Genomic DNA, 65073 nt, shown 5'->3' with positions numbered 1-65073 from the left:
GATTGCCGCGGGCAGTAGGCGGGAGGAGGAGGGGAAAGGCGCTGATCTGCGGGGTCTGCTGGCGGCCGGGAGGCGTGGCGGGGGGCATAGGGGAGTTGATGGGGGCTGCCAGCTGTGGACAAAGCAGGCAGCCAAATGACGTTATAGCAAAGCATTGCACAACTTTAAATGGAGCATGTTCTGTAATTGAGCAGGGACATAAGATCGAAACAACGTTAAGCGAGAGGATGTTAAGTGGGGAGTTACTGTACACTTAACAAGATCTTAAAGCATGGTGACTTGAGAAGCAGCTGCTAAAGGATTATCTATCAGGAGGCAAGGAATGGAATTGGGTTTGGCCAGTAGTCAGGTAAAAAGTTATTTTAAAAAATGTGTGTCTGTTTCTTTTTGAAGTAAAGGGACCTGAAAGATTTGTTTTTAATATGTTTTTATTCTGTTCTTTATTTTTAACTAGAAATTCAAGTCTTGTCTAGTCTGTTAGTTCTGGAAGGACATTACAGGCTCTAAAAGAGTAAAATCTGAGCAGTTGTGAGGGGTCAGTCTTTTTATAATTCTTTGCAGGGTTGTTTTGTTTTTGTTAATATCTATTTTACTCAAACATCTGACACACAGTTGGGAGAAAAGATCTCCTTGTGAAAGATTCAATACCCTTTGCATATTCAGGTAAGTGCTGAGAAAAGTTCTACATGCTATTTCTCTGGTTCTCCAAGGAATCCTCTAATAAAAACAAGAAAGACAAGATTTGATGTGCCTGATATTTCCAAGGTTATAAAACAAAACGAAAATAAAACTTTATTAAAAAAACTTTTTGGGACTTCTTTATATATCAAAAAGAAGCAATATAGGGCACAATTTCCCATTAAGAAGCAAAGAAATGGTAACTGACCTCATAAACTATCATTTAAAAAAAATCCTAGTAAACTGGAGAAAGAATTAGTTTTCTTGGGGTCATTAACCACTGTGACAGGAAACTGGACTGGAAGCAAGGAATGGCTATATAGTGCCTCATCAGCCAGCACATACTCTTCTGCTTATCGGTGACTACCAGTGGCAAGGTGACTGCCAGAGATAGAAAGTTCACAGTGGTGTCAGACTCTTCTAATCGTTTTATCAGTATAAATCACCCAAGACCCAATTTAAGAAGAGTCTAACGACAAGAGAGAAGCACAAGTTACAGAGAAGGGAGGAAGGAACATAACTGGTAGTGCTGGACAGAGGTTGCCGGCAAATGGATACAGTGTTTTCAGCAGTGGAACCAGCTAGGATCAAACCACTTAAAACATTTATTTAAAAAGCTGAAACTATTTTTAGTGTACTTTGCACTACTATGGGTAGCATCAGCATACACTATTAAGAGAACATACTTCAAAATGGCCTTGAATTTTGGGCACACAATTGATAGCATCTTTGTCCCCAAGCCCTTCACAATCTATAAACACAATTCTTAACTCCTTTCAGCACTCAAAACTCTCACTGCAACCAACAGTTATTCACAGTATGGTCATTGTTTGACTTTTTAAGAATCCATTCTTAGACCTTGTCTACAGTAGAAAGTTCTGTTTCTTTAACAATACACGTGTAGTTTTGAAAGGTGTCAGAGCCCTGCACATTACAGCTCCTGCTCCCAGTGTTATACGGGTATAAAAGTACCTATATCCATATAGCTCAGGGCATGTCTACACTAGAAACACTATACAAGCACAGCTGAAGTGCTGCAGCTGTGCTGCTGTTGCACTGTAGCATAGACACTACAGCAATGGGAGGAGTGGCTGGAGCACCCACAGCGAAAAATTGGTGGGTGCTCTGCACCCACCGGCAGCTCCCTGCCCTGCCCCCCTGCCCCAGCTTGCCTCCGCTCCACCTCCTCCCCTGAGCATGCCGTGTGCCCACCTTTTCCCCCTAGCTCCCAGGCGCTTGCTGCCATGAAACAGCTGTTTCATGCAGCAAACACTGGGAGGGAGGAGGGAGAGAGAACAGGGCTGCCCAGAGGATTCAGGGGGCCTGGGGCAAAGCAATTTTGGGGACCCCTTCCATAAAAAAAAGTTGCAATACTATAGAATACTATATTCTCATGGGGGCCCCTATGGGGCCCAGGGCCTGGGGCAAATTGCCCCACTTGCCCCCTCCTCTGGGCAGCCCTGAGGGAGAATGCGGTGCACTCGGGAAAGTGGTGGGGCCGGGGCAGGGATTTGGGGAAGGGGTCCAATAGAGGCAGGGAGGGGTTGGAATGGGGGCAGGGCAGGGGCAAGGATGAGGTGGAGTTGGGGCGGGGGAGGAGAGAGCACCCACCAAGCCGGGGAAAGTTGGCACCTATGGTAGTATGTCCACCTCTCCTTGAGAGGTAGTAGCTATGTCAACCGAAAAATTCTTCCATTGAGCTAGCTGGGTCTATAGTGGGGGTTAGGTCAATCTCACTGCATCATACAGGGTGAAAAAATTTTGACAGTCCTGAGAGATGTAGTTAAGTCAATCTCATTTTTAGGTGTAGATCAGGCCTCCAGTCTGATATTAAAGCAATGCAGTTAATCTGGTGCAACTGTGTGTGTGGATGTTCTTACATCGGTTTAAACTGGGTATATATTGGTTTACCTTTCACTTGTAATAAAGCTAAGGAACAAGCTAAACCAATGTAACAGTGTCCAGACACAAAGTTGCATTAACTTTACACCTTTACTTAAACCAGTGAAACTTTGTATGTAGGCCAGGTCTTAACCACATTTGCACACACAATTACCCAATTTGTTCACACAACAGTGGTAATTGCTCATACAGCATTATGTGCATTTTCCACACCATTGTGTGCTAAATCTTTCAGAAATACTGGCCTCTCATTTTAACTCTACAGATTTCATAAACCAAATCCTTTCTTATAATTTGGAGTGACCCTTTGAACTTTTTTGTGCTATTTCAATTATAGAATATAAATATTGCAGAAATCTTGAGCACACATAGCTAAAGGTTATTTAAATTGTATTTCACCTGCAGTGATGGAAATGTAAACCTATTCATGTTATCACTAGCGCACTAAATGAAAATCCTTTAGCACACTGAGCTCTTTCAGTTGCTCACTTCTTTGGTTTATCTGTCCAGCCCTGGTGTTGGGGAATGGATGGGTAAGCATATGGGGAGGGAGGGTGTATTTCAAGTGTGTTACAACTTAAATCCTAAAACCAAAAAGTTATGTGAATTCAAAGAAAAATATAGAAAACGTAAATGGAAAACATGCACTTTTTTTTAAATGTATTTGAATAACTCAAAAAGTAACTGAGCTGACATTGTTCTAATTTTCCAAAAACATTATATTTTGAGTTGAAAACAACCACAGGAAATTTCAGACCCAAAGGACAATTTCTGAGAAAATTATGACCACCTGAAATAGAAATTTTCAATAGAAAGATTTAATTATAGTGTCTGAGTGGGGATGCGCTACACATACACAAAGACATATCCCATCTACTGAAGGGCCCAAATGAAAGAGATATGAACAAACTAGTGGGAAGTTTGGATCTGTTTGCTAACATCATGACTGGCTCTGTCCCAAGCAGCTGCTACTGAATCAAAATTCTAAATCCCAACATCTCTGGATTTATGGAGAAGTGTAGATCTGGATTTAGACCCAAATTTTGTACCCCAAACTCATTTCTACCTTGCAGACACCAACTGTGAGCCCAAATCCAAATTCTCTGCACACCTAAAACTCCTCCAGAAGTCAATGGAATTTTTATCTGAATAAGGAATGAAGGGTAGTGACCAGTTTCTTATCTTTATAACTGATCACGCATGGTAATATACCAGTCTTCCAATTTGGCTAGGCCTAAATGTGTGATACTGTATGTGACAGTCCCAAAAATGACAGATCCAAAAAAAATTATCCATGCAGGAAACTTAAAATGATGCAGGATTCTATCCATAAGCATAAATAACTCTGAGTACAATTTTTGTTTCCTGATTCCTTATTTCTGACATAAATAATTTTCAACAACAAAAGTGAGGGAAAACCAGAATTGTGTCTAATCAGGTAATGGGGGACTAAAATGTCTGATATTTAAGAGGTATAGAGCTGTCTGAGGGATATGTTTATAATAGCAAAGTAAATTCAGGTTTTAAATTTTATGGGGGGGTGAGGAAAGAGTAATTGTTAAATGAGATAAACCGTTCTCAGTTTAAGGTTTTTAGGCTAATATCTTCCAGACACAAAGAAGATGAGGTCCTATCACCAAAAGTACACAGTGTGAAATTCTCGCCCTACTAAAGCCAATGGGAGTTTTGCCATTAACATCAATGGGGCAAGGATTTCACCCATGATTTCAGTGGGGAAAGCACTGATGTTGCCTTCTTCAGTGTGGGGATAGTAGGGTTGCAAAGCTGGCAAGGAGCAAGGCCTTTCAATGGCAAGAATGACAAAGAAATGTGAAAACAAAAGAGCCATATTTTGTGGAGCTTGGCCCGTTTACATTCTTTCCAGACTCTCTGGCCAGGCCTACAGGTCTAGAAACTTTTGCCAGTATAGTAAGATCAGTTAGGGATGTGATTTTTTTTTTATGACATTTCTATATCAGCAAAAGCCCTACTGCAGACTGACATATAAGTGCTTTTGCTGATATAGTTTATTTCATTCAGGAAACCAGTATAAGCTATACCATATATAAACTATACCTGCAAAAGCACTTTTTTTTGCCAATATAAGCTGTGTCTACATTATCATGGCTTGCTGACACAGCTATATCAGCAAACCTTTTCTAATGTAAATTTGGCCTTCCTGGCTATTTTCCTTGCTGTGCTACCCCAGGCAGTGTGTGGCACTCCTGGAAGCGTATGCCCGTTTTGTGACATGCAAAAGCCATGCACTGGGAGTTAAGTAACCTATGTCACATTTTGCAATATGAGTTTGTGGCAATAGAGAGGAGGGCATGTTGCCTGTGGCAGCTATCCAGTGCCACAGAGATGCTCGCACACATCTGCCTTTCCTCTCTGCACATGTCACCTCCAACACCATTTTCATACTCCTGATCCTTCCCATGCTGCGACTGTTACCGGGCCTCAGTTACATATATTCCAACCCTTCCTATGTGAGATAAAACAAAGTTATTTCCCAGTTAGGTTCCCTCTTTTCATCAACATGTCAACTGTTGTAGGTTAGAATGTGCTAGTAATTGTCAGCATCAAAATCTGGTCTAGTTCTATATAGTCAGATACGCTTCCTTACTTTCAAAGAAACAACTTATTTGAAATTGCTTCCAAAGCACGTTGCAAATGGGGCTAAATAAATCAGCTAGCAAAATGCACAGCTTTTCAAGGAAAAAAAGTTTATAAAATCCAGTCAGGATTTAATAAAAATGTCTCTGAGGTGCATAAATCATGTCCCTAATAGAGTATTCTTCAATTTCCAGTCCTGTATGGAGAATCTTAAAATGCTAACAGATGTAGGAAAGGAAAAGTACAATTCCCCCCTACTCTTTCTGTCTCACATATACACATATACAAAAAAAAAAAAAACCCTACCGGCTCTGAACTATGTATATAACTTTTATATTTACCGCTATAAAGACTATTCACTTGAAGGTCCTTCTCCCTTTAAATTGTTTCTGTGGCAACACATCTGGTACTGTAACTCTGTGCCAGAATGTTAACTATCTTGGAAGAAGTGAGCTATGTTGTTGTTGTTTGTTGTCTGCAAGAATGTGAAGCACAGATAGCTCTGCAGACACATGTGATCACATACCCTCTTTTGCCTCCACAACAACATAGAATATTTGCTATTGATTCTCATGCTTCACTGTAAACAACAAGCCTGAAAGTGTCCCTGGCATCGTTTGGGGGTGGGGGGAAGAAACCTTTGGGACTGTATTTTTAAACAAAATGAAGAATGTTTAGTTATCACCATTTCTGCTTAGTGTGTGAGAAATTCTCATGTTATTTCACAGCTGAGAGAAACAAAGATCTCTTCCTGATCATAGATATAAGCTCTACTCCTGGGGGAATTCTGCGCCACTACGCATGTGCAGAATTTATGTCCCCACAGATTTCTTTGCTTCCTCGCAGAAAAATGACTTTCTGATGGGGAAGCAAAGGGAAACCACAAGAGCGGTCATACAACACTCCCCAGCAGTATGTTTTGGGTGACCTGGGCAGCTGGCAGAGAGGTAAATCACTGTGGGGCAGGGGGCAGGACTGGGGAAGACCCGGCCGGTGACTCCTACACTGTGCTGGGCTCAGCTGCTAGTCAGCGCTGGCCAGGGGAGGACGGGACTTCCGCTTCCCCTGCATGGCATCCAGGGCCAGCTCAGACCCACCCCCAGATTTCTCCCCCAGCTGCAGGAAGCTCTGCAAACTCCCCGCTCCCTGCTTCCTGCACCCACCGCTCCTCAGCTGCAAGGGGAGGGATCCCTGTGCAGGGAGCTGCTCCCCCATCCATCCAGACCCCCTCATACCCAGACCCTCCCACCAAGCCTTACCTCCCCTGCACTCAGAACCCCCCCCCCCAATGAGCCCAACTCCCCCTGCTCCTGGACCACCCTGATGAGCCACCCACACCTGGATCCCCACCCCACTGAGTCCCAACCAGTTGCACCTGGATCCCCACCCCACTGAGCCCCACTCCCACAGCATCTGGACCCTCAACTGAGCCTCCACATACCCAGACCCCCCTGCCGAGCTCTATCCCTCCTACACCCACACACACCCCACTGAGTCCCAACCACCTTCACCTGGACCCCCACTGCAGAGTCCCATTACCATTGCACCCAGAACCCCCCAACAAGCCCCTGTGCTTCCAGACCTGGATCCTCCACTGAGCCACCTGCACCCAGATTGGCCCACACAGACCTCTCTCAACCCACATCTGGATCCCCTCATGCTAAGTCCCTCCACACTTGGATCCTGCCTTACTGAGCCTGCTTGCCCACACCTGGTGCAGCTGGCACGGAGGGGCAGGGCCCTGGGATGTTTCTGGGGCAGGCCCGGTCCTTGCACTGTCAGGGTACCGTCTCACCGCTGAGTCTGTGTCCTGGGGTGAGCTGCACAGTGCTCTTCCGCTTCCATGCAGCCAGTGGCCTGTGCTCCCCAATGCCATGCTGGAGCCTCCGCATTTATTTGAGAAATCAAATTTGCAGAATTTTCAATAATTTTAAAATATTGTGCACTGAATTTTTAATTTTTTTGGTGCAGAATTTTAATTTTTTGGGCACAGAATGCCCTCAGGAGTAAAGTCCTCCTGGATAATGGAGAAACTAACAATACTTAGTACTTATCTTCTTCCAAGTGCTATATAAACATGGACTAACCATTACTGCACTGCAGTATTATCACCATTTCACAGATGAGAAACCTGAGGCACACTGCTTAGGCCAAAATTTTCAAAAGGGGCCATTCATTTTGGGTGCCTCTATTTTTGGTTGCTTAACTTGACACCTGTAGGGCATGATTTACTGAGGTGCCAAGGACCCACAGATCCCACTGACGTTAGCTGGAGTTGTAGGTATTGAGCACCACTAAAAATCATGTATCAGAGGGGTAGCCGTGTTAGTCTGGTTCTGTAAAAGCAGCAAAGAATCCTGTGGCACCTTATAGACTAACAGACGTTTTGCAGCATGAGCTTTCGTGGGTGAATTCACCCACGAAAGCTCATGCTGCAAAACGTCTGTTAGTCTATAAGGTGCATTCACCCACGAAAGCTCATGCTGCAAAACGTCTGTTAGTCTATAAGGTGCCACAGGATTCTTTGCTGCTTTTACTAAAAATCATGGCTTGTGTATCTCAAATTGAGCCACCAAAAACTGAGGCACTCAAAATTGGTGAACACTTTGGAAGTTGTACCCTGAGCAACTTATTCAAAGTGACACAGAAAGAACAGGACAGAAGTAAAACTAGAACCCAGTAACCCTGATTCCCAATCGTGTACTTTAATCATAAGGTTGTTTCCTTGGTAGAGATATTTATTCTGATCTTTTCCAATCTTCTTTCCCTGTTGGTTGTTATACGTAAGGAACCTCACAATAAGCCCACTTACCATATAGTTCTGCTCTGAAATGTCACTAACAATTGCATCCCAATGACTCTAGGTCAAACTATTCTCTCCCGATGCCTTGAGATCAAATTTGCTCAGTTAACAAGTAAAGAGATGGAGGGGTGGGGGGTGTTTTCTAACTACCAGCCAGACCTTCAAATTCAGCTTGGGTTTTAAAAGGCAAGCTAGCTTCTTTCAGGCTAATACATTATCAGCAATGACTATGACCCAATGAGACCCATTAGTGATCTAGTTAGGCTGCAAATGAGATTGACACCTCAAGGTAAAAATGAATGGAGTTGGAACTTAACTCATAATGCAAGGGCCAGAACAGAATCCATTTCTCTTTCTGTGCTCAGCGTGGAGTAGCAGTAGTAAAACATGGTAAAAACAATGACCATTATAGCACTTTAAGTTCCCCGTGAAACAGATTTTATCATCTAACTTGAAACAGCTGAACTTACTTCTTGCTCAATTAAAAGATAAACTGAATCTGTACACTATGATTATAGCATTTCCAGCATCAGTGAGGAAGTAAACAAAATCATCACAGAGTTCTCTCCATCACTAATGATCAAATTCAATGACTGGCTGAACATCAATTTTCCCCTTGCAGCCGTACTCCACAGAAATCATGGCTATAGGCCTTCTGTCTTTGAAGACATATTGGTTTAAATATTAGTGCTTGGAGAGAACAAACTGGCAACGGAAATGGAAAAGTTAGAAAAAGAGGATAAAATTGGTATTTCAAAAATGGCTCTGTATGTCCCTGTTGTGCTGTTGGAGGTGCGTCTTCAGATCAAAATTAAACTCGGGATCCTGAGCATGTGTAATGAGTAAACGTCTGCTGATGCTTTTTGCAAGAGTTGTTCTGTGGGTAACTTTGGGTTGTCATCAGCCAGTCATGATTCAGAATCTAGTACTGGGCAAACTACAGTCTGGATGATTACATTCTGCCTATTCACTTCCTCTTGGCCTTCTGACTTTTTAAACCAAACTTTGTACTTATGGATAATTTAAGCATTATGCCCAGATGTATGGAAACTCTTTTTTTAACCTGTGTATTAGATAATTTTAACATTAGTTTAAAATGTTTATTAAAGTTAATATTACATATCTATTTCTTGACATTTTTATATATAAAATATCTTCTCTCATTCCAATCCTCCTCTCCTTTGCTTAACCCAAACTTCATAATTAACAACTCTCTTTGGGTCCTTCTGCCACACACTTAGCTCCTTGCCTTATTTCACACAACCGTCTATGACGGGAACCCCCATCCTGCCCTTGTTCTCCATACCTTCAGCCTATCACCCTTCAAGCATGACTACAGACACATTTCCTGTAATCCATCATCCTTCCCTCCAAGTAGACTGGATCTTGTAGTTGCTTTACAATCAAAAAAGAAGACGACACCTACCAGGTTCTTTTTTGGGAAACTAGATCCTGCGTTTGCAAAGGGACAAATTTCAGGGGGGAAATGGGGTGGGGTTGTTAGAACAGCAGCTACAAGGATCCACTAATCATTGACCCGTGGAGGGAAGTTTTAGGGAACACAGAAGGCTCTAATCTGATGGAAAGGAATCCTCTCCTCTCTACATTCACTCATAGAGAAGCCCAGGACACAACCCACTGTTAGTATTAGTATTTTGCTTCTGCTACAAACTGATTCCAAGGCAGAGTACAAGCTAGGGATACTGGAGATATCATCCCAGGGCAGTCCACCAATCCTCCCAATCCAGTATGCTGTCTGGATACTTCATCCTTCATAAGACCCCACCGTATACAAGGCCAGTTGTGCAATGTCACATCATATGCAGGGTGTGTGTATCTGTAGTGACTCACTTCCCCATCCCTTAGGCAAACAAGTGGGATTTGACCTGCCATTCATTAACATCAGGTCTATCCTGTCCTGGTGTGTTTTGTGCAGCTTCTTCTCTACTCTGCATGCAGCGCATGCGTCACTCACTCAGCACAGTGAAATGAATAGCAGAGGCAGCATAGCATGAGGAGAATCAATAGTGACACCAAGGCTAGATTTGTGTGTAAGGTGTTCTCAGATTCACATTCCATTAGCCACCACTGTCAACTAGCTGTTTTTAGGACACGTGTCACTATGTTCAATATCAAATATCCCTCAAGGTGAATTTTACATAGTTTGTTATCCTTCTATATAATCCTCTTTTCATTCCCATAAAGCCTTTCATGAATGCATTACAAAAAATAATTGTCTCAATTGGTTTGATAATTATCCCCATGTTACAGCGGGGGAAACTGAGGCACAGAGGGATTAAGACTTGGTTCTGTTGCCAAGAATGGACCCCAGGAGTGCTGAATGCCAGCCCTGTTCTCCGATCACCATCCCATACGCTCTCCAACACAAATACAAAATTTTATTTTTTCCTAGTAACACTGCGCTTCCTTAGTTGATGACCAATGCAATTTCCATATGGCCCAACTGAACTGAAACATTTTTTACAGAGAATCTCAACATTGTCAACGGCAAAATGTAACTGGCCTGAGACCCAAAACCTGAGTCTATATGAGCAAACAAAACAATCTCCATGCAGTCGAAAAAGAGTCATTCCAATGTAACCAGCCCAGGCAATGACACATCCAAAATACACGGTGGAAGAAGCAGTGTCCCGTGTCTTTGCCCTCTTTTTCCACCTGCTGCAGACATCCATCCACCTCCTCCGGGTGTGCACTGACACCCTCCTCCAGGGGATCTGCGTGGCTGTGCACCCCCCGGAGGTGCATATGCAGCCCCCGGTGCCTGTGTCTCTCCCACAGAGGGATGCATGCGCGTGGCTGGTGACTGTCCTCCCCGGTGCCTGCACATCTCGGAGTGGCTGCCCCCCTGGGAGCACGCAGCACACCCCCTGCAGGTGCACCCACCCCTGCTGGAAACCCCCCCACGGAAGCATCTCCCCCCCCTTCTGGTGTCTCTAGCCCCTTCCCACAGGGGCGGGTGCCCCGGCGGCGGGCAGCGCATCCCTTCTGCCCCCGAGCGAGCCACCCCAGCTCGGGTCCGGCGGGGTCTGTCCCTTCCCCGCGGCGCGGTGTCTCCTACCTGCCTTCAGCGCGGGAGGGAGCCGGGCCCCGCACCTTCCGCCGGGCCTGCGCCGTCTGCTGCCCAGCTCCGCAGCTGGCGCCCCGATAGCCGCCGCCTTATCGCGGCTGCCTGTCCCCACCTCCCCGCTCCGCTTCCTGGAAGCCGCGGCTGCGGGCTGCTGGTTGCGCTGCTGGATGCGGATCGCCCTGTCCCGTTCGCTGCCTCTCTCCCCGTCCCTCCCTCCCTCCCCCCATCCTGGCAGGGGGGCTGGGAAAGTGCGGCGAGGCTCCAGCACATGCTGAGCCTGCGGTCACGGCCCGGACCCTCTGCTATTCATCAGGAAGCGTCCCAGGCGCCCTCTCCGCCAATCCCCACCGCGCTGCAGGCTAATGGCAAACAGGCTGTGCCCTGGCGGACTCCCCGCCCGCCCGCCCCCCTTTCCTTCCCCCCTCCCCTTCGCCTCTGGCCCCTGCCTTTCGCTGCCCGGGGCCGCCTTCTCCCAACTCTTCTTCCCCTTTCTCCGGCCCTGATCCGTAGCCACAACCTCTCCCATCTCCTTCTCCCCTTCTCCTACGCCCACCCCACCCCTTTCCCTCGGTGTGAATCCCCCTGGCTGAAAGGGTGCTGGACCTGGTTTGCCCTCGGCTACCCTTGCAGCTAGCCCATGTTTGGCGCAGGTTCAGCTGCGCCCATTGCCTATACCCAATGTCAGTAACAGGCACCTTTCCTTCTGCAGACAGGCCAGTTTGGCTCAGTTTTCACCCTTGTCTTTTGCCATGTCACACTTTCATAGTTTTCCCGGGTGAAAAGCCTGCCTTTATAGGATACCAACAGTGTCCTTCCCATCCCTTTCCCCCCAGACCACCCCCACACAAACACACACCCCTTTTCTTTTTAACAAAACCCTTTCAGGCCTTCTGTCAACATCAGATCCAAACACACAGACCAATATTTCCCTCTTTGCAGGTCACCTCCCAGTCTAAACCCAGGCTTTGGAGCCCCAGTTTTGCTTTCACCTTGGTTTTCTGCACCGTTTTTACAATGAAGCCAAGTAACAGGCCTCTCACTGTCACCACAGGAGTCTAGTCCTGGTCCTGTGAGGTGACTGAGTTGCCTTCAATGGGAGCTGGGAGTGCTCAGCACCTACCAAGTTTGGGCCTTCTTAATTTGTTCAGCCCTGCTAGCGGGCTCAGCGCCATCCAGAACAAACAGGAGATGTTTCATCCTGTCCCCCAGAGTTTTAAAATCTTTTTTTTTTAAATCCACCAAGGAAGACTCTCAAAGCATCTAGTGAGGACAAGCCCAGTAAAAAGAACCTAGTGGGACAGGGTTATTTGTTTTCTTACCAGCTTCCCTGGGGGAGAAGATTAATACTCTCTTCATGTCAGTCTTTATGGCAGAGAGATATGTGTTTTGAGGAAGGAACTGAAAGAGGAGAGGGGTCCTTTTGTGAAGTTGGATATGGAGGGCATTTCAGGCACAAGGAGATGCATGAGGGAAGCCATAGAAATAAGAGTGGGAGGAGAAAGCAAAAAGGTAGGAGGTTCTGGTTGAGGAAAGAGCTCAAGGGCTGAGGCAGTATGGAAAGTAGAAGAAAGATATTTGGGCTGAGATGTAGGCAGAAGGGGAGATGGTACCAAATCTTGAACATAAAGACAGGGATCCTGGATATGATTCAAAAGGCAACTGATAGCATGGAACAGAATAGCGATAATAACTAGTATTCCTTTAGAATGTCTAGCAAGAGAAATAGAGGCACCAGTACATAGGGGAAGAGGGATTGCTGAAAATTAGAAATTCTGTTAACAGTTGTCCTCTTGATTTTCCTCAGTCAAGGGCACGCCGAGGGGGGGCGCCGTGCTTGGGGCGGCGAAATCACTAGAGCCGCCCCTGTCCTCAGTGTGTTAATTTTTATGATCAGCCACACTCACTTCAAAATAATACAACAAAATAACCACCCTTAATGCCAATTCTTCTTTCAAATACATGCATGCAACCAGCCCACATGCTGCCTTGTGATGTGCACACCATACTCCCCCGCTGCCCTCTGCCAAAAGGGCAAAATCTGGCCCTCACAGAAGATTCCATACATAAATCTCTGCACGTCAGCCCTATACAATCACTGTTTGTTGAGATAACAATCTCTGCTGAGAGCCTGTCATTTCCTCCTAAACATGGAACTTGTTCATATTAACTTCATGGACCAGACCCTCAGCTAGTGTACATGGCAATAGCTCTATTGATTTCAATCCCCAAGTGCCTATTTACTCATCCCCATTTGCTGTGTCTTCCTCTGGTGTGTTTGTGTTAGTTGTTGGTTTTCAGTATTTTTCACTGCATTCTGGACTATTTGTTGTATGGTTTTGTTCACGTTTTGCTTTTCCACACACTCCTAATAAAATGCTCGGCTACAGATTATCCAAATTGAACACTGATGTTCTGAGCAGCTAATTAGGTAACTGGGTTCTAAGTGAATTCTAAAATGCAACTCTTGAAAACAATGGATGCAAGGCTACAATTTATTGTTGCTGACTGATTGTGCATTCTTGTGGAATTCACTTTAAAAAGCAACATATGTTTATTTTTCTCATGCATATGAAAAAAAAGCAAATATTTAATCTTTGGCACTTTTATTATATTTATGGTGAGAAAAGGGAAGTATTTAAATCCTGACACTTCTCAGGATTGCTAATGTGATAAATGTTAGTACTTTTCCTTCAAAGATCGTAAAGCACTTTACAAATATTAATTAACTAAGCCACATAACACCCATCAAGGAGTATGGAAGGAGTGTATAGAGATCTCTCAAAAGAAAAAAGATGCAGGATGTCAGCAATAACAATACATGAGCACCTTCCCAGCCTCACCAGTGACCTGTCATTATCAGCTGGACAATTACCTTAACTGAACTTTTCTAATTAGTTCAGTTGCTAAACCAATTTAGCTACATCAGTACAAACTGTTCTGTGGACTCTCTTATTTCAGACTGAGAGTATCCTATGTTGATTTATTATTTAAATAAGCACATAAACTGTGTGTAGACCAGCCCTTGACTTTCAGATCCAAGAAGGTAGTTAAGCACATCCAGAATCTTAAACACATGAAAAGTCCCATTTGCTTAAGTATCTACTTGAATTGGAGGCTTTATATGCTCATGTCATCTATTGGGAGTTGGACTATATGGAAAGGGATGAGTTGGAGCAGAGGGAAGGTCAGGATATCTTTTGAAAGCCCAAGGGAGCTGGAACAATGGCTGAACTCCCATAAACTAAAAGTGTCTTAAAAGTGACCTGCAGGGAAAAATGGGATTGTGTCCTTTTGGTCTTGTATGAGATAGATATAGATACATATGGAGAGAAAGAGAACATTTATTGTGGTTACAAAGTGGTTAGTAAATAGCAAAAGTTCTGTTATTTCAGTGTAAAAGGGATATGACCTTTGATGTATATTTATAAATTATATTGAGAAATAAAATCTTCACAGATCTGAACTGCAAGTTTATAATCCATGGTTTTATGTAGTCTTTTAAAAAGCTATTAGCTTCTTTGCCTTATGATTTAAATAACAAGAGGATACATTATTAAACAATCTTAATTATAAGATTAGTTATTGTATTGTGAAACAATTGTTTTTATAGACATAGGCTAATGCTATCATTACAAAGTAAAATTATATTTAACATCGGTCATAACAACTACCCACATAATCCAAATATGTTTAACATTAATTCTGAATATATTACATGTATGATTTCATCCTAGTAAATCTACTTGAAAATACCAGATGCACAAGTAATGTGCATATTGCCCTCTACTGGATACTTTTTGAATTCCCTGTACAATTCAATATAATATATTATTGGCGGCTGAGGGGGACATTGTTTAAGTAATGTTAAACAGACCTGCCAAATTTAATCTGAAGGGAGACTCCTTTGTTTGCATTAATTTAAAGGGAGTTTAAAAGCATATCCCTCTTATTCAGAAAGATTTTTCTTTGTGTTTACAGTGAGACATTACAAATCTCAGACCTCTGGCTTATATGAGATTTATTACATTCCATGCTTAATCTTGTGTGAAAGCTCATATATCACATATGCACTGTAATACCTTAGACACATAAGATTGTTTTAAGGATACAGGGTCAGATTCTGAACTCAGTTACAGTGGTGCAAATCCAGAGTAACTCCAATGAGTGCATATCCTGGCCTTATTATCTTAATATCTCACTTTTGACTTCAGCAGACTTACTCTCAGTGTATCTGAGATCAGAATCTGGACCATCACATTTAGTCCTTTTTGGCTTGATGCAACAGGCAAAAGGTATGGAGGCATAAGTCCAAGTGGTATGTTATCATTTTTATAATTACTTCTAAAGCACCCACAGTGCTCTAAGGTAATTTTTTCAAATGTGCCCATGTGACTTAGGAGCCTTTTGATGTGTTTTAGGCTCCTAAACTCCTTTTGTAAATAGGACTCAGACTTTGCAAAGCTGAGCAGCACAACACCTAAAACTCAGTGTCTAAATTATTTTTTAAATGGAATTTAGGCTCCTAAATTACTTAGGAAAATTTCACTTGGTCACTAGGGTCCAGATTCACAGGGGTATTTAGGCTCCTAATTTCAATTGATTTAAATGGAAATTAGGAAATTATGAGGCTAAATACTTATGTGGATCTGGGCGTTTGTGATTTAATAGGGAGTTTTGCCTGCCAAAAGATTTCAGGATCATCCCCTTTCACCATGAATGTTTATGAATGTTTTTCCTTGTGATTTTTCTTCTTTCAGTCTTTCCTTACAGAGATTCCATTAAAACTTAAGTTAGATCCCCCAGCTTTGTTTTGGCTTGCATACACCTGCAGTTACCAGCAAACACCCTGGGTTTGTTGGTGGGTCGCTTAGCAAAGGAGCTGACATTTTAACGATGCAGTAACTTTAGTTTGAAGGGCAGTTGGATTTGTCTGCCTTGATATGTTATTTTTAGGGAAGGTTAAAATTTGGACCTCTCAGCCTTGCTTGCCCCTTTAATGCCTACTTGAAAATCTCCAAAAATATAATCTTTCACCAATGACATTTGAGTTTTGCAGCTTCTTCAGTGTGATGGAAATGTAATGGAACCATTCTTTTTCTTAATATCTATACTATTAATGGATCCTGGGGGCCATAAAATGTCAGTGGAAGTGTATGAAGCATTTGCAGATTGACACAATAACCCACAATATTCCCTTCTGAGCTACAGTGGAGCCTTGATCCATATTTCATTGACAACATACTCTGGATCCCTTGGAACCAGTACTGAGGACAGTGTCTACTGGAGCTAGCATATATCTTGTATATATCTTGGCAGCAGCCATGTCACTTTGTGTTGTGATACTATTAGACTACATATGCTGTGTTGGGTCAGTACTTGGATAGACCTCCAACGAATAACTAAGGCTACATCTACACTGCCAGTGGGGGTGTAATTTGCAGCTTCTGTAGACATAGCCAGGCTAGCTTTAATATCTAGCTCACTAAAAATAGGAGTGAGGACACAGCAGCATTGGCTTAAGTGCAGGTTAGCAATGCGTGTATGTAACCAGGGTGCCAGGCGGGTTTCTACAACCCATGGTAACACATCCCTATTGCTATTTGCAGCAAGATAATTAGGGCCATGTCTACACTACCAATTTGTGTAGACAAAAATTATGTTGACACTCAAAAGTTGACATGTTAAAAATCACAATTTCATGTTCACACTTGCTCCCTCTGTCGGCAGATCGTGTCCACAGTAGGTGCACCATCATCAACAGTGTGAGCAATGCACTGTGGGTACCTATCCCACAGTGCTTCTGTTGCTAGGTGTTGTGGGACGACGGAGCGGATCACGGCACATCTTGGGACAGTGCTAAATGTCCTGTGATGCATTGCTTTCTGTTCCAGCACTCCGTGGGCTTCCAGCTTTCTTTTGTGGCATTTTTTCAATGGCCCTTCTTTGCTGTGCACCCTGGCATCTTTGTGAGAAGGGATGCATCCCACACTGCTCTCCTGTGCTCTGTTGACTGTCATGAAGACATTGTGGATGGCAGTGCAGTTAATCATGACGTTCATAACTGAAGAAGACTCGCAGGTGCCCAACATTCTGCATGATATGGATAGGAACAACTTTATATTGCTTTTGGCATTCACAGAGCAGGTGCACAAGGTAGACCGTTGCTTTTGGGCTCGTGAAACAAGCACTGAATGGTGAGATCGTATCATCATGCAGGTGTGGGATGATGAGTAATGGCTACAGAACTTTCAGATGCGAAAAGCCATCTTCCTGGAACTGTTTGCGGAGCTTGCCCCAGACCTGGGGCGCAAGGACACCAGAATGAGAGCTGCCATCTCGGTAGAGAAGCATGTGGCAATTGCTGTGTGGAAGCTGGCAACTCCAGACTGCTACTGGTCAGTCGCAAACCAATTTGGAGTGGGGAAGTCGACCACTGGGGCTGTGTTAATGCGTGTGCAGGGCAATAAATCTCATCCTACTACAAAGGACCTGACTCAGCAAAATGTGTGTGAAATAGTGGATGGCTTTGCAGAAATGGGTTTCCCTAACGGTGATGGGGCGATAGATGGCACACATATTTCAATTTTGGCACCAGACCACCTTGCAACAGAGTACATCAATAGGAAGGGGTACTTCTCCAGGGTGTTGCTTCTAAATTTAACAACCGGTGAGTTGAAGTGACCCAGGAGCGTAGCTACGGGGGAAGCAGGGGGAGCAGTTGCACCCCATGAGCACATTTTCCAAAAGTGGCGCCTTAAGCGCCGACCCCCATGGGTGCTCCAGCTCCCTGCCCCGCCCCCCGGCCCCAGCTCACCTCCGCCTCCTCCCCTGAATGCTCCGCCCTGCTTCTCCTCCCCCCCCCACTTCCCGCAAATCAGCTGTTCACACGGGACGCCTGGGAGGGTGGAGAAGCGGTGCAGCAGCTTCACACTCAGACCCAGGGAGGCGGAGACGGAGCGGAGGTAAGCTGGGGCGGGGGGGCTGCCTGCGCCACAGCAGGTAACCCTGGGGGGCATGCAGGGGAACCACTCCCTGCCCCAGCTCACCTCCACTCCACCTCCACCTCCCTGGGCCTGAGCGCAAAGCGGCCGCTTGCTTCTCCACCCTCCCAGGCTTCCCGCGTGAACTGCTGATTTGCGGAAAGCGGGGGGGGGGGGGGCTGTGGTGGCCTGGCCATTGTCAAAGGAGCCCAGAGGGGAGCTATTCGAACCAGGGAGGCTTTGAGGCAGCACTTTGACAGTGTCCACCCGTAACATATATTCTGTCTGAGTTGCTTTAATACATTACATGTAGTTTTCCTAGGGGGCAATGGTGACATTTGTGGCCTTATATTCCTGTAATAAAGCGATTAAAATGCCTGTGCATGTATTGGGGTTGCCTGCAATCTCACCTTTGTAGAAAAAAATTAAAGATGATTTACCATTATAAAAGTTTGCTTTTATTGCACAAGAAATAGCAGACTTTCACAGCTGTGTGTAGGTCCAGCTATCATTGTGAAAGTTGTCCGAGGGGGTAAAGTGAAGGGGAAACCAAGAAGTCCTGGAAGGTGGAAAGGAATGTGTGGGCAGAGTTGGTGGGAGGGGCCTTGAAAAGAGTTCTGAATGTGCTGCAGTGGAGGTCGGGCACTGATCTGCTCAGTCTGCAGCATTATTAAGGACTTCAGCATCTGCGTTTGCTCCTCCATTACTTTAAGCATCCACTGAGTAGCATCCTTAACAAATGCATGATTGTCTTGTCTGTCCTGCCGTTCCGCTTCCCAGCTCTCCTTTCTATCCCTTTTTTCTGCATTGGAGCACTGCAGGACCTCCCAGAACATATCTTATTTGCTGAATCTTGGGTGCTTTCTTATCTGGTGGAGATGCTCAGTCGGGGTGCGTGGGGTGTTCCCAAAGGCTACATCTGGTGAAACACAGCGGACAATGCACAGAAGCGGGATTGTTAAATTCACACACTGCACTGAAACATTTCTGTTAAATACACCTTTTGCAACATTGCCATCACTTTCTCACTGACCCTAGCAAGGAACACATCTCTGTGAACACCCAAAGCCTGGTGAGTGTTGGCAGGGTGGGGGTGGGGTGCTCTACATGGGGAAAAGAGCACACACTCTTTGCAAGAGCAGCAAAGAATCCTGTGGCACCTTATAGACTAACAGACATTTTGGAGCATGAGCTTTTGTGGGTAAATACCCACTTCGTCGGAAATTTCTAGGGGCAGGTTTATATATGCAAGCAAGAAGCAAGCTAGAGATAATGAGTTTAGTTCAATCAGGGAGGATGAGGCCCTGTTCTAGCAGTTGAGGTGCGAAAACCAAGGGAGGAGAAACTGGTTCTGTAGTTGGCAAGCCATTCACAGTCTTTGTTTAATCCTGAGCTGATGGTGTCAAATTTGCAGATGAACTGAAGCTCAGCAGTTTCTCTTTGAAGTCTGGTCCTGAAGTTTTTTTGCTGCAGGATGGCCACCTTAAGATCTGCTATTGTGTGGCCAGGGAGGTTGAAGTGTTCTCCTACAGGTTTTTGTATATTGCCATTCCTAATATCTGATTTGTGTCCATTTATCCTTTTCCATAGAGACTGTCCAGTTTGGCCAATGTACATAGCAGAGGGGCATTGCCGGCATATAATGGCGTATATTACATTGGTGGATGTGCAGGTGAATGAACCGGTGATGGTGTGGCTGATCTGGTTAGGTCCTGTGATGGTGTCGCTAGTGTAGATATGTGGGCAGAGTTGGCATCGAGGTTTGCAAAAAAACTTCAGGACCAGACTTCAAAGAGAAACTGCTGAGCTTCAGTTCATCTGCAAATTTGACACCATCAGCTCAGAATTAAACAAAGACTGTGAATGGCTTGCCAACTACAAAACCAGTTTCTCCTCCCTTGGTTTTCACACCTCAACTGCTAGAACAGGGCCTCATCCTCCCTGATTGAACTAAACTCGTTATCTCTAGCTTGCTTCTTGCTTGCATATATATACCTGCCCCTGGAAATTTCCACTACATGCATCCGACGAAGTGGGTATTCACCCATGAAAGCTCATGCTCCAAAACGTCTGTTAGTCTATAAGGTGCCACAGGATTCCTTGCTGCTTTTACAGATCCAGACTAACACGGCTACCCCTCTGATACTCTTTGCAAGGGTCATGGTGCAGCACTCCAGGGAACAATTCTAAAATTCTCCCACACTTTTCCACAGGTGGGGGTAATTCTAGCAGACATCTCATTGCTAAGGGTAAGCAGGAAAATTAGGGTACATCTACTCCATGCTTGTGGCTTCTGCCCTGCTCCCTATGCTGCTTGCCTATGTGACGCTTTGGTCCCTGCACAAGTGATTACCAAATGGGGAGGGAAAGTTTCCTACAGTGGGGGAAGGAACAAAGCTGCTCTGCCATGGAACCTTCGGCAGAGGATTACCAAATACCTCCAGGAAACTTTCCTGGAGATCTCGCTGGAGGATTCCCGGGAGATCTCGGCGTGTATCAACACCCTGTTCTGCCGTACCAATTTGCTATACAGGGAAATGTCCAGCTCACAGAAACATAGCCAACCTCCCAAATTTCTACACACCGAACCCACCTCCGCACTGCACAAGCCACAGCCACTTACCAGGAGTCTCATCTCCTGCTTCTTGCTCACCGGAGAGCAACTGCTGAGACTGGCTAGACACCTCTGGAGTGGAGAACAGTTCCTGGCTGCCTGCTCCACCGGGTGACCCTGCCGGGAGCTGCACATTCTCATTTAACTGCACCTCTTCATCAATAACTTTGTGCCCTCCGGAGTATCCATGGGGCTCTTGGCGATGGAGATGGGGTCGCCACCAAGGATAGCATCGAGCTCCTTATAGAACTGTCTAAAAAAACTTATAAAACTGGCTTAAAAAAATTATAAAACTTAGGTGAAGCACCTGAGCCACAGTTTGCCTCGCTTTATGGTACGCCTGCCTCAGCTCCTTTATCTTTGCTCTGCACTGCAGTGTGTCCCAATCATAGCCCTTTTCACACAAGCCTCGAGAAATGTGCCCGTAGGTATCCCAATTCCTACAGTTCAAGTGCAGCTGGACTGCACAGCCTCCTCTCCCCATATACTGAGCAGATCCAACAGCTCTGCAGTGGTCCGAGAGAGAGCGTTTGCTGCAAGAACTCACCATGGTCACCTGGAAAGATGCAATGAGACCTCTCCATGCCAAGCAAACAGGAAATGGAATTTCAAACATTTCTGGGGCTTCTAAGTGGGAGGGGCAGATGGTTGTTTACCTGTCTGCCAGGCAGTGGATTCAAATTGCTGACCAGAGTGGTCAGGATGGGTATTGTTAGACGCCTCCTGAAGGCCAAATAAAGCAATGAAATGAAGCATGGGGTCTACACTTGCACTTTGTCAACCAAAATAGAGAGGAAAAAGATGTAAATCTCTCATGAGGGTGGATGTATTTTGTCGCCCAAACTGGGCATTTTCCCTGACAAAAGTCGCCTAGCAGTGTGTATGCACTCACTGTTTGGGTCGACAAATGGCAGTTGGTAGTGTAGACAAGGCCTAGGTTAAAACTAGTGCAGGTACATCTACCCAAGCTGTAAAGTACACCATCGGTTGCAGTGTGGACACATGAGAGTTGCAAGAAGTGTTGATGCGTCAGTAGCTAATGGTCTTTCCTCTGGATTAATGTTGTTCTATAGAACAGTCAAACAAGGCAGTCCTGGAGTGAATATTATTATTTATATACTGCTAATAATGTGCAAGGTGCTTTACCAGCATGTACAAAGACAAAGTCATCAAAGAACTTTCTATGGAGTTTTCTGTTTCAATTCTGTCTTTAGGAATGAGACAAAACTGAAGTTCTGATCAATGACCAGACTATACTAGCACTACTATGGGTAGAGCTGCAGCAATGGGAAATGTTAAGAGAAAAAGTCTTGTACAGATACAGGCTTAATCCCTCTGTGTCTCAATTTTTCCACCTGCAAAATTGGGATAATAGTACACACCCACCTGTGAGGATTAAGTAATTAATGTTTGTAAAGTACTCTGAAGATGGAAAGGGTTAAATATTATCTACTGTTTTCTTCAAGCCAATTTAGAAATAAAAAGAGATAATAGATCGTTAAGTTGTAAACATAGCTGGGAGGAGAGCACTGTGATTAGCACTACTTTGTTAAGTTAATTACTTTCCTTTTACGCAAATCCAGAGTTGTTTAATGCAAGGGAGAGTCCAAGGTTAACAGGATAAAAACCATTTTTTAAAAAGCCAGATTGGATTACTTAGTTGTAACACCTCCCAGTAGAACAAATCAATAAATTAGGGCCATGGCTCAGTTTTAGGCTCATAATGAAGATGCATCCAAAACAAGCTTGCTTAGATGCAAAAGCCTGTATTCTAGCCAACAGCAGCCCGTGCCCAGGAATAATCACAGAAGCATGTTTCAGACCCACCACTGCCAGGCCAGACACACACTCACATAAACATGTGCATCACATCTGTCCCCTAGGCACTACCACGAAACGGCTGTTCCCAATTCTCTCTGCTGGGTCTTCTGACAAATACATATGTGCAAGAATTTGACTTGGGCCCCAATCCTGCAAACAGTTCTGCATGTGCTTAATTTTAACTCAGTGTGACTGCTCGTGTGGTTAAATTTAAGCATGTGTGCAAAGATGTGCAAAATTAGGGTAATAATTAATAGAGCATCATAAGCAGATATTTATTCACTAGCTGGCATGATGTCAAGACAACTTTACACTTTTAAAAAGCTGGACAAAATCAATGTTACAAAAAAATCACCTCAATGGCATGATATTTTATTACAGAAAATAACACATATATAAAAATTATAAATCACTGAATAAACATTTACTAATCAGTTAATCCTCACAACATCCCAAGCAGGGAGATAAATATTGTTATCCTCATATTCTAGTGAGGGCAGCCAAAGCAGAGGATAAATTATTTGCTAGAGTGGAGACCATACAGTGAATCAGTGGCGGAACCAGGGTTAGAATTCTTGTGTCCCATCCCTCTGGTCACTCCTCCAAACTATACCATCTTTCCATATGTGAGTCATAGGCGTTCTTAAGAAAAGTAGACTAGACAGATAATGTACAATACTGGCTTACTGAACCAAACTATAATTTTAAATACATCATCTTTGGAGCCATACAGTTCTTCTTCTAGATTTTACAAACAAGCTGGTAAATTCCCTTTTCAAGAGTTTTATGGAAATGGAAATACATTTGTTAAGCCTTCCCAGTTACTTATAGAAAAACACTGTCAAAACCTAATTGGCAGAGGAGTAGTGCTCATGAGTTGAGGGAGTAGGCTCATTTAGGGATTGGCTATACACAGAAGTTGTACTGCTTTCAATATAGAGCTCTAGTTATATCTGCACAATCCTTCAAGTGTGGACACAATTATACTTATTTCTATACAGAAAGGCAATAAGGTATTCTAGTATAAGATACTTTTATACCCCATCCCCACCAGGAGTTGTATTGCTATAACTATTTTGGTAAAAAAATCACACACCCCTAACTGAAAAAAATCAGTACAAAAACCACGTAAAGCAGCCTGGGCTTGCAGATTTTGCAGTTCTGATGCAGGAAAAGTCTTCCATGGCAGTTGGGACTGCATGATAGGAACTTTAACTTTTAGCTTTGCTGGAAAACTGTTTGGATCTGATTTAGGCCATTGAGAAATGTGATTTATCGTCTCAGCCCATTCCACAGCAACTATTTGCCCTTGTTATTTGCTTTAATATTATTATTATTCTTAGCACATAAACCAAATCATCAGGTAATTGGGGTTAATTGGCAGGCTTTGCTCGGGACAAATCCAGTGCTGGCATATTATTATTTATATATTACCACAGGTGTGCCTGATACTTTACAGGTATAAAATAAAACAAAGTCCTTGCCCTAAAGAATTTTCTATCTACTATGCAGTATATAGATTTATATATCCTGGGCAGCATTAGGAATGTTAAGAAAGGAATGAAGTGCATTTACAGGACTATGTGTGGACCTTTAGCTAGTGCTATACATTCTTCACATTCATGAACATTAAATGTCACAGAAAATGTATTGGTTATCTGTATGATCACTGTGCATGAGGGAAGCAATCTGGTCACACAAGCTTATGTAGTGTTCTGACAAAGCTGCATTTATCTGAAAGAGAGAGAAAGAGGGTGTTCAATTCCTTTTATTTTTTTCTCTTTAAGAGTAATAAATAATGACATTGCAGTTTTGGAAGGGAGAAGCTTCAGTAAGAAGGAGGGTGAATGGGTGATGTGTCAAATAAAAGCTGTTATTGATCCGAAACATGATGGTTTGCAAACTTCAGATCCTTTTATGAAAAGGAAATGTAAGAACCTATTTTATAACCTTCCTATGTCTAGCTCTCTCTTTTCTATACAACTCCCACTGATATTTTTTTCCACTTACTTGCTAATATTGAACAAAATGACCATTGGTTTCAATGGGTCCATGATTGAACCAAATCTATCTAATCTACTGGCCCCTATTCTGATCTGACAATGTAAATGAAGAGTAACTTAGTTGAAATGTAAAAACAGTGCCAGCCTTGGTCTACAATAGAACATTTTACCACGTCTGAACCACACTGTTGTCAACAAAAACAACGAGGAGTCCGGTGGCATCTTAAAGACTAACAGATTTATTTGGGCATAAGCTTTCGTGGATAAAAAACCCACCTCTTCAGATGCAACCACCAACATGATGCTAAATACAGGCCTGCTTCTACACTATAAACATTTGATGTTATTGTAATGTCAGTTAAGAGTGTGATTATTTATGAGATTTCTATTCCAGCTAAAGCCCTAGTGTAACTGCAGTTTTACTAGCATAAAAGTGTTTTTGTGGAATGGCTTATTTCACTTGGGGAATCAATAAAAACTATACCAGTAAAAGCATTTTTTCTGGTATAAACTGTGTACTGTAGTTACACAAGGAAAGTTTGCCAGTACAGCAATACCAATATAGCTATATCAGCAAATCTTTTCTAATGTAGACCTGGCCTATAAGTGTGATCAGAATCAAGAGCTACATATGGTATTTATACAGTGCCAATCGCCATCGTAACTAAGCATTGAGTGTATGAGCCAAACCTTCCTCCTGCCCCTTCAATCTGAATTTTATCCCTCAATGCAACCTTTCAGCTGTTGGGTGTGTGGAATAACACACTATTTAAAAAGTAGTAACTCCTGGGATGAGAAAGCTACATTATGGGGGAATACTTGATGGTATTGGAGTTCTGACCTTGGTGGTAAATGTAGGTGAGAGGGAGCTAAAACAAACCAAAAAATTAACAATAATTTCTTCGGGCTGTAAATAGGTCGGTAGAAACTGAACATTCCTTTCCTTGGGGGCAGTGAATAGTTTGAGTAAGTCTGAATCACAGGTTTTATGGAATTTGTGACTAAAATAGCTCTGTAATCTTGTGCTCTGCCTGGCATGGAAGTCCTGCCCCTCTCCTTACCTTTATCTGAAATCAAACTGTTCCTCACATTCCTTTCTTACACAACACCAGTTCATTGTGATGTAAGCTAGCTAGTGATTAATACCTTTTTATGAGGTTGGTTCCAGTGACTTGAGAGTATATCACCATGGCTGTCTCAGAAAGCATGAGGCCACACCCCACTGTGAGGAACTCTAACAACTCCAGGAATGCAAGAGAAGAAAAAAAGTCATTAAAAGAAACCTAATAAATATGTAGTAATAACATCACCTGCATGGTGGTTTCAAGTGCTGGGAGCTTCCTGGAGGCTTTTTCACACCAGAAGAAAGCCAATTCAACTGCTCTGCAAATCCTTGGGAAGGCTGTGTTGTCCTCTGCACCTTCCCACTGTGATCTGGCAGAACTGAGCAACTTGCTTGTAGAACATGGCAGGCACTGAAAAACAGGTTGAGCTGCTACCCTTCTCTAGTTTTGGTAATATGTAGTAAAATGATAGAATTAGAGGTTTGATTCCACCCTTGCTCACACAATGGTAATTTCACTGACTTCTATTTACATCAATGTGAGAGAAGAAAAAGGCTCTAGACATAGATAAGAACTAGAATGTCATGTAAGCATTCTCTTTTGCCAGTGTAAAGAAAACAGAGACCAGAGAAGACATAAGACTTGAACGGGATGCCAACTGATTTGCTGGCAAATACTCACTGGACAATAACCTCTGTCAACTTATCTGGCTGAGTTGAACCAGAGTGAGAGCTGCAGTTTCTTTGCCTTTGGTAGGGCTGGACTTAGATCTACCTGATCTACTACATGCAAAAGTGCACTGGTTTAACTAAAGGTGTGATTTTGAAGTGATTAGTTAAATTGGTGCAACTTTGTGTGTGGATGCTCTTTTATCGGTTTAATCCCAATTTATATCTAAGTATAAATACAAACCAGGAGTAAACCAAATATACAGTCAGCACACTTACAAAATTCATTCAATTTATGGCGCTATTACTGGTTTTAATGGAATTCCCCCTTTTAAGTATAGGGAATATTGCTGGATCTGGTAATATCTCTAAAACCAAATGAACTTTTTAAATGTGCCCAGTGTGTTGCATCAGTTTAAATATTTTTAAACCAATTTAAATCAAACTGGTGCAACTTCTTTAGGTATACAAAGCTTTACAATTTGCATGACCCTGAGATGTTTGAGAGATGGATCAGTCTGTGAGTTGGTTCCTTTTCTGGTCCTGCAGCTGACAGTGTGGCTCATAAATTCCAAATATGTAGCTCTGTTCTGTAATAATGACTATAAACTAATCTCATGCTTCAGCTGGCTGCTTGAAGGGAATGAGAAGGATTTGTTCCTCCCAATGTACAATTATAATCTGGGACAGGAAGGATACTGGTTGGGGTAGATCAGTGATCATCTGAGGTGATATCAGGAATTGTGTTTTAGATGCCTGGCTGGTTTGTCCCACTCACATGCTCAGGGTGTAGGTGATCCTCAGATTTGGGGCTGGGTAGGAATTTATCCCCAGGTCAGATTGGCAGGGATTTTGGGAGATTTTCAGCTTCCTGTACAGCATGGGGCATGGATCACTTCCTAGGATCATCCTGGCATGTCTCACCTAATCAATTCCCCACATTGCATGAGCCTCTCAGGGCATTGGCAGCATCCTGTTCTCTACCTGTGGCACAAGACAGTCTATTTTTCTGAGGATTTAAATGCTTTAGTTTGACTGAAGTCATTGGGCTATTTGAGTGAAATGTGATGGCTTCTGTTGTGCAGGATTTAATGGTGATGATTTAATGGTCGTTTCTGAACATAAACTCCAGAAAATTATGTACAGGAATCCCTAAAAATGAAGGAACAGGAGTACTTGTGGCACCTTAGAGACTAACAAATTTATTTCAGCATAAGCTTTCGTGAGCTACAGAAGATGCATATCTGCATAGAAGATGTGAAGAAGTGAGCTGTAGCTCACCAAAGCTTATGCTGAAATAAATTTGTTAGTCTCTAAGATGCCACAAGTACTCCTGTTCTTTTTGCGGATACAGACTAACACGGCTGCTACTCTAAAAATGAAGGGCCTCACAAAGTTGATTATCTTTATTTGTAGTTGAAGCCAGTCCTGATCTTTGGTGGGATACTATAGCATCCTTATTTCCTCGAACACAGTCTCACAGCACCAAGAGGAAGTGTATTCTGTCCCCATCCACATATTCCCAGTCTCACGGGGGCACTTTGACCCCCCCCTCATAATCTCACTATAGGTGATGCACTGTGGCCCTCATAATCCCAGAATTGTGGGGATGAGTCCTTCTTTAATCCCAGTACTGGGTGGTGTACTGTGACCCCACAAGCCCAGCACTTGGGGATTACTGTGCCCCCCCAGTCCCAGCACTTGGGGGTTACTGTGCCTCTGCAATGCCAGGATTAATTTAGTGGTGTGCTGTGTCCCCCCTCCCCATCCCAGTGCTGAGAGTGGGTCTTTGCCTACAATAACCTCAGTAGCAGGGTACTGACACCTCCCAACCCCCGGCCTCGCGTTCGCAGCCGCGCGTGCGCCTTCCACTTCGGAAAGTAGCCGAGCAGGTGCTCACGTTGCACGCACGCGCACTGGCTGCAGGTGCGCCTACGCTTCCGTTCCTTCTCGCTCGCGGGGCGACAGGTACGCATGCGCGCTCGCTGCAGGTGCACCGAGACGCCCCCTCCCGTCTGTGAGTGCTCGGCGCGCATGCGCTACCTGCCCCCAGCCCTCTCCTGGGAGCGGCAGGTGCCAGGCGCAACTAGGCGTTCTGCGGGGCGGCTCCTCCCCCTCCCGGGTGTGTGTGAGGAGGCGGCTCGGCGGCAGCAGCAGCAGCAGGTTGGGGCTGGGAGGCTGGGCTCGGAACTGGCCGGGTTCTCCCCCTCCCCCCACAGCGCGCCCGGGGACACAGACCGTCTGGCGGCATGAACCGGACCCACCGCAGCGCTGGGGGCAGCCGGGGCCTCGGCACCATGGAAGTGAAGAGCAAGGTGGGTAGCGGGCCCAGGGCGACGATCCGTCAGGGGCCCTGGGGGGCAGGCGAGACCCCAGTAGAAGGGGGAGGGTGGGGACGTCGATCCGTGAGGGGCCGCCGGCGGCAGGGCGAGCCCAAGTGGATGCGGGGGGGCGAGCGGCCGCCGGGGGGGCGGCGGCGGCGGCGGGGGGTCGATCCATGAGGTGCCGCCGGGGGGGTCGATCCATGGGGGGCCGCCGGGGGGGCGGCGGTGGCGGTGGGGGGGTCGATCCAGGAGGGGCCGCCAGGGGGGGTGTCGATCCATGAGGGGCCGATCCATGAGGGGCCGCCGGGGTGGGTCGATCCATGAGGAGCCGCCGGGGGGGCGGCGGTGGCGGTGGGGGGGGTCGATCCATGGGGGGCCGCCGGGGGGGCGGCGGTGGCGGTGGGGGGGGTCGATCCATGAGGGGCCGCCGGGGGGGTCGATCCATGGGGGGCCGCCGGGGGGGCGGCGGCGGGGGGGGGAGCGCGTCGATCCGTGAGGGGGGGCAAAGGAGCGGCGGAGTGGGGGGACGTGTCGGTCCGTGAGGGGCCGCCGGGGGTAGGGGGAACGGCGGGGGAGCGCGTCGGTCCGTGAGGGGCCGCCGGGGGCAGGGCGAGCCTCAGTGAAAGTTGGGGCCATCAGGAGGGCAGCGTTGGGCGAGGGGGGCATCTGGGCTCGGGGAATCCCTTAGGGGAGCACACCCAAGGCCTGCCTGTGAGTTGTCGGCACGGGACCAGGGCTGGTTCTGCACTAGGTGGGTACTGTGTGGGGGGAGGGAGAGCTGCTGACTCACCTGCAGAAGGTGGCATCAAGAGGGAGATTCCCAGGGTGGGGAGGAAGTCCTGGGTGGTGGGGAGTGTGTCTGCAGGGAAGATCCAGGTTGCCTAAGGGCAGAGGGGTCTCTTGGGGTTTTCAGAGGATCTAGGACAGTTCTTTTTGCTTGGTACCTGTACCAGGGCCTAGGAGTAAGATGATTGGTGTATTGCAGGGGTTTTCAAACTGGGGGTTGGGACCCCTTAGGGGGTCACAAGGTTATTATTACATGGGGGTAGTGAGCTGTCAACCTCCACCCCAAACCCCGCTTTGCCTCCAGCATTTATAATGGGTTAAATATATATAAAAAAGCCTTTTTAATTTATATGGGGGGGTTGCACTCAGAGGCTTGCTATATGAAAGGGGTCAGCAGTAAAAAAAGGTTTGAAAGCCATTGGTGTATTGTGTCACAGTCTTGTGATATTAGTCAAACAGCTATCATCATAGGGTTGACACTAGTAATAATTAATACTGAGTATTGTCCCTGTAGCATAGGGTGACCAGATGTCCCGATTTTATAGGGACAGTCCCGATTTTGGGGTCTTTTTCTTATATAGGCTCCTATTACCCTCCACCCCTGTCCTAATTTTTCATACTTGCTGTCTGGTCAGCCTACTGTAGCCTGATGCCTCCTCTCAGCACTAGCCCCCTTGTCAGATCACTCTTCATCACTTTTTTTCCCTCTATCCCCAACAGGGTTATGGATGATTATCCACTGCAAAACTTGATAGTCTTAACAAAAGTTACAGCATAACTTTACTGATTGGGCAGGCACACTGCTTTCCCTAAAATTACTCCACTGAAGTGTAAAACAAGACTGAGAAGGTTCCCCCTGAAACTGAATATAGACTAACAGAATATATAGGAAAACAAATGCAGACTATATAGGGAAAATTACTAGGGAATAAAGGTGCTCTTCAAAAAATCAGTTTAGCTAACATGATTTGAAATGCCCTTAATACTATGCTTTTTTACTAGACTAGGATAAAAGTGTATTTTTAAAAACATGCTGGCTAACGTGTTTTAACATGATTTAAAGATCTAATGTGAACAGAACAAAAATAAGTTGTCCTGCTAACATGTTTTTGGAAAAAAACATCTTTTGTCCTAGTCTATACAAGATCCTAATTTAGATGCAGTATAACAGTTCTGGAATCTTGTTATCTGCTCATATAACCCACAATTGTCAAGGTGTTGAACTGTGTCTAAACTGGGTGTTAAGGAGTGTTTCATGTCATTTTACCTAAATTGAATTAGCGAGACAAGGTGGATGAGGTAATATCTTTTATTGGACCAGCATCTGTTGGTGAGAGTGTCAAGCTTACACAGAGCTCTTCGATGACAGAAGTTGGTCCAATAAAATATATTGCCTCACACACCTTGCTTCTCTAATATCCTGTGACTAACATGACTACAACAACACTGCATACATAAATAGAATTAGGTAATTTGGGGATTGTCTACACAGGGACATCAGGGAAAATTAATCCAAATTAACTGAAGGTGTGAATTTGAAGTTAGTTAAATGATATTAAATCCCAGAGTGGATGCTGTTGTTCAGAATTAATGTGGCCTTAATTTGGTTTAGTTTAATTCATGTTAATCTAAAAAACACATTTTCCCCTTGTCTAGGCAAGGCTTAAGAGTGCACTTACATTGGGAAAACTTGTATGTTTCTCCACTGATGGAAGCTGTAATGTAGACTGGTTGTAAACATTTTTACCAGTGTGAAGCCTAATCTGTAAATCCTGTGTCCTGTCTATTCTATAGTTTCCATCTTTGTTTACAATAACTGGTAGCTTTAGTATGGACAGGGGAGATGCATTTTTAAGGGTTACGTGACATGGTGGTAAAAATATACCAGCGTTTTCTGTTGTACGTTGTATTGGTGCTAGAGCAGAGATGGGCAAACTTTTTGGCCCGAGGGCCACATCTGGGTATAGAAATTTTATGGCGGGCCATGAATGCACACAAAATCGGGGGTTAGGGTGTGGGAGGATGTGAGGGCTCCGGCTGGGGATGCAGGCTCTTGAATGGGGCCAGAAATGAGGAGTTTAGGGTGTGGGAGAGGGCTCTGGGCTGGGGCAGGGGGTTGTGGGGGGAGGGGCTAAGGATGAGCAGTTGGGGTGCTGGAGGGTGCTCTGGGTTGGGACTGAGGGGTTTGGAGGGCAGGAGGGGGATCAGGGCTGTGGGAGGGGGTCAGGGGGACAGGCTCCAGGCAGTGCTTACCTCAAGCAGCTCCCGGAAGCAGTAGCATGTCCCCTCTTTGGCCAAATGTGGCAGTGTGGCCAGGTGCCTCTGTGCACTGCCCCATCCGCAAGCGCCACCCCTGCAGCTCCTATTGGCTGCGGTTCTCAGCCAGTGGGAGCTGGGGGTTGCGCTTGGGGTGGGGACAGCATGTGGAGCCCCCTGGAGTCCCTGTGCGTAAGAACTGGAGCGGGGACATGCCACTGCTTCCAGGAGCCACGTGGAGCCACAGCACATGCGGAGCGGGGTAGTCCCCCGACCCTGCTCCCTGGCTGGATTAAAATGTCTGAAGGGCTGGATTCTGCCCCCAGGCCATCATTTGCCCACCCCTGTGCTAGAGCAAGTGAGGAACCATGGGAGAATTTCAGAAGATTTGTGTGGACAGAAGCTAAAGGGTGATGGCACCTGCTGACCATGACTCTAAGTGCTAGTTAAGCATGAGTGAAACTGTAGTTGCTCTGAAGTTTTATTCTAACTTTTTTTTTCATTGTAAATGTCAAAATTTGCCAAAGCAAAACATGAGTGTATATTTAAAACAAACCCTTTTTCATCCCAGGCTTCTAGGTCTCAAAAATTGATGTTTTTGAAGTGCTACAGGGCACGTCTTCACTAGCAATGTTAAAATTCGGCTCGTGTAGTCGCTCTAAAAAAAACCAAACACCTCCATGAAGGGCGTAGCTACCAGTGCTGGGGGCGCAGTCTATACTGGCATGTTATAGCACTGAAACTTGCAGCGCTCGGGGGTGTTTTTTCACACCCCTGAGTGAGAAAGTTTCAGTGCCAGTGTAGACAGGCCCACAGTTCGTGGATAAATGCTCTCCTCCCCTCTGAAATCCACCTCTTCAAGCACTCTGTCCTGTCTGACTAATCCCTCATAACTTTCTTGTCCTGTGTTTTGCATAGTGCAGCCTGTCTCTTTAAGAGAGTAAAGTACCATGTAAATACGTGATGACAATTGCAAAAAATATGTTGTTTTGGGAAAGAACACAAACTACAATGAAATTAGAATATTCGTTTTGAAATGGAAACAGCAAGCACTACATTAGAAAAAGCTTTTGAGACTGTCACTTGCATGCTTGTGCAGTTACTGCAATCATGCAGACACAATAAATGTGCTTGTAGTGTATGCATGAAAATATGCAGGTATTTCTGAAAAGCTGGACATTCTACGATATTGTAACTTCAAACATGCTGTCCTTTTTAGCTCATGTGAAATTTTATTTGATGTCTGTCGCATTAAACTGTAGCACTACTGGAAAATTAATTATAAGTAATATACAAACAGTGGCAATATACATAATATGTGGGAAATTCCTTGGATGTTGCATATTTCAGATTCTTGGGGAAACAGTTAATGGAAACAAAGGAGAAGTTCTCTTATTGATGTTATAATAAAGCACACTGCTCTTGACTGAAGGGAGTTCCTCCTGCAGGTTTTATTTACTTTGTTATGCACAGGCGTGACTGAAATCAGAATGTGATTCATTCTACCTTATTGTTCACTAATGTTAGTGTAGTTAGAGTATCTGTAGAACAGAGATATTTGCAGTGAATTCCTTTATTTAAACATCTTTAGAGTGGGGAGGAGTGTTGAAGTTCAGAAGGTATTGAGAATTCTCAATTTGTTGTGCTAACTGTTTGACTCATTATGGTACTAATGAGCAAAAGATAGGGTCCTTGTCTCTGCTGGGTTTTCACAGACTCCCAAGTTGAATGCAACTAAAACTTGATTATATTTTTGAAAATAAATGTGAGAGAGACAGAATTGATCATGACAATAGCAAGGGTCCCATTTGCTATGTGGCACATTAGATCTTAACTATGCAACATGAACTCAAGAAATTTGCTTCAGAGAGGTAGCCATGTTAGTCTGTATCAGCAAAAACAACAAGGAGTCCTTGTGGCACCTTGGAGACTAACAAATTTATTTGGGCATAAGTCTTTCGTGGGCTAAAACCCCGCTTCTTGTCCTATCCTCAGAGGTTAAGAAGAACAATTTTTCTCCTCCTTGTAGCAACCTTTTATGTACTTGAAAACAGTTATCACATTCCCTCTCCATCTTCTCTTTTCCATACTAAACAAACCCAATTTTTTCAATCTTCCTTCATAGGTAATGTTTTCTAGACCTTTAATCATATTTGTTGCTCTTCTCTGGACTTTCTCCAGTTTGTCCACATCTTTCCTGAAATGTGACGCCCAGAACTGGACACACTACTCCAGTTGAGGCTTAATCAGCACGGAGTAGAGTCTTGCTTACGCCACTCCTGCTAATACATGCCAGAATGATGTTTGCTCTTTTTTTTTTTTTGGCAACAGTATTACACTGTTGACTCATTTAGCTTGTGGTCCCCAGATCCCTTTCCGCATTACTCCTTCCTAGGCAGTTATTTCCCATTTTGTATGTGTGCAACTGTTTGTTCCTTCCGAAGTGGAGTACTTTGCATTTGTCCTTATTGAATTTCATCCTATTTACTTCAGAGCATTTCTCCAGTTTGTCCAGATCATTTCGAATTACAATTGTATCCTCCAAAGCACTTGCAACCCCTGCCAGCTTGGTATCATCCTCAAACTTTGTAAGTGTACTCTTACACTCTCTATGCCATTATGTAAATTATTGATGAAGATATTGAACACAACTGGACCCAGAACTGATCCCTGTGGGACCCCATTTGTTATGCCCTTCCAGCATGACTGTGAACCGCTGATAACTATTCTCAGGGAACGGTTTTCCAGCCAGTTATGCACCCACCTTATAGTAACTCCATCTAGCTTGTATTTCCCTAGTTTGTTTATAAGAAGGTCATGTGAGACAGTAGGAAAAGCTTTACTAAAGTCAAGATCTACCACATCTACCGCTTCCCCCATCCACAAGGCGTTTTACCCTGTCAAAGAAACTTATCAGGTTGGTTTGTCAAGATTTATTCTTGATAAATCCATGCTGACTGTTACTTATCACCTTCTTATCTTCGAGATGTTTGCAATTGATTACTTAATTATTTGCTCCATTATCTTTCCTGGTACAGAAATTAAGCTTATTGGTCTGTAATTCCCCGGGTTGTCCTTATTTCCCTTTTTGTAGATTGGCACTATATTTGCCCTTTTCCAGTCTTCTGGAAGCTCTTCAGTCTTCCATTACTTTTCAGAAATAATCGCTAATGGTTCAGATATCTCCTCAGTTGGCTCCTTCAGTATTCTACGATGCATTTCATCAGGCCCTGGTGACTTGAAAACATCTAACTTGTCTAAGTAATTTTTAACTTATTCTTTCCCTATTTTAGCCTCTGATCCTACCTCGTTTTCACGGGCATTCACTATGTTAGACATGCAATCACTACCAACCCAATCTACAGTTGGGGCGTATGTTTATATAGTTACATCGCACAGGGTGCAGAATCTTTCACAGCCCTGAGCAGTGTAGCTAGGTTGATCTAATTTTTAGGTGTAGACCAGGCTTTAACCTTACATGTGGTTATTTGGGCCCGGAGTTAAATATAACAGCAAAAACAAAAATCTTTGCACAGAATCAAAAGTAAACACATTCTCATCAAGACTTTGCATTGGAGCAGATTACTTCAAGACAGAAATAACTGCATACATATTTTGAACCATGTGGCCTGGCCTCTGACATTAGTACATCTGAAAGGTCACCTTTTCACTCAGATCTTTAGAACCTTTCGGCTATGCATTAAGTTTATCATATTTTTGTAAATTAAATCTTTGACCTGGTGAACATTTACTGTATCTTTCAAGTTATCCTGTTGTCTTGGTGTACATTGATTTCTGTCTTACTAAAATCAGATGTCTTTATTGTAGTTTGGAGCTGAATTTCGACGGTTTTCTCTGGAAAGAACCAAACCTGGAAAGTTTGAGGAGTTTTATGGATTATTGCAGCATGTGCACAAGATCCCCAATGTTGAAGTTTTAGTTGGGTATATAGACATTCATGGAGATCTGCTGCCTATCAACAACGATGACAATTATCATAAAGCAGTTTCCACAGCCAATCCTCTGCTCAGGATTTTCATTCAAAGAAAAGGTAAGTTCACTAATTTTGTGTACTGGAAGTGTCCACTGTGTACAAAGCAGTATCCATGCACACGGTCACATATTTTGCCCAAGTCCCAATTAGACATTATCCTGTTTCTCCATGTTGATGTTTACTGACTTCTTACTGATCGTCACTGGGAACCTCCCAACTGTCCTTTGCAGCAGGCTGTTTGGAAATGTATATTGCACCATTTCTGTAGGGCTTGAGATTCCCCTCTGTCCTATAACTCTGCTACTAAGCTACTTTTCTCTCTTTTTTTTTCTTTTACGTTTGGGAATGTCTGTAATACGTTGATTTAAATCCCATTCGCTCCAGGAAAAATCCATCCTCGCTTCAGTAGAAATACTGCTTTTATATGAAGTCTTCATTTATGAACATATTCAATTCTTAGTTTATTCAAATTGGACAGAAACATTAAAGTTGAATCAGCATTCTCCAGTGAATGTTTTTGTATATTGTTTTAAAGGCAGTTGCTCATGTCTGGTTGTTTCCACTGAAAGCTTAACAGTATCATGCATTCATCATATCCTAACTGGACAATAGGATGTTATTGAAATACAAAATAAGCTTGGTTTGAACAGATATCTTCTTTGAAGCAATGGGTATCAGTATAGCTTAAAAAGATTAATCTTATAACCTGATGTATTTTACATTTTGCTAATAAGTGTCATGTTGAATGGTTGCTTATTTCAGCTATCAAAGTTCCAATAGAATGATTATTTCTTATTCAGAATGGAAATTTGTCTTCTCCCACGTCTTTCTTTCAGCAATAGGTGTAATTTTTTGGTCTTATCCTTAAACTCCATCTTTTGAATGCTGTTTCAAAGTATTCATAATTTGTTGCATGTCGAATAAAGCTTTTGCTATCTGTAGTAATTGCTATTAAAAAGATCAATAAAATAGATATTTTCTCAGTGCAAAAATAAATATTTCTGATTCTTCCCAAAAAAAAAAAAAGAAAACTCTTTAGAAAAATGTTTTAACTGAATTTACTCTTTCCTAACAGAACTCTTAATTAAAATTTGTCATTTGTGAACCACCATGTTGCCAGTAAAATGTATTTGCTGTATTTAAGTGTTCATGGAAAGACTGTTTCAATCCTGAATTGGCAGGGAGCTGGACTACATGACCTAATAGGTCTTTTCCATCCCTAGATTCTATGTAAGCTCCTTCAGCAGCCGTATGACGAGAGCAGATAAACCACTTTGTCAGATTGAGATTACTAAGGTTGCATTTATCACCATATGTTTTGTTACTACAGTTGTACATGCAACTCCTTGTACACATGTTAAAATTCATTCTTAAAGCATGATTGACACACAGATTATTTTGGTATAGTATGGGACAACGTTTCTGAGTTCTAGGCACTGACCAGTTTTAATTTTTAAAGTCACTTCCGTAAGTGGTCAGAGGGAAAAACTGTAGCAACCAGCCATTGTCTTTCCTCCCCTTTTCCACTCCTCTTTGATACCAGTCTTATTGCTCTGTGACTCCATGTCTGAGCTGTAGAAGACTAGGAAATAGAGCTCAAAGTTGTTCCCAAAACTGGGTCTCAAAATCAGTCTGACAGCCAGTACCTATATTTATATTGTATCAGTGCGATTACTTTGAAAAAGATTGTACTGAAGGGTGATATAAATTAAAATGTGTTCAAATTGAAAAAATCTGATTTCTTTAATTTCTTCAGTCAGTCCATTATTTAAAAAAAAAAAAGTTGTTAGCAGCTCAGGCCTAGTTTCATGATGCTGAAAACTACTTATAAATCCATGCAGTATAGCTTCTAATTTGTTTTATTGCTCAATTAGGTGTAATTGTACTCTATTTCCTGTTCAGTTGCATAACTTTTGTGTCTGCACTTCAGTGGAAGTGGAAATAAGGTATGGCTGAAGAAATACTCACCATTGACAAGGCTGCTTCAATTTGTCACTTTTGAAACTAGAATTTGTTGAGGGGACAGATAATAAAAATTACACTTCTGTACTGCCACCCCTTTTTGAGACCTTTGTACCACCTTCTGCTACATTGCTTGAATAACAGAAATAACCTGTAGATTTTTCTAATGGGAAAGTTTATACCCAATATAACTTTAAGCAGAGATGGTGGGGAATGATAACACCCTTAGCAGTAGACCACCTCAATATGAGAAGAAAAGTAGATGTTTCTTCAGACACCTGAAAATGTCTAATTCCAGCATTTTGCTTATTTAGAAATTGATGCGTATTTTAAATGAGACACTAGAATGCAAGGGAGGGACACATCCATAGCAAAACCTGAGGTACATGTTAGTAGATAAGAATATATTAGAATCCTGAATGTTATATAATTAATATCCATGATATAGCTAGACCCCCATAATAAAATGTCAAAGGCCTTGGCTTCATCAGGAAAACAGGTGGCCTGGTCACACGTTAACCAACATGAGTTTAAGTTCAAATGAAGGCAAAGCAGTTTGTAGTTTTAACACTATTAGCACGTTGAGGTAAACATTGTGTTCCTGCTAATGTTTACCTCAGTTTGTGAACAGGTGAAAACTAGAGACTGCCTTGTCTTCATTGGGATTTTATTATGCTAGCTAATGTGGTAAGAGAACACTTTTTCTCCTAGTGTGGACACACCCTAGCAGGGTGAGTTGATTATTTTTACTTCCTTCTATTTTGTTAGCTTTATAAAGAGTTCATTATACTATGGCTGTGCTAGAATAAAAGTTAAGTTTCCCCAGAGATGAATATTGTCTAGGTTAAACATGACATTATCACCTAAGTTAAGAGACAGTAAAAGGGAATTCAAAGCTGAACTAATGTGGCCTTAATTCAGTCAAGATATATGGGAGTCTCTCTGTCTGCAAGAGAAACCTGACCTAGGGATGAAACAAATGTGAAGGCCAGCTGGGCATATCTTTTTGCCCTCTTCCACAATATAAGAACACAGGGTACTCAATGAAACAAAAGATGTAGGGAAATACTGGGTTTTTTAATACCACTTTACTTAACATGTAGAACTCACTGTCACAGAATATTAAAGAAGCAAAGTGAAAATAATAAATTTGACATATAAAGGTGGAGAGAGACTTAGGAAATCACTTAATCCTTCCTCGCTAATGCAAGCTTGTTCACTACAGCACTTTCTGGCATTTGTATCGTGCAGTACAGGGCTTTCTTTTTTTAACTCGTGGATGACTATTCCATAATATAATAAATATAGCCTGCTATAAGTTTTTACAGATGTAATCAATCTTTATGCTTCAGGACATAGACTAATAGGCAGCTAATGTCATGAACAAATTACCCCACAACAAAGCAGGACTGTGTGATTTTAATCACTTCCATTATGTAACCAGCTGCAAGTGTAATACTTCTTTGCTTCAACTTAATGCTTCCCTGCAGAGGTAGATACAGGGTGGCTGAGAGAGAGATGCTGAGGATAGACAAAAACAGTAACAGAGTTTTGGGGAAAACTATCAAATTGTTTCTGGTACCCCATTAATCCTCTATGCAATTAATTTTGGTCCTGCTTGATGATTAGTGGAATGAAAGAAGAGTTGGGTTTTAAACTTTTTTCTTTTTTTGAGGAATGTCTCTGTTTTCCCATGCTTCCAGTGTTTTGAAATACCTGTAAAAGTTTTCCCAATTTAGTTTTGAAATGCCTCTAATCAATATTCAGGTCTCCATTCTTTTCTCCATGTTATTTCATAAATGTTAAATACTAATGTTAGGTTCAGTGTGGCTGACTTTAAAAAAAAAATCTTATTTTTTCCCCCCAGAATTATGGTACTCTTATAAAATGTCTTCAGAGTGTTCTGTTTATCTTTGGAAGCTTGACGCTTGAAGGATAACTTTACCAATAAGTGCATTCCTTTGGAAGCATATCAGAGGGCTTGTCAACAAATTGTGCAATTCCAGGTGTTGAAGAATATCGGGTTGAAACTCAGTTTCAACAGTTGTAGACTTTTTAAAAATAATACATTACATACACATAAAATTAGTATCACCAGTGAGTTTGAAACCCTTAAAACAGGAAGTTTTTATACCAAGTTGACATTCCCAGTTACGTCTTTGTTGTTAACACCTTGTTCTTTGGCATTCTGCCAAAATATTTTTCACTGTAACTATAAACTGATTAGCTAGATGTCAGTACAAAGGTGTCTTTGTACTCGAGGACATTGCTTTAGAAAATTTTGTTTGGGAATTGAGGAGAGGTTAAACAGAATCTTGCTGCCTGGCAGAGTTATGAAAATTAGTTTTCTTCAAGCTTTCCCTACTTCTCCCCCAAATTATGTAACTCTAATTTTCTACCTTAAATTTTGTGCTAAGTTTAGAATCTTTAGGCAACATCCAAAGCTAATTAGTATCCAAAAAACCCCCAATGGTTTGTATAGTCTGTTGATCTGGAAATGTGGTAGCATTCTGACTGGTAAGTTTAGGAATACTGTGTTTTTTCACAGTGCATCATTGAGCTTTAAGAAATGAATTTTAAAAGGTAAAACACCAGCTCAGTAATAGATTTCTGAGAGAGTTACATTTACTGTGTTTTGAGGGGGTTTTTTGGAGAGGGGAGGGTGTTTGTTTTTTATTTTGTAGGATAGGAAACTCTTGAAGTTCAGATCTTTTCTAACAGAGGCAGTTTCCAGAATCTTTTTTCTTTTCAATGGCCCTTTCTTGTATTTTCAGGCATGTGTTCAAATGGAGGTCTTTTTTGTGGTGGTGTTTAAGTTCTAGTTGCAAAAATGAGTTTAAGAAACCTGCTTTTGTAATTGGAGTTTAGGTTCCTATGGTGACTTTAGTAAGTCTGACTTAAATTGGATGGGGGAGGGGGGAAGGAATCTTAGTAGTTCTGCTAAACACTATTTGCAAACCCCATTATATCAAGGTATTACAGATCTTAAAATGTTGCACATACACAATTTGCATACAAGTTGCAGCTTAGATGTAAAATCAGAAAATGCAAAAGTTTAATGTTAACTTGGTTCTGTGGTGTACATTTAACAAGGAAAGAATGAACAAAGGAGTGCATACTACAGTTGTACGATGTTGCTGTAAGAGTCCTAACTCTTGCATTTTCTGTTTAATTTATAATGTATATGGTCGAACAGGGGTCGGCAACCTACGGCATGCGAGCCAATTTTTAATGGCAAGCGGGGTGGGCTGAGCCACTCGGCACACGGGGTGGGCCCCTTGCCAGCCGGGGTCCCACTGCTGGTCCCACTCAGCGCCCGCTGCTGGCCTGGGGGGAAGGGACTCCAGCTGGCAGGAGTCGGCTGCCGAAGCCCCAGAGCAGTGGCAGGCTGAGCTGCTCAGCCCACTGCCGCTCTGGGGTTCCCGCTGCTTGCCCCTTGCCAGCTGGGGTCCCACTCAGCACCCACTGCTGGCCTGGGGGAAGGAACCCCAGGCTGGCAGCAGGCTGAGACCCTGGCTGGCAGGAGCCAGCGGCTGAAACCCCAGAGCAGGAGCGGGCGAAGATGCTCAGCCCACCCCTGAAACCCCAGAGCTGGGCGGGCTGACCAGCTCAGCCTGCTGCTGCTCTGGGGTTCTGGTTGCTCGCCTCTTGCCAGCCAGGGTCCCCGCCGCAGCCCCACTCACCTTGCTTCCGGTTGGAGTTCCAGTGCAGGCCCCCTGCCAGACAGGGTCCAGGCCTCCGGCCCTGCTCAGCCCTTCCAGCTCCACTCACCTCAGCTGCTGATCTGGGGTTCCAGCTGGTTAACAACTGATTTTGTGTTTCTGGCTGCACTTTTCCCCTCACCTCCTTCTCCACGCACTCCCTATCCGTGGCCCCACAAAGTCGCGGGACCTCCTGGCCAACCTCCTCCTCGCCCTGGCTAAAATAGCCATCTACGTGACCAGGGAGAGGCGGTTGGCCAATGGAGACTCCTGCGACTGTGGGGCTTGTTTCCGATCCTTAGTCCGTTCACGTCTCCGGGCGGAGTTCCTCTGGGCGGCGTCCGCTGGCTCCCTTGACGCCTTCGAGGAGCAGTGGGCGCTGTCCGGGGTCCTCTGCTCGGTGTCCCCGTCAGTCACCCTTCTTATGACCCTTTGACCGCACTCCTGTCCCTGTTCTTTTATTAGTTGTGCCCCGCAATTAGTGGGTTTCTGAGGCCCTGTGGAACCTCCCCTTAGGCTGGGGGGGGATCCGTTAGCATGGTTTCCCGGAAACCCAATAGATACTCAGAAACCTGTGTGCAGCTTAAAGTATCCAAATACATGCCACCAGTCATTGGAAAACTCAGCAAGGAAAAGCAAGGGCAAGGATCACACTAAACTAATAAGATCTGCATTTTAATTTAATTAAAGCTTTTGAAACATTTTGAAAACTTTGTTTACTTAACATATAACAATAGTTTGGTTATATATTATAGACTTATAGTGAGACCGTCTAAAAAACGTTAAAGTGTAGTACCGGCACGCAAAGCCTTAAATTAGAGTGTATACATGAAGACTCGGCACACCACTGCTGAAAGGTTGCCGACCCCTGTTCTTGAATGTTGCAATACTTGGTTCTTATGTACTGTAGCATTTAATTTCAGAAAGGACAACTGCACAAAAATGAGGTTAGTTAAACAAATTAAAAGGTACAGCACCAAAAGTAAAATCCCTGCAAGCTGCATGGAAACTTTTTAAAGACACCATAATAGAGGCTCAACTTAAATGTATACCTCAAATTAAAAAACATAGTAAGAGAACCAAAAAAGAGCCACTGTGGTTAAACAAAGTAGAAGAAGCACTGAGAGACAAAGACATCCTTTAAAAAGTGGAAGTTAAATCCTAATGAGGAAAATAGAAAGGAGCATAAACTCTGGCAAATGAAGTGTAAAAATATAATTAGAAAAGCCAAAAAAGAATTTGAAGAACAGCTAGCCACAGACTCAAAGTAATAGCAATTTTTTTTTAAGTATATCAGAAGCAGGAAGCCTGCTAAACAACCAGTGGGGCCACCGGACGATCGAGATGCTAAAGGAGCACTCAAGGACGATAAGGCCATTATGGAGAAACTAAATTAATTCTTTGCATCGGTCTTCACAGTTGAGGATGTGAGGGAGATTCCCAAACCTGAGCCATTATTTTTAGGTGACAAATCTGAGGAACTGTCCCAGATTGAGGTGTCATTAGAGAAGGTTTTTGGAACAAATTGATAAACTAAGCAGTAATAAGACACCAGGACCAGATGATATTCACCCAAGAGTTCTGAAGGAACTTGCATGTAAAATTGCAGGACTACTAACTGTCATCTGTAACCTATCATTTACATCAGCTTCTGTACCAAATGACTGCAGGATAGCTAATGTGACACCAATTTTTAAAAAGGGTTCCAGAGGTGACTCTGGTAAGCCTGATTTCAGTACTGGGCAAACTGGTTGAAACTATAGTAAAGAATAAAATTGTCACACATAGATGAACATAATTTATTGAGGAATAGTCAAGATGGTTTTTGTAAAGGGAAATCATGCTTCACCACTCTATTAGAATTCTTTGAGGCGGTCAACAAGCATGTGGACAAGGGGGATCCAGTGGATACAGTGTATTTAGATTTTCAGAAAGCCTTTGACAAGATCCCTCACCAAAGGTTCTTAAGCAAACTAAGCAGTCATGGGATTGGTAACTGGTTAAAAGCTAGGAAACGAAGGGTAGGAATAAATGGTCAGTTTTCAGAATGGAGAGAGGTAAATAGTGGGGTCCCCCAGGGGTCTTTACTGGGCCCAGTCCTATTCAACATATTCATAAATGATCTGGAAAAGGGGGTAAACAGTGGGGTGGCAAAATTTGCAAAACTACTCAAGATAGTTAAGTTCCAGGCATACTGTAAAGAGTAACAAAAGGATTTCTCAAAACTGGGTGACTGGGCAACAAAATGGCAGACGAAATTCAGTATTGATAAATGCAAAGTAATGCACACTGGAAAACATAATCCCAACAATACATATAAAATGATGGGGTCTAAATTAGCTGTTACCACTCAAGAAAGAGATCTTGGAGTCATTGTGGATAGTTCTCTGAAAACATCCACTCAATGTGCGGCGGCAGTCAAAAGAGTGAACAGAATGTTGGGAATTGTTAAGAAAGGGATAGATAAGATAGAAAATATAATATTGCCTCTATATAAATCCATGGTATGCCCACATCTTGAATAGTGCGTGCAGATGTGGTCGCCCCATCTCAGAAAAAGATATACTGGATTTGGGAAAAGGTTCAGAAAAGGGCAACAAAAATAATTAGGGGTATGGAACGGGTGTCATATGAGGAGAGATTAAGACTGGGACTTTTCAGCTTGAAAAGAAACGACAGGGGATATGATAAAGGTCTCTAAAATCATGACTGGTGTGGAGAAAGTAAATAAGGAAGTGTTATTTACTCCTTCTCATAACACAAGAACTAGGGGCCACTAAATGAAAATAATAGGCATCAGGTTTAAAACAAACAAAAGGAAGTATTTTTTCACATAACACAGTCAACCTGTGGAACTCCTTGCCAGAAGATGTTGTGAAGGCCAAGACTATAACAGGGTTCATGAAGCTATCTAGTTCTTTTTTTGGAGGATAGGTCCATCAATGGATATTATCCAGGATGGGCAGGGATGGTGTCCCTAGCCTCTGTTTGCCGGAAACTGGGAATGGGTGACAGGGGATGGATCACTTGATGATTACCTGTTTTGTTCATTCTCTATGGGGCACCTGGCATTGGGCTGTTGGCAGACAGGATATTGGGCTAGCCCAGGGGTCGGCAACCTGCGGCTCCCGGCTCGCCAGGGTAAGCACCCTGGCGGGCCGGCCCGGTTTGTTTATCTGCCGCGTCGGCAACTTCGGCCGATCGCGGCTCCCACTGGCTGCGGTTCGCGGTCCCAGGCCAATGCGGGAGGCAGGAAGCCGCGGCCAGAACATCCCTCGGCTCGCGCCGCTTCCTGCCTCCTGCATTGGCCTGGGACCGCGAACCGCGGCCAGTGGGAGCCGCGATCGGCCGAAGTTGCCGACGCGGCAGATAAACAAACCGGCCCGCCCCGCCGGGGTGCTTACCCTGGCGAGCCGGGAGCCGCAGGTTGCCGACCCCTGGGCTAGATGGACCTTTGGTCTGACCCAGTATGGCTGTTCTTGTCTACCCCTCAGTTTTTAATGAAAAAAACAAACAAACCATAACCCCAAAGTCTACGGTCAACAGTTAAGCTGAGGCTAAGCAATAAAATTCTCAGCCTGTCCTATTTTCACACCTAAAGGGCACTGGTAAGCCAAAGACTAGCTGATGTCTGTTAATACTCTGTGACACTCCGTTGTCTGATAGCTCTGTGTGCAATTTCTCCCCTGAGGCTTCTTAAAGCTAATTTTCTTCGCAGTCTCAAGAACAAAGTATGTTATTTCTGTAGTTTTAAATACAAAACAGCTCATCATAAATGGCTCAGATTTTCCTAGAAAATTCACCTTTTGAATGCGACAAAGTAAGGAAAACTGTTTCAGCTCAAGAAATTTCCTTTGGAAAGTGATGAGCACCTGGAAACAGAGTTGTAACTGACAGCATTTTACTCGCAACCATATTTACTACCAGTGCTATAATAAAGAAGTGATTTTTCCACACCCTTTTTATTAAAATACCAAGTTACAACTACTTTGACAGTAAAAGTTACGAGACTATTTTAAAAGGAAAACATGAGCATTGGAGTGGGAACCTGCATAAAATGAGCACTCTAGATATGTTGTCATCAGCAATCCAAATTTTATCATTAATAAGTAATGAAGCAAAAATACAGAGTGCATGTGCAACTTCTGATGCTTGCTTAAAAATGGCTTTAAAATGGGTCTACTCTACAGAAAATGGAATAAATATTATGAAAGCTGAAGTCTGTTTAGGTTTGATAGAGGAGGGGCCATTAAAACAGTCTAAATCCTGACAGATTTACATAGTGCATTCAGCGAAGAGTCCTGTGGCACCTAACAGATGTATTGGAGCATGAGCTTTCGTGGGTGCATTCAGTGACTCGTTTAAAAAAAAAAACAAAAAACACTGATTGACCTTTGGAGCAACAGTGAGTTAAACCTTCTTACATGCTCTCGCATACCTAGTAGTAAACTCTTGAAAGGTGATGACACTGCATCACCTCTGCAAGGGTGGACTTTCCAAGGGGAAGAGGAACTTATGGGGAGACACTGCCTTTTACCAGTTTAGCTGAATTTGGCCTTGGTTGTACAATCTTAAAACTAGGCTTCTAAAATCTCAGGTATTTAGATAATTTTAAAATTTCTATTTATAACAATAAGCCCTGTAAATATTTCTACAGCATTTACACGGCCTCTTCTGTGTAAACAATCCGTGAGAGAGGCAGAAGTTAAAGATCCCATGACTAATACAAAATAACCCTTGCCCCAGCTAACATTCTTAATAAAACAGGTTCTAATGTCCAAGGCTGTATAACCTATTGTTTATACCTACAATAACAGTTTCTCCCTTTACCTACAGTAACTGTGTTGCTATCACTTAAGTCAGTATCAGCTGAAAATCAGCATGTGAACTTTCAGCCTAAAATTAAACTCCAGAAAAATTGCATTTATAATCACAGATTTTTAACTATAGGGGTTAAAAATTCTCTGACCTGTTTTGATAGCTTTTCATAGTTCATGTTTCTTTCCGTAGTTTAAATTTCACATTCAGCTTACAGTGCCTTTAGTGCTGTAGCGAATTCTTACGGTGCTATGTGGTGCTCTTGTTTGGATTAGCCATCTCTGGAAAAAGACACTTCTTTCTCCAGGTACTTTTTCTAGGGGAGTGATTTTTAATGGTCTTAATTGATGTCAAAGCTTCAGATAAAAATGCATAGTGATATTTAAAAGTTTACAAATGTCTGGTTTATGAGCATGTATGCAGAGTGGATAAAATCTATTTTTAAAAAAATGTGATTTTTGTTAAAATGATTTTTTTTTGGAAGAATAAACCTGTTTTAAAATGAAATTGAATTGAATATAAAATATAAGGCCTAAACTTATTGTAATCTCTTAAAATATTTAAATAAAAAAATATGCTGAATCCATGAGCCTCTATCAAAAACTTTGAGTGAATTAAAGACACTGTTTCTATATAAAGATCTTTACCTATATAAAGACAGATTATTCTAACTTTTGAAGTCAAGCTTTGTAAATATGGCATGATAGGTCAGCCGAAGTAACTTGTCCTAGGGTCCATCTAAACTAGAAATACTACAGCCGCCCAGCTGCAGTACTACAACTGAGCCTCTGTAGCACTGTAGTATAGACACGTAGGCCTCGTCTACGCTGTGGGGGGATCGATCTAAGATGCGCAACTTCAGCTACGAGAATAGCCTAGCTGAAGTCGACGTATCTTAGATTGACTTACTTTGCGTCCTCGCAGCGCGGGATCGGACGCCGGTCCCCCGTCGACTCCGCTTCTGCCTCTCGCCCTGGTGGAGTTCTAGAGTTGATGGAGAGTGTGTTCAGGGATCGATGTATCGCGTCTCATCTAGACACGATACATCGATTTCCCCAATAGATCGATCACTACCCGCCAATCCGGCGGGTAGTGTAGACATACCCTTACTACAGCAACAAAAGTAGTTCTTAGAGGTGGTAGCTAGGGTCAACAGAAGTCTTCCATTGACCTAGCAATGTCTACACATTGGGGTTTAGGTTGGCTTAACTACGTTGCACAGGGTGTGCAATTTTTGGTAGCCCTGAGCATTGTAGTTAAGCCAACTTAACTTTGTAGTGTAGATAAGCCCTTTAGGAGACTCTCATTTTCAAGAGACTTAGACGAGTAGGAACTTAAACTCTAGTCACTTTCACTTAAGCATATTTGATATTCCTGGGGGAATTCTGCATCACTGTGCATGTGCAGAATTCATGCCCCCTGCAGATTTCTTTACTTCCCCGCAGAAAAATGACTTCTGATGAGGAAGCAAAGGGAAGCTGCAAACACGGTCACACGGCCCTTCCTGCAGTGCAGGCAGGTCGGGTCAGGCGCCTAGGGCAGCCGGTGGAGACATAAATCACAGAATGGACAAGAGGGCTGGGCAGTCATGCGTTTGAGAGAAACACTCTGTCCTTTTCTCCCGCTATTGTGGCATGCTTGGCATGGAGGGGCGGGGCTTTGGGGTGTTTCTGGGGAGATAGGTGTGTCCCCTCAGGCAGAGCAGAATGTAGCAGCCTGCCTGCTTGTAAATTGTTCCCATTGTTCTTAGTGAATTCCCACAGGAGTATAAAACAGGTGTAAAAATTTTAAGGCTTCTTACATTACCAGAGTGGTGTGAAGGACAGTGTGGCCTTATAAATGCGTATGGTGCTTTAGTGATTAGAACTGGTATAAACTTTTGGACTGAAAAAATTTCCTATCAAAATTTGCTCCAAGAACTGTTTGCTACTGACCTTTCTGGAGATGGTTAGTAGCCAATACAAATTGTGAGTTTGAGTCCCCAGCCCTCACTTGCTTTTCAGTTGCCTAAGATGTAACACTGAGCATATGGCTGCATATATTTGTTGATTAAACCAGAAGTAAAGGGTCAATACTAGCTACATTACTATTAAACAGAGGGTGTTTGGGAGATCTCCTCCAATGCTCCCCACTCCCATTTTTCATCCATTGTATTGTAGTTTAAATAAATTACCAAAATAATTGAATTCAGCGTGATTATGTTGCATAGTTTTAACAAATAAAATATGCGGAATTTTGCAGAATTTTAAGATATTGTGCGCAGAATTTTTTATTTTTTTGGTGCAGAATTGCCCCAGGAGTAATTTGAAAGTTTTCCCAGGCAGACCTGAAATCAGTTTAATTCATTGACTACAGTTAATCCCTCAGTTTCAATAAATCGTTTGGTTTTAAATGTGAAACATCTTTTGATAAGAGGAGTTTAGGAATCCAAAACACTTAAGGTTGTTTTGTTAAACAAAAAACCTATATTGTTTTGTTTTAATTCCTGTTACTATCCTAATGCACCTTGACAATCATGAGCAAAAGTTAATTATCTAGTAAATAATGTATTAACCATTTTCTAACCTACTAAAATGTACAGTTGAGAATCTGAAAAGAAGTTACCGGTAAATAATTGCTTAAATCAGGGGTCCCCAACCTTTTTAGGTCCAGGGACCGGTTTCGTTTGCCGGACCCTCCGCAGGCATGCCTGCGGGAGGTCCAGCTGAGCCGCGGGACGAGCGCTCCCTCCGCAGTCGTGCCTGCGGGAGGTCCGCTGCTCCCGGGGCTCAGCTGGAGCTTCCGCCGGCACGCCTGCGGGAGGTCCACCGGCTCCAGTGGAGCTTCCGCAGGCGTGCCTGCGGAAGCTCCAGCTGAGCCCCAGGAGCAGCGGACCTCCCGCAGGCACGACTGCGGAGGGAGCGCTCGTCCCGCGGCTCAGCTGGACCTCCCGCAGGCATGCCTGCGGAAGCTCCACTGGGTCGGTTCGCGGCCCGGTTTCTAAGAGGCCGCGGACCGGTACCGGGCCGCGGACCGGGGGTTGGTGACCCCTGGCTTAAATAAATGTACGTGGTTATAGTACTCCCTCTTAACTAGAAAATGATATACCAAATTTAATGTAAGCCAACATTTTAATGGTTATATCAGAGTGCACTTTTTTAGAAAATAACTGAAGTAGAAATGGAAAAGTTGATTAAAATTATTTAAAGGCTTTCCTCTTGGTGACTTAAATCTTAAGTCTTTGGCACCAATCATGTAATTATAGATATCTAGGATACACCTCTACCTCGATATAACGCTGTCCTTGGGAGCCAAAAAAATCTTACCGAGTTATAGGTGAAACCCCTACTGAGAGGTACTTAGAATTTGCAAGAGGCACTTGCTAGACCGGTTTGTTTAGTTCTTGTGAGCCAGGAGGGGGAGAAATTTTTTTTTCTCTCGGTCAAAAGCACAGTAAGTAACTGTGACCTTGCTTTGATCCACTGGAGTGCGCAGCCTCTCCCCCACCCGGAGCACTGCTTTACCGCGTTATATCCAAATTTGTGTTATATCGAGTGGTGTTATATCGAGGTAGCGGTATATATGCTATTCTGGGTTTCTTACTAAAAATAAATTTACATGGCAGCACACATTTCCCATCTTCAAGGCCTATGGAAGTTCTTGCCTTTACTGTCCTGGAAAGTAGTCATTCTTGTGGACGTTACCAGGCTTGGGAAAAAGGCCAAGCTTGTTGCTCTGTCCTTTCTCCCTATTTAACTTTCACCAAGATACAGTGCTATTTAGAACATGCTCAATCTCCTTCCGAAGGACCTGTCGGTTTTGTGTGTGAAGTGTGCTGGCCTCTTAATTTAATGGGGACCTTTCTATTCAAGAAAACTGGCAACCTAACCTGTAGACTCTCCATAAGGATTGGGAGCACCTAAGTTTGTAATAGCCGGATGACTCAGAGCTTGCCAGTTTTTTAGATGATGATCAAAGCTCATGCTCCCTGAGTGACCAGTGTCCAAAAGGATAAGTAAAATTGATTATTGGTTTTTTGTGTTTGTAACATTCAGAATGATTACTTAAAGCCAGAATTTTCAAAATCTTAGGACCACAATTGCTGTGATTGCATGCAAATGGCCACTTTTAGTCAATTGTTCAGGTATGTAAATTCATGGTACTGTGAGCCCAAATCCTAAAAATCCAAACCCTGATTCTCCTCCACATCCCCCCTTTTTAGGCTGAAAATAAACTCAGCATCTTATCCATTATTTACTGATTTTCAACTAATACATGCTCCTCTTCTCGATGAAGATTGTTGATTTTATGCTACAGCTGTTTGACTTTGTAAAAGCTGAAGATCTCTGTGTAGCTCACAAGATTGTCTCTTTCCCTAGTAGAAGTTGGTCCAATAAAACATATTGCCTCACCCACCTTGTCTCTCTAATATCCTGGAACCAACACCACTACAACAATGCTGCAAATGAGTTTATAACAGTTTATTTGATGAAACTTAAAATTTTTGATTCCTAGGACTGCGCAGTACCAAATTGAGTTCTCATGGATGTCTGATATATGGTGGGTGGACAAATTGGACTGAGACTGACAAGCCCATCTTAACTTTGATCTCTATGGCCCTTCCCATCCCCTCTCTGTCCCTGTTGAATGTGTAATAATTGGCTCACACATTCAGTTTAAAGTTACACGCTTTGCACCTTGCACCCTGAACCTTGAACTTAAAAGTGCAGTTGTGGACTTTGAATGTACTGTCCCTAGATTACATATTCAAATATATCTCACATTTAATTTTCCTAACTTTGGATCAATTTTTTGCACACATTTTCTCTTACTCTAAGCAGAAAAAACACAGTATCCATAGCAGTCTGAATGTTGCATATTTATTATTTAAGGTGCACATACAATGCTTAATTTGTGCCAGGGCTGAGCCCTTTGGCAGTTCACAGCCCCGGCACCTCTGGGCTTGTTGCATCAGTTATGAATATTTAAAAAAAAATTGGTTGAGCTCCAGCACCTCTTTCATTACAAATTAAGCACTGTGCAGATTTAACACCGTAATTAGAAGTATTGGAAGTGACTCCATAGTTAGTGTTGCTTTGAGGTTTGTATTTACAGTGAACTAAAATACATCTTTCACATTTGAGCAGTTGAATTTAGTCATCAGATTTCATTGAAACTCTTCAGGAAGCAAATAGATTTTCTGTAACTTTTTTGTCAAAGGTTACAACAAAGATTTAGCACAGGGAACACTTAAAAATGAGCCTTTATTGCTATTTGGACCTGAGTTTTTTAAAAAATTTGGCCCCAATTCTTGGGTTTTTTTAGTTCTCTAGGTAAAGAACCACAATAGCTCCAAACTTCTCTAACAGGCTGCTTTTAAATTTTTTAAATAAAACAAAACGAATCCTGTTATAACCTAACTAAACTCCCTGAAATGTAGCCAGTGGAATTGTCAAGTTCTTCTAGTTCAGAGGTGGGCAAACTTTTTGGCCCGAGGGCCACATCTGGCTGGAGAAATTGCATGTAGGGCCATGAATGTAGGCTGGGGCGTGGGAGGGGCTGCGGTGTGCAGGAAGGGGCTCAGGGAAGGGGGTTGGGGCGCAGGAGCGGTACTGGGCATACGAGGGGGCTCAGGGCAGGGGGTTAGAGTGCAGGAGGGGTGCAGCAGGGGGCTCAGGGCAAGGGGTTGGGGTGCAGGAGCGGTACTGGGCATACGAGGGCGCTCAGGGCAGGGGATTGGGGTGCGGGAGGGGGCTCAGGGCAGGGGGTTAGAGTGCAGGAGGGGTGCAGCAGGGGGCTCAGGGCAAGGGGTTGGGGTGCAGGAGGGATGCATGTTGCAGCAGAGGGTTGGGGGCTCAGGGCAGGGATGCAGGAGAGGTGTGGCAGGGGGTTGGGGTGCAGGAGGGGTTCGGGGTGTGGGCTCCGGCCCGGCGCTGCTTACCTGGAGTGGCTTCGAGGTGGTAGCAGCGTGCAGTGGGACTAAGACAGGCTCCCGGCCAGCACAACATGCCTGCGGCCCGTGGGGGAGGAGGGGCAAAGGGCTGTGCATACTGTCCTCCCTTGCGGGTACCTCTCCTGAAGCGCCCATTGGCCGCAATTCCCCGTTCCCGGCCAATGGGAACTGTGGGGGGCAGTGCACAGAGCCCTCTGCTCCATCTCACCCCCAGGGGCTGCAGGGATGTGGTCCTGGCCACTTCCAGCAGTGGCACGGGGCCTGCGGTGCCACTGGGGTGGCAATCCTGCGGGTCAGATCCAAAGCCCTGATGGGCCGGATCCAGCCTGCGAACAGTAGTTTGCCCACCTCTGTTTACTTCCTTCTCATTTTTTTACACTTCCCAGTGTTTCTTCTTGATTTGTTAACTGTGTTGCTTTAACTCTTAGCACTCCTGATCTTGGGAAGTTGGGGAGGCAGTTGTTGGGGAGGGGAGGGAGAGAAGAGGCCAAAGCATGGGAGGAGACTCCCCAGGGCATTGCTAATTTAAATTCTTGGCATACCCCAAGCAGCAGCACTATGAAAATATTTTCTTTGCACTGAAGCAGTGGCGTATGCAGGACTATCCATGGTGGTCCTACCATAGCCCCTCAGTACTTATGCGGGGTTGAAGAGATGGTATTGGAGGGGTGAGTGGGTGTCTCAATTGATTGAAAATGCTCTTGAGCAGCCTTAATGTAACTTAGTTTTCTTTGTGTAGTATAAAATAGTGCATAAACATAAGGGGGTGTATTATCATAGCAGCTAACTTTAAATTTCCTTCGTCTCTTGTTCACTTAAATTCTCAACCCTACATTGCATAGAACAGTTATTGTTAAATATTTATTATTTATATTAACTTGCCTCTGCTATTTGAAGCCATGTCAGATAATCAACTGGTAAGATTTATATATTTATTTTCCCTTCTCTAAAACATGCACTGATAAATTTCATTGCATTATTTGACAAAACTATAGGCTTCAGATTTACTGTGTCTCCGATAGGTCTGCAATAGAGGTCTTTAAATGGGATGCATAGTATTTATGGGTCACCAAGAGGCTACTTCAGGTCTTGTGTCTCACTTAATTTAAAGGTATTTTGTCGACAATGCTTGAATATGCAAATCTTGTGAAATTGTAAAGCACTTTGCTTGGAACGCTGAAGGTCCATCTGATATTTCTTTGTCTGGGGCACTTCTATTACATTCCAGAACCCCTTTTTCAGACCATCATTATTACATTTTGTATTTCCTGCTTTCAAACAACCACTTTAATGTTTACATTTTTAGTATTTAAATTTGAAAGAAATTAGTTGTTAGGTTAAGTATTTAGAATTGCCATCTTTGTTCTTGGTTACTGAACTCGGTCTTTAGCTTTCCAAAGCACATTGCAGTATCTTGCCCTACTGTGGTTCCTGTGGAGCTATTAATGTTCTAAGTAAACACAATCAGTACAGTTCACTTTTTAAGGGGTGAGGAAGATGTTTGCTAGTTTACTCTGACATGTTTTTCTGGTATGTGTATCTTATGAATCCCATATATGGAGCATTGCATTGCACTACATATTTTTTTCTTTACTTTATTTACTTTCAAAGTCCCATGCAGAAACTTCATAAAGTCTACTCAAATTTTACACTTGACCAAAATTATGGAAATACTATTTTCACGTACCATTTGGATTAGTATTTGGCCTTTGAAACCCTTCTCACTATATGGCATAATTGATAGGGCACCAACAACGTGCACAAAGAAATTCCAGCTCCCTGGAACAAGGGCTAGTTAGTCCCAGAAGGTCATGTGCTAAGTAGAAAAGCAATGTAGTGGTTTCAGTTTTTCTATAAGGGAATAAAATGTTTGTATTTAAAATGAGGCAAAATGATAGCATAACATTGAAGAAGTGCTAATGTTAATCCAAGTAAGCCTAGTGAAATATGATTGTGAATAATCAAAACATTTGAGAATTATGCTATGCGAAGATTTAACCACAGAAGTTTTCTATGAAATGCATATTTAGTGAAGTTTAAAGTTAGAGGGGAAAAGATGTGTGAGGTAATATGTTTTACTTCGTTCACCTTGTATGTCTAATATCCTGGGACCGACATGGCTATAAGAACACTGCATTTGTATTTCTGAACTAACAAGTAATTTTAGTGTTCTAAAGCTAGCTAATTTTCTTTGCCGTAAAAACCAATTAGTGCATCTTATGTTTTGTAGGCTTCTCCTCCCCCCCCCCCCAAAAAAAAAAACCCAAGAAAAAACCCTTGAGCAAATATAAACTATTCAGACACTTGTCACTCCAAATTATGGAAAAACAACTAGGAGTCCTTGTGGCACCTTAGAGACTAAGTCGTTGGTTTCTACTGATACAGACTAACATAGCTACCCCTCTGAAACCAAATTATGGAAGCTGTAATATTGGCTATTGGTTACATCACTTGCCTTAAGTATTTCCTGCTGTGCGGGGTCTGTTGTTTTTAGTTTATTACCAGCGATTTTACCTACACAGTGTAGGAGCAGGGATGGGATTGTGTGGAATGAACTAAACTTTCTGGAGATTGAATCCAGGTCACTTGGCTAGCATCCAGATACTTGACAATAATAGGGAAAGCAGCCAGTGAACCTTTTTCATTCTTTCTGTTCCAGTGAACTGAAACATAAAGGCAGGGAGAATTTTTAATAAATGGAATTGCTTTCTGTATAAGAATTTTAAGTGTGTGTGTGTGTGTGTGGAGAGAGAGACAACACTACTATTTTTGATAAACATCTTGTTTTAAAACAGCTGGATTCTCATTCTTGCCTCCTCCAATACACTATTAATTTTGCTTAATTTTTTTTGAAATACTTACAATAGCTTTTCTTTGGTGATTGTAAAGTGAAGTGACTTTAACAAAATAAACTATCTTGATTTAATGTTAGAATAATTACCTCATTGACAGAGAAAATTGTTGCTGGTACAGCATGGTGACAACTTTTTACTAGACATTTTGCACCTTGTCAGCCTAAAACTTTCTTTACTGATAGCCATGCTATGTAGAACAGAGTAGTCCACACTATACTAATTACCAACTTATGGTATCTGTCTTTTTACAGAAGATGCAGACTACAGTGCCTTTGGTACGGATACTATGACAAGGAAGAAAAATGTCTTATCAAATGTGTTGCGTCCGGATAACCACAAAAAGAAACCACATATTGTCATTAGCATGCCGCGAGACTTCAGACCGGTGTCGTCTATTATTGATGTGGATATTCTCCCAGAAACCCATCGCAGGGTGCGACTTTACAAATATGGAACTGACAAACCACTTGGATTCTATATACGGGATGGCTCTAGTGTCAGAGTAACACCACATGGATTGGAGAAAGTACCAGGGATTTTCATATCCAGGCTTGTTCCTGGAGGCCTGGCTCAAAGCACAGGCTTACTGGCTGTTAATGATGAAGTACTGGAGGTAAATGGAATAGAAGTCTCAGGGAAGAGTCTTGATCAAGTTACAGACATGATGATTGCAAATAGCCGTAACCTGATCATTACAGTGAGACCAGCAAATCAACGAAATAATGTTGTTAGGAACAGTAGGACTTCTGGGAGCTCAGGTCAGTCTACTGATACTAGTCTTCCAGGTTACACACCACACACACTGCAGAACTTCCATCCAGAAGAAGATGACAGTGATGAAGATGACATCATTATTGAAGATAATGGTGAGCCACAGCAGATTCCAAAAGCTGTCCCTACCAATGAGAGTCTGGAATCATTAACGCAAATTGAACTCCTTCATGACTCAACACAAAATGGTTTCATTCCTTTTAGTGAAGTAAACTTATGTCATTCAGCAGGCAGCGTTAACATGGAGTATGAAATACATGATCCAGACAAAAAGTCCTTAGAAGATGGGACAATTATAACATTATGAAACTGCCTCAATGGTGTATTTTACATTAACTGAAGATGCCATACAACTTTTAATGTTGCTTGATGTATAATGCAATTTATACCTCTCAACCTACCAGTCCTTAAGACCTGCAAACAAACGTAAGGAAAAACAGTAAATGCAGGAATCTTAAAATTATGTGGGCTGATTAATGTCATTTTTATAATTCTGTAATTCCGTGTAAATATTTTTTAAGGATACAAGGTAGATGACCCTGGCTGTGATGGGACAGCGGTAAAATGAAGGATGGTTGAGAGGTATTGACCGCATGTTTACTTCCAGAGGTACTTATACTACTGGTTTTAAAGAGTAAATTTCCATTACCATGTGAGGTGGATCAGATAGTGAAGCTTCATGTCTAATCCGAATTTATGGTCATGTGAGTTTACCCCTTAATGACACAATTATCTTAAAATTCTAATGTGAAAGTCTTACTAGTACTCCTCTTGTACCTTGAGGACCAGTTCTCTTCTCTTAGTTTACAGTATTGTATAAGGTTGTCTTTTATGCTGGGCTTAGTCACTAACTGTAGTAAATTACATTATGTAAATGTCTAAAGAAATCAAATACAAAATTAATAGGATGAAAATAACATTTTACCTGATTCCTATTTCATGCTCCAAAAATGGTCATGTTAAAAGAGATCAAGATTCTTACAAATGAGAGGAGAGTTATTTGAAATTGATGATCAATGAACAGTTCTGTCTTAATATTAAAAAAATTATTATCCAGCACAGGTTAGAGCAACTTATCACTTGATTTTTTTAGGCTTTGTAAAACTAACTTGAAAACTTGTGCTATTACAACTTCAAAATTTATAATGAACTAAATTATAAATGCTGTTTTTTAACATGCCACCCCTGGTAGGGTATCTTATTTTGAATATTACAAAACTGCTATAGGAAAAAAACAAAAATATTGAAAACTAAAATCCTGATGCTGCAAACACTTAAGGAGGAATGTAAATTGACTCTCATGAATAGCTGAATAGTTCATTGACTTCAGTAGAACTACTCATGTGGTTTGTTTGCAGCATCAAGGGCTAAAATTGTATTTGTATTTAAGAAATAAATTTAAGACAAAATTGTCTTCAAAACAAAATTAGTTAGCTGCTAATAATGAAAATCTATTAACTTTTAATACATTAACCCAGTTAACTTTTTATACATACAAGCTAAAATCTTGAAAAATAGCCTTGTGAAGGTGGAATTTTCAGGTGTTAAGTTCCTTCAGACTGCAAGCCCTGATGGAATACAGCCTGGTTAAAGTACTTCAGCCTTCTTGACTTGTGAAACTTCACTCTAATGGAAAGTGGTGTTAGCTACATTTGCAATTTGCTTATCAGTTTTGTATTTATTTCAGTAAGGATGTAGCTTCTTAGCAGAACAAATTTCTATGTAAGATGTGAAATTCTACAGTCAGGAAACTGACCTCCTCTTGAGGTTCTTTCCAGCCCAAATTTCTATGATTTCTAAAGAAACAAGAACAAAACATCCACTTAACAGTTTGACTTTAAATGAGAAGAAAAGAAAGAATTAACAACAGGTACTCCTGGGGAAATTCTGCACCAAAAAAAAAAAAAAAAAATTCTGCGCACGATATTTTAAAATTCTGCATATTTTACTAATCAAAATAACACACTATCATGGCAGTTTCAATTATTTTGGTAATTTATTTCAAAATACTTGTCAGCAAGTATGTCTAACAATATAGACAACAAAGAAGGCTCAGGAATTTTTTTTTGACAAATAGATTCCTTACCATGAGTATTAATACAGAACTTTGAGTAACAATTTATTTAAATTACGATACAGAAACGTATTTCAATGCCCCCAGGCCTTTGCACTGCTTCTGAGGGGTGTCAGGGGTAATGGAAGAGCTGAAGGGGGAAGTAATTGCTGGGAAGGAGCCTGGGAATGAACCTGGAGGGTTGTTAGGTGTGGGTGGGAGAAGTATGGAACAGATTTTTTTTTTTTTTGTGGGGAGGGGGGTGATTGTTAGGGAGTTGTGGAGTCTTCCCCATGCAGATGCTGGCTGACCCCTTGCCTCTCCCATTTAATCAGGCACATCTGCCCTGTGTGTCCCTGCACCCCGATTCCCCATTCAGTTAGGTATCTCTGCACATCCCTGTGTTTCCCGGCACCCTCCCTCAGCCAGGCATAGCTCACCTGTCTCCATGTGTCCCTGCATAGCCACTCCACCATCCGGCCCTGCACCCCCACACCCTGTTCAGCCAGGCATTGCTCCCGTTTCCATGTGTCCCTGCACCCCTGCTCAGCCACCATCCCCACCCCCCATCTCCGTGGGGCCCTACATCCCCACTTCCATTCAGCCCCTGGCACAGTGCGGTCACCCCACTAGCTCCTGTACCCTGCTCTGACCATCCACTCCCTCTCCCCATATCCCATGCCTCTTCATGTGGCCCTGCCAGCAGGAGCCTGTGAGGAAGGCAGTTTCCCTCTCCATGGCTGGCTGCTCTAGCCTGTGAGCCTGCTGCCCTCTCCTGGTGCCACCTGGTGAGTGAAAGGTGTAATTGCAGCTTCCCTTTGCCTCCCTGTTAGAATCTGCTGGGGACAAAAGTGCAGAATTCCCCCAGGAGTAAATGTAAATTTAAAAATGGATTTTTTTTTAAACTTATTTTTTACCCATGCTGCTGCTGTTTATTTAGGGCATGTGTCTTACTTTAAAACTGGGTTTGGTTTTTATTCCTTCAGCAATGGGACTTCTTTCCTGTATCATGATAGTGTGCGTTCACATGCCTTTTTATTTACTTGAATGTATTGCAAGTAATCAAAGTGGTAAAATGCACTTGGATTAAGAGAAGAGAATGAGATCCACAGATACAGATGAAGATAAACTAGTACCCCACCTTTTTTTTTTTTTTCGTGTAGAGGTATAACACTTCAGTGGAACTGTTTTGTGGATCTAATATGGTACATTAGTAGTGTTGCGGCTTGGATGTAAGATAAGCTATTAACTTACACATGAGCCTGGCACCTGAAAACAAGTTACAAGATATTAATTTATTGCTTAAACAGAAACACTTCAAGGTAGTATGCTGCTAAACTTCTGTCCATTACCTAATTTTGAATGTTTTTTACTCATAGCATATGCATTTTGGGTATATATACTGGTGTTAAGAACTTAAGGAAATTTTAAAAAGGGCATATAGTGTGTAAGTGCTCATGAATTTCCACCATGAAGGATTAACAAAAGTTTTTGTAATTAAAATGACAGACTGCACAATATGTAATTGCATAACACTGCAATTACCATAAGAGAGACTTTCTAAATATCTTCTATCTGCATCATGCCACTCGACAAATTATTAATAAATATTTTAAAAATCACTATTCCAGGATAATCAACTGTTGAAATAAATGGTTAGTTAACTTTATATATAAAATGGTACTAGGTTCAGTATATTTTTAAAGATGATACATATATTTGCCTTTTATATACTACCTCTTAAAGTTAGGTGTTTTTTTTAACAGTTAACATCTTTCAAAATTTTTCCCTGGGGGGAGAAAAAAATTCAAGGCTTGACTATTTTGTACTGATTTTAACTGTAAAATCTAAAATTATGCATGACTGAAAATATCAAGCTGCTGTCAATGCACATTCTTTTATGTATTCAGTTTCCTAATGCATATATTATATTTTAATCCAGATTTTATAAACTAATTTATATCCAAATTATTTCAAAATGCATTGGAATACCAAAATTCCTTTGAATAGTGTTAGACGGATGTGTACATGCACAATAAAAGCAATCTGTCCCTCCTCTCTGCTGGCAGTCTGAAAACAGATTAGCCTTTTAAGTGCACCTTATTAGAAAAGAGAGCAAATGTTGCTGAAATTAAGATACATTCACTTTGGATCTCTGTTATGGTATCAGTAAAAGTCAAGCTTAACTGTGAATCATATGTTCTTCCACGGCTTCAATACATTTAGGACAGTGTCCTCATGAGCTGTCTGCAACATGTACTTTTGTGAATATTCTGTATTTTCTAATTAAATTTTACTTGCAACTTGATTTTTATGCAAATGAAAACTTGTTTAAAATGTCAAATATCAGTATTTTTCTTACAACTTTAATGTATAATGTACATTGATATCTCACTAAAGAACTTCGATTTTACAAAATCAAACTAGCTTTAGCTGTATATTAGTCTTATATTTTTACAGACGAATAATAAATGGATATAGAAATATAATTGCTTTTTTAATTACTTTGGCAAGTCAGAGAATCAAGAGAATTTGTATTGTTCTAAAATGTGAAAACATGGATACATTTCAGGCACAGTTCTCAAAGGACTCTTACTATGTACATGCTTTTTTTTGTCACCAGAGTATCAGCTAATTTTATAACCCTGTTAGGATGGAGAAAACTGACCAAGGTGCAAGAAGATGTCCACCTTTCCTCACCTGGACTGCATTTATATCCTGTACCTATAGGGAAACACACAAGTGCTCTTAATACACCTTCTAGATAGGAGTGAAGGCTACAGTCCTCACTCAGCCATGACTTCGACGTGAAAATGCATGACATGCCCAGGCCCACTATAATTATACTAATTACAACAAACATGCATGAAGCACCTGGATCAGCATGTTGCCCATCAGAAAAAAATTTTTTTGAGACAGATAGATATGGGTCCCCTTCTTTTTTTTATGTCAGCTGCACAGTTGTAATTTGTGGCTCTGGGCTGTCTGGAGTAGCACTGTACAGTAAGTTCTCACTTAACATCCTCCTGCTTAACGTTGTTTTGAAGTTACGTTGCTGCTCCATTAGGGAACATGTTCGTTTAAAGTTGTGCAATACTCCCTTATGTCGTTTGGCTGCCTGCTCTGTCCACTGCTTGTAGGATTCCGTGGAAGAGCAGCAACTTTACAAGTGAGCATTGCACAAGCTCCTCCTCCCCGTCCCTCCCAGTGCTTCTCCTGCTACCGAACAGCTGTTTGGCAGTGCTTAGGACTTTCTGGGAGGGAGAGAGGAGCGGGGAAGTGCTGGGAGGAAGGGGGAGGAGTGGGGATGCAGCGTGCTCTGGAGTGGGGGTGGGAAGAGGTGGGCCTGGAGTGGAACAGGGATGGGAAGAGGCAGGCCTGGAGCATCCCCCGGCAAAGTCAGCGTCCGTTCTTCTGGAGCGGGGGAAGCTGCTGCTGCACAAGGTGCTTCCTAGAGTCCTTGCCTGCAGCAGGCTGTGTCTGTATGGGGTACCTCCCAACCACAGCACAGTACTGTACAGTATATAATGTCTTTTGTCTGCTCCCAAAAAATTTCCTTGGAACCTAACCCCCCACATTTACATTAAATCTTATGGGGAAAATTGGATTCGTTTAACATCTTTGCACTTATGTACCTGAAAAATGCAACTTTAACTACAACGTTAAGTGAGAAGTTACTGTATTTGGTGCTGGTGTGATCGCTGCTGGAATACTGTCGGGTTCTGGTGTCCACAATTCAAGAAGGATGTTAATATACTGGAAAGGGTTTGGAGAAGACCCACAAGAATGATTAAAGGATTAGAAAAACATGTTTATAGTGGTAGTCAAAGAGTTCAATCTATTTAGTTTAGTTTTCCAAAGAGAAGTTTAAGGGGTGACTTGATTACACTTCATAAGTACCTACGTGGGGAACAAATATTTGATATTGGGCTCTTCAATCTGCAGAGAAGGGTATAACACGGTGGAAGTTACAGCTAGATAAATTCAGACTGAAAATAAGCTGTACATTTGCAATAGAGTAATTAACCATTGGATCAGCTTACAAAGGGTTGAGGTGGATTCTCCATCAGTGACCATTTTTTAAATCAAGATGAGATGTTTTTCTAAAATTTGCTCTAGGAATTATTTTGAGGAATTTCTCTGGCCTGTGTTATACATCTAGTCAGACTATTAACACAATGATCTCCCCTGGCCTTGGAATCTATGAAACTATATAAAAGGCCATCTGGAAATACTTAACTCTCAAAAATGCTGCCTTTTACAATCACTAGGGGGCTTTATCTTGATTCCATTGAAGCCAGTTGATTCAGGCCCTGCAAGAACTTGATTGTCGTGTCCTGCCATAGCAAGTATTCATATTGTGAAACATGGCCTTCATGTAAATTCCACAATCTGGACTTAGTCAACAATGCTTTGTCTCTATATGACAGGTTGGAAGCTGAATAAAATGTGTGTTCAATATCCCCTTATCAAAGAGAAGCAATGGACCATAATAAACTTTAGAGTATAAAGTAAAGGTCCACTCCTGGATTCTGAGTGCATAGGATGTTTGTGATATAGCAGCAAGATTCAATAGAACCTTATACTCAGTTTGTGTGGAAGGAAGGGAGCAACTTGGAGGAGAGATGATTAAAGTGGGAGAGAAGAAAAACTTAGTCTGCTGAAAATTTGGAAGTCCATTTACTGCTCTCTTAGCTATAAACCTGATCAATAACCTGGGGAGTTTTACTTAACTGTGTGAGATTTTCAAACCTATTAAAAGTATATTCTCTCTTGAAATTGTCACTACAAAAATCCACATGTCCAAAGCAGCGATTGTCCACATATGAGGAAGAGAAAGGTAAGTTTTTAATATAACCAACGATACCAAAACTTGTTTGCACTAAATTAAAACATTAAATATGGGCAAAGACATGTGTTACATGTCTCATTAAAACACTGCACCACACCTAGTAGAGATCTTCATTGCAGAGTTAGCTTGGCCTCTTAACTAGATATTGCCTCTAACCAATCTCCTTCCCATCCACATGCCCTCTCACCTGGGCTTAGTGGTGAGAGCTGGCCAGGCTGGGGATATGGGTTAGAGCCCAGTTCTACTTTCACTTGGGCTAGCAACCTGCCTACTTTGCAGTAAGGATGCAGACTAAATCATTCTGGTGCTGACAGTCTTCCAGTGTCATGCTACATCCTGGTCTGTTTTCCCAGAAGGACAGAGCAATTCTCCCACACTTTGGTAAGAGAATCACAGAGTGGTTCAGCTTTCTGCAGCACAAGGAACCATAGCGTTTTATCCCCAGAAGTCCTAGCAACATACTGAGTTGAGTGCAACACCATTGAAGTCACAGTAATTTGGGTATGGCTTTGCAGTGTGGCTGTTCTCACCTGGGCTAGGCTAACCTAGGTGCTCGTCTCCTGGGCTAACTGTAGTGAAGACACTCTTAGATTCTTGTCCGAGGCACTTGCCAGGAGGGAAAAACATCCACTTCCCAGAATGTGATAGATAGAAGCAGCTGAATTGTACACATACATATAGCAGAACTGATTAAACAAAAATTGTACTTTTTCTGCAGTCACAATAGTTGAATCTCTTTCATGTAGGTTGAGAAACCTAATCTCAAAGGAAAATAAAAGCATGTCACTCATCACTACAGCCACCTCTAGGGTGGAACACAGCTGTTGAGTACATAGCAACACATAAGAGAAGGGCGGGGGAAGTATCAAACCAAAACTGCAGGGGGAATTTAAGCCTCTCTGTTTATAAAACAGTACAAGGATACTTCCAATGACAGTGGTCAATATCTCTCTTTTATATATATGCTGAGATTAGTCTCTCAGCCCCTGTTTTTCTAGACCCTACAGCATGAGGTTAGAGGGCCATCCCTCTACAAAGAGCCCTTAACGGTTAAGATGCCCAAATCTACATCCTTCTCATGACTCTATGTGGATGTGAAGATTCTGCACCTACAGTGGATTTTACATCCTGTATGACAAACTTCCATTCAAGGGAAGAGTGCCATGTATTGTATCATCAATATCCATTACTGCTTATTCTTCCCTCCAAATAGCAGTTGAACTCACCCAGGCTTAGTGTGAGATAACATTATCACAATGAGATATAGGATTCAAAGTTTTATATGGTAAGTCTGCAGATATGCAAACTTATTAGGATTTTCAGAACTTGTCAGTGTTGGCCTAATTCTATTCCCATCTGAAGTCAATGGGAGAGCTATTAACTTCAGTGGGAGATATTTGTGTTAGCCTATAATATTAGCATGAAGAAATACATTATGTAATAAAGATGTTATGTTCTTGACTAGTAGTTGGAGTAGATTAATAACCAGGTATATGAGGTAGCATAGTTGAGTGCTTGGAGTATGATATGCTAGCCAAGACCTCAGAACTCAAATCCCTTATTATGCAGCCTTGGGCAAGTAATTTATTTTGGTTCCCCATCTGTGAAATGGAAGATAAAATCTGTCTCTCGGGGTTGAGGTTGAGCAGTGATTGTACAGTGCTTTGGAAAAGTGGTATATTATCTCATTAGCCCAATACAGTTATAACATACTACATTAGAAACTTTACTAGTACCACATAACCTCCAGATCCTATGCAGTTACCTCAATGCCTGAAAGCACAAGGAAATAGCATGCATTTCTTCAGGGGCTTAGATAGTGACTAAGGCCTGGAGCATGTTCTACGTAACCTTAAATACAAAGCTTATATAACACAGTGTATACATTGCACCTATGTTTGGTTTCCACATGAAAACACTTGCTGTCCTTTCCCTTGCACTGTGTAATGACGTGTTCATTACATTTTCTTTTGAACACCCAGCTGCTGCTATGAAAACTGTTTTGTTTTCCTTCATTTACATAGTCTCAAACTTCTAATGACTCATATGCAAACAACTGAAATTCCTCTCTTCCTCTCCTCTCCAGTCACTTTGGGAATAGGGTGTGTGGGAAGGAGCTGGGGATGGGAGGTGATGAGAATGGAGAGAAAAGAGAGGTTAGATTTCCTGACTTCCAGTCCTGTGCTTCAACAACAAGCTCATGCTGTGTCACTACAGAAGAAGAAGAAAGTCAGGACTGAGTTACTTTCACAAGCAACTGTTATTCATGTGATCAAGCTTTTGCTGCTGACAGAAAGATGTGATGGGCTGCAGGAAGTCATCAGTCCAGAGAAATGTGCTTGATGTGAATGACATGTAGATCAGTTAAAATAGCACTGAGGTTATGCTGGATAGTGACTAGGGTGGCTAGGCAAGCAGAATGTGGTGTTGTGTGAGGTCACATTTACTGCACAGTGCAGCTGCCTAAACTTCATAAGCCTTTTTATCAGCAAGGAGCAGAAACCGATCCAGAACCGATCCAAATTCAGTTAT

General features: G+C 42.6%; 1 protein-coding gene across 1 annotated transcript; it reads left to right on the top strand.

The window, feature by feature from the left end:
• Positions 1 to 28383: 28383 nt before the first annotated feature.
• Positions 28384 to 56624, top strand: PARD6B (par-6 family cell polarity regulator beta). The gene is made up of 3 exons (XM_044986086.1): positions 28384 to 28552; positions 35432 to 35654; positions 55117 to 56624. Exons 1-3 carry the CDS (start codon positions 28487 to 28489, stop codon positions 55941 to 55943), a joined length of 1116 nt encoding a protein of 371 aa, XP_044842021.1. The 5' UTR covers positions 28384 to 28486; the 3' UTR covers positions 55944 to 56624.
• The last annotated feature ends 8449 nt before the right edge of the window (positions 56625 to 65073 follow it).

This window comes from Mauremys mutica, chromosome 13 (genome assembly GCF_020497125.1).
Source record: "Mauremys mutica isolate MM-2020 ecotype Southern chromosome 13, ASM2049712v1, whole genome shotgun sequence".
In the NCBI taxonomy this organism is placed as follows: Eukaryota; Metazoa; Chordata; order Testudines; family Geoemydidae; genus Mauremys; species Mauremys mutica.
This window is presented reverse-complemented; position numbering and strand designations above follow the sequence as displayed.

Bases quoted from the DNA above. Each gene is read 5' to 3' on its own strand.
- PARD6B (XM_044986086.1), top strand. From the start codon at position 28,487: ATGAACCGGACCCACCGCAGCGCTGGGGGCAGCCGGGGCCTCGGCACC. The intron at 28,553-35,431 runs GTGGGTAGCGGG...TCTTTATTGTAG, and splicing joins CCATGGAAGTGAAGAGCAAG to TTTGGAGCTGAATTTCGACG. The intron at 35,655-55,116 runs GTAAGTTCACTA...GTCTTTTTACAG, and splicing joins GATTTTCATTCAAAGAAAAG to AAGATGCAGACTACAGTGCC.